Below are 70,053 nucleotides of genomic sequence, written 5' to 3'. Positions count from 1 at the left end.
TCGTGTGCATGAGCCCTTAGACAGATTTTTAGTGCAGACATATTATTAAATCTGAGACATATGTCTCATCCGATAAAGGGTGTAGTCTAGCAGAAATGAGGTGTGGCTTTGTGAGGAAGTGGGGTGACTTAAAGGGATCCTGTCACCGGGATTTTGTGTATAGAGCTGAGGACATGGGTTGCTAGATGGCCGCTAGCACATCCACAATACCCAGTCCCCATAGCTCTGTGTGCTTTTATTGTGTAAAAAAAACAAAAACGATTTGAGTGTCCGGAGATGAATCATGGACAGGACACATCTCAGGTTAATTTGCATGTGTATCAAATCAGGTTTTTACACAATAAAAGCACACAGAGCTATGGGGACTGGGTATTGCGGATGTGCTAGCGGCCATCTAGCAACCCATGTCCTCAGCTCTATACACAAAATCCTGGTGACGGGTTCCCTTTAAACTATCCACTATGCACCAAACATTGCAGCGAATATTTTGCCCATTTTTGGCGTAAACTAAGCCAACAAATAGGTTGTGTCAAGTTAAACTAGACAGTGTCAGATTTATCAGCCAGCATCAGCCACTGTGATAAATCTGGTGCAGTTTAGGAAAGTCTTAATTTTAGACAGGATTTGTAAATCTGTCCCAGTGGATCTCAAGTTACTGGTATCCACACGTTGGATGCATGCAGTGAGACCCCACTTGTGGTGGCAAATGGTTGCATGATTTTGATGGTCATAATTAGGGATGAGGAAATCTACTTTGGATGAAACATCCAAAGTCGATTCGCATAAAACTTTGTTCCAATACAGGAGCTCCGTACAGTATTAGAATGTATTGGCTCAGATGATCCGAAGTTATTGCTTAGCGAGACTTCGCGTAGTAACTTCATAAATTAATTTGTACTGTAAAAAACCATTTCCCGAACTCTGATTCAGTTCCAAGTGGGCAAAGCAATAACTTTGGCTCATCGGAGCCAAAACATTTTAATACTTTACGGATCTCCTGCTCCGTACAGTTTTGAAACAAAGTTTTATGCGAATAGACTTCGGATGTTTCATCCGAAGCTGATTTACTCATCCCTAGTCATAATGCTGTTAATGTGCAAATTTGGCCATATGATGCTGCAGACGGGCAGCATTTCAGCCGCACATAGCCAGAGTCTAGTGATTAAAATAAATATTAAGTAATTAAATAATGTAGATAGGAAGACTGAAAAATCATATTTATTACATGATATCACAATATATTTTCCGGTACTATTAGAATACACTTTCAAACAATGTAAATCATTAGAAACGTAATAAACAATATCCCCCCCCCAATTTGGTAATTTTGGAAGTCTAATTTCAATTAGGGAAAAAAAAAAGTTCTAACATATCTACCATCATATGGTACCAAGCTGACATTTCCTACAATCAGAAAATGAACATTAGTTTTGGCCCATGTGTATGCTCTGATTGAGGAGAATTGCTTCTGATTGGTGTGAAGTCTCTGAGTTTTGAGATTTGCTTTAGTTGTAAAACATTTTCCACATTCAGAACACGTGTGAGTTTTCTGATGACCTCTGAGATGTGAATTCGTCTTAAAACATTTCCCACACTGGGAACATAAAAATGGCCTCTCTCCCATGTAAATCCTGTTATGACCCCTGAGCTCTGATTTGGGTATATAACATTTACGACAATCAGAACATGAAAAAGGCTTTTCCCCTGTGTGAATTCCTTGATGAGCTCTGAGATTTGACTTAATTATAAAACTTTTTCCACATTTAGAGAGAATATGTTTTTTCCTTTCAATGAATCTTTTGGTGAACGGCAAGATTAGAAATATGTGTGAAACATTTCCCACATTCAGTGCATGAGAATGGTTTCTCTTCTGTGTGAATTCTCTGATGAGCTCTTAGATTGGATTTTATTTCAAGACACGGAGGCTCCTATTGCTATATCTCTCTTTACTGACAAAACCACAGCAGCAAAGAAAAAACTTAAGAGATTAGTATATCTCCATGGTAACAAGCCCCTCCCACATGCTCCCCTATATATAGTCTCTGTCACAGGAAGCCTTCCTCTTTCTTTGCTGCTGCCACAGCTAAGTACCTCACTGTGCCCATTTTCTACTGTTTATACATAGTGTATATATTTCTTTCTTTTACAGGGCGCAGACTTTACCCAATTATTCAGTTCTTGTGGTTTTGTGTCATTTTGCCTGTGTATTTTGAAATTTTTTCCACAGGTTGCGCCCCTTTTCACTTATTCGCCGTATAACCCCATTGTTTCTTTCTCAAATCCTTCCCCCTCTTTCATTCTGACCCACCCTGTACTCACCCCCTTTCTTCTATATCCACGCCGCCCCCGAAATCTTGCGCTACTTCGGCCGGTCACCATTTTGGTCGCGCTGCCCCGAGATCTTGCGCGGAGCCCCCCCGCTCGCGAGAATCTCGGCGGCCATTTTGGTTCCTTCTGGCCGCAGCTGAGATCTCGCGCTTCCTCTATCGCGAGACTCTCAGCGGCCATTTTACCCTCATATTTAGGCGCGCGATTACGTTTAGTCACACCCCTCGGTTTTCCCTGACATCGCTGCCAGATCGCGTTTTGCTCTGCGTCTTGTGGGGTAACTCACCCCGATCAAATTATGTTTTTTCCCCAACTACCCCATTTATTAGAGTCAACTCTAGAGCCCAGATTCAAACTTAGGCAAAATAAATTCCTGTATATCACCTCGGCTATCATGTCACATACCCCATCTAGACATTCTATGGCCGAGGAGTCTGAGGTGGAATTTCACTCCCCTCCTACAGCACCTACATTTAGTGGAGCCCCTTCTACTCTGGACCCTTCCCAGGTGGATATCTTACAGCGCTCTGTGTCGGAGGCTATTATAGCGGCAATGGGATCTATGTCCCATTCCCTTTCCATGTCAATTGCTGATGCACTCAAAAGTCAACCCCCCACACCCACGGTTGATACCCAAGCAGGTTCTACTTCCCATCCAACCTCCAGAATCGATTTGACTGGTGTGTCCATAGCCACCCATGACAGAGCACCAAGATAAAGGCGAGGAGTTGGAAATGTGCCAGAGCACAACCAGAGTCAGTTTCAGGATCCGAATTCGGTTCCGACTATGAGGAGGCTAGATTTGAGGATGAGGAATTTCCAGATGCAGACCTGTCTGACTCCCCATATGTTCGGCCTACTGACATTTCCGCTACTGCGGCAGGACCGTCTACATCTCAGGCTGCATTGGGTTCATCTGGCCCTTTGACTGACCCCTCTGGAGAGCCATTATTTGACCCCGACTCATTGCACCACCCAAGGTCGGCTGAGTGGCTACCGCTGGATCATGTAGCCCAATACTTAGAATCCAGAGTCCGCTGCCCCCTCAGTAAGGAGGCACGTAAAAAGCTCAATGCTGAATGCCCGCGGCCCTTGATAGCAAACAAAGTTTGCGATACGCCAACAGTGGACCCTAAGATGGTCCAATTTTTATCCAAATCTGGCTGGAATCCTAGGAGAGGCCTAAATTCTGCTCTTCGGGCGTGCCAGGATAAACTCCTGGATGTCTTTGGGCCCCTAGCTAAGATTTTCGAATTAGCTGAGACCGCCAGAGCGGCTAATGAATCTGTGGACCCTGAGGTCCTCCGTGCTTGGGCACAACGTGCCATTTTAAGATCGAGCCAAAATGATCTAATCTGGCTCTGTCCGAGTCCGGTAGTGAGGCACAGGGCCTCCTCTTTGGTGACTCATTCATCAAAGATATGAGCAAATTTGTGGGAGCATTTACGGCCCTTGACAAGGCCCAATCCTCCATGAAGAGGGTTTTCCATCCTCCTTTTTTCACACAGGGCCGACAGTTCCAGGGGCCGTCTGTCCGGCCGCTCCTCATTCCAGACCCGGGGCTCGGGTCGAGGTTCCTACAGCCACCGCTCCTTTTCCGAAAGATCCTCATTCCAGGATTCCAGACAACCAACGGGTTTCTTCCCATCCCGAGGTGCCCCCAATCGTAGAGGCTTCCGTGGAAGCTCTGGCTCCCGTCGCCCTTTTAGTAAGTGTACCACCACTTCTTTTTTCTCCAGTTTGCGTAGGGGGCAGACTACGACATTTTTCTCGTCCTTGGTCTGCCATCACCACGGACACTTGGGTGCTCTCCACAATTCTTGTTTTCCAAATAGAGTTGGTAAGTTTTCCGGTTCTTCCCACCCCTCCCTACCCTATGGTCACCTCACCAGAGACCCTCTTCCACACAGACAAGGAACTGATGGACCTACACAGAAAGGAGGCGATCGAACGTGCTCCAGACTTCTCCGGAGGCGTTTTGAGCACTATCTTTCTGGTGCACAAGAAGGGCGGCCAAATGCAGTCATCAACCTGCGCCCCCTGAACAGGCTTGTACGGTATCGACACTTCAAGATGGAGGGCATCCATCTTCTCAGGGATCTTCTACTAAAAGGGAATTGGATGGTGAAGCTCGACCTAAAGGACGCGTACCTCACTGTCCCCGTAGAAGTGTCCTCCAGAGACCTGCTTCGCTTCCTGTGGAAGGGGAAAACTTGGCGTTTCACTTGCCTCCCCTTTGGCCTTTCCTCGGCTCCATGGTGTTTCACCAAACTCATGCGGCCGGTGGTAGCATGGCTTCGCAGTCGAGGAATTCAACTAATCATCTACCTGGATGACATCCTTTTGTTGGCCCAGGACAGACAGACCCTTCTCTCGCATCTGGAGCTCACTTCAAACCTATTAGCCGGATTGGGATTCCTCATCAACTATGACAAGTCCGTTTTGACCCCAGCACGGATAATGGAATTCCTAGGTTTTTCCGTGGATTTGGTAGCAGAAACCCTCAGTCTTCCGACGACAGAGCAAGGAACTACGCAGAACGCTGGACATGCCACAGATTTCTCTTCGACATCTGCCTCGGATCATCGGCCTCCTATCTTCCTCCATCCAGGCCGTTTTTCCAGCCCCTTTACATTACTGAGCCCTACAACGCCTGAAGACGGCGCATTTACACAAAGGAGCCACCTACACGGATCTTATTTGTCTGGACGACGAAACGCGGGACGAGATCCATCCATCTTCAAGCCTGGAACGGGAAGGCGATTTGCGGTCCTCGTCCGGATTTTACAGTAGATTCAGACGCCAGCCTACTCGGCTGGGGGGCCCACTGCGAGGGCATTTCGACCGGAGGTCGTTGGTCGATAGAGGAATCTCCTTTGCACATCAATGCCTTGGAACTCCTGGCGAGCTCATTCGCTATTCGCAGTTTTGCGAAGGACATGGCCAAAGCTTGCATTCGACTACGCATGGACAATGTCTCCGCTGTCCGTTATGTCAATGCCATGGGCGGTACCCATTCTCCCATGCTTTCTCATTTGGCCAGGGATTTCTGGTCTTTCTGTCTGAGCCGGGAACTTACAGTGGTGGCGGAATACATCCCAGGATTACACAACGTCCAGGCGGACTGGAGCTCACGCTATCTGAGGGATGCCAGCGATTGGAGATTAGACGCGCAGGTGTTCTCTACCATCTCCTCAATCTGGGGCCCTGCTTACATCGATCTCTTCGCCTCCCGTTTGAACAAACAACTACCGAGATTCTTCAATTGGCGCCCGGGCCCGGAAGCGGAAGCTGTGGACGCATTTCTTCAGGATTGGTCAGAAGACCTTCACTACGCGTTTCCGACGTTCTCAATGATTCCGAGAACCCTGAGTAAGGTCCGTTTCCAATCAGCGGAGATCATCTTGATTGTTCCGTTCTGGACCACTCAGTCATGGTTTCCCAACCTTCTAGAGCTTCTCATCCTTCCTCCCTTTCTTTTGCCAGATTATCCAGATCTCCTCTTAGGTCCGGGAGACGTTCAACATCCTCTCCTTCTGGATGGTTCACTTCGACTGCTGGCTTGCAGACTATCAGGCGTTCCTACGAAGGCTGCGTCCTTTCGGAAGCAACTTGGAGATTACTGGAAGAGTCTTGGGCTCCCGGCACCAGACGGGTTTATAGAGCGGCCTGGAGATCTTGGTCTAGTTGGTGCGTGGACCGGAGTCTGGATCCCGTTTCGGCCCCTGTAACAGACATCTTGAATTTCCTTACTTCCCTATTCAAAGACGGTAAGGCTTATCGGACTATAAATCTTTTTAGGTCCGCCTTTTCTTCTTTTCATCAAGGTTTCGAAGGCCGTCCAGCAGGCCAACACCCCTTAGTCTGCCGCTTACTCAAGGGTTCCAGGATGGCTCGTCCTCCCAGACCACGCCTTTCCGCCACACGGGACGTTTCTCTGGTTTTAAATTTCTTCTCTTCCTGGCCATCCAATTCTGAACTCTCATTACGTCAATTGTCAGCTAAACTGGTCATTCTGTTCTGTCTTATCTCTTGTAAGAGAGTTTCTGACGTGAGAGCTTTGGATTATAATGCCAGATTTTTCTCTCCTGAAGGAGTCACTTTTTGACATTTCTCGTCGGACTAAGACCCAGATTCGTTCTGTGTCTTATCCTTGTTTTCCGGGAGTTCCTGCTCTTTGTCCCGTATCTTGTTTACGGGAATATGAGTCTAGAACTTTATCTCATCGTTCCAGCGAGGTCCCTCAGTTGTTCCTTTCCTACCGACGTCCGTTTGCCCTGGTTTCCACCACAACTTTGGCTAGGTGGGTTAAATGGCTCATGTCTTTGGCGGGTGTTGATACTTCAATATTCACTGCTCACTCTACTCGAAGCGCATCTTCCACTTCTATGATGGCGGCAGGTGCTCGCCTGGAGGACGTTATGAAGATTGCAGACTGGTCCAGGGAATCGACTTTCAGAGAATTTTATTTTCGTCCTACTGAACATGTTTTTACTTCTGTTATTGGGCAGCTTTAAACTCGCAATAGGAGCCTCCGTGTCTTGAAATAAAATTGTATGATTTTGCTAATTTATGAAGTCATGATTTTATGAAAGACACGGAGGCGAGTATTGCCCTCCCTCACTTACTTGTTTCCCTCCCTGGTCACATTACTTTAGTTATTTATTTTATTACCTTTAATTTGGTGATGATCACTTTATGCTTGCTATTTATTATGTTTTTTGCTGCTTCGCATGCATATGTTACTTTAGTGTATACTATTATCCCCTCTATGTGATTTTCCTGTTTCTGTTTTTCTTCTAGTGTGACTTAATTCTCACTATCGGTTGGATTACGTATGATCTACGTTCTTAGTTTCCAGTTACGGCATCGCAGTTCCGGATTGACCAGTTCTCGGCTTCTGTTTCAAAGTTCCTGAAGAGTTGGAGTGGCATCCGCCAAGAAAGAGGAAGGCTTCCTGTGACAGAGACTATATATAGGGGAGCATGTGGGAGGGGCTTGTTACCATGGAGATATGCTAATCTCTTAAGTTTTTTCTTTGCTGCTGTGGTTTTGTCAGTAAAGAGAGATATAGCAATACTCGCCTCCGTGTCTTTCATAAAATCATGACTTTACGTCATAAATTAGCAAAATCATACAATTTACTTTTGAAACATTTGTCACATTCAGAACATGGACATGGCTTCTCCTCCAAGTGGAACTTCTGATGTACAGCAAGTGATGACATCTGTGTAAAACATTTTCCACATTGAGGACATGAAAACTGTTTCTCCCCGGGTGAATTCTCTGATGATCCCTGAGATTTGCTTTTGTTATAAAACATTTCCCACATTTAGTGCATTAAAATGTTTTCTCCCCGTGTGAATTCTCTTATGTACAACAAGACCTCACCTCTGGGTAAAACATTTACCACATGAAAATGGCTTCTCCCTGGTGTGGACTCTGATGCTTGATCAGAACAGATTACCTTGTACAAAGTTTTCCACAGTCAGAAGACTGAAACAACTTCTTTCCACTGTCAAGATCATGTTGTGTGAACAAGTTTCCAAACTCCATACATGAAAATGGCTTTTCCCCCCCAACATGACCCCTCTGATGTTGAATACGATCATCTTGAGTTCTAAAAACATTCCCACCTTCAAAACAAGGATATAAGTGATCCCCTCTGTCATCTTTAAGATATGGTTAATTGAAAGAATGTTCTTCATAATTTTATAGAATCAGAAAGCAGGTCTGTACTGTGAAGGGTAGGAGGTACATTTATATCAATGTAATCTTGTTTTGGATAATATTGTAGGACGTTATTAACTGCTGTTTTACAATCTGGAGATGAAATTAAATCATGAAAAAATTATGATTAAGATAGTGGTGTGGGTTGAATGACAAAAAAAAAAAAGAATTCTCCTAAATTCTGAGTACAGGAAACAGGGTTCAGAATCAAGTACTTTTTGGGTTACCATTGTCTTGTTTCTCACTAGTTCCGGATGATGCATTGGGAATGCCCATGGGGTGCAAAAGAATTCCAAGGATGTGTAATAGTTTAGAGACAAAACACATAAATCTTCAAACTGGGGTAGGCATTCAAGAGCCAAGAAATGGTTGACTTGTGACAATCAACGGGGCAAACAGGTGGTCAAGAAAGGGCAAAACTCTCTTTGCTTATACAGTATATTGCTCTTAGAGGCTCATGAGGTACACACAATCCTGAAGAAAATGTTGGAATGAACAGTAATAATAATTTAGTGAAAATCAAAAGGATTGCATAGTGTTCTCAAACTACTTCTAGTATCACCTCTATATGGTTTCACAAGGATATCTTATGACAGATAGGCATATATAAAAGTGAATCAGATCTTTTATGGTGTATTGATGTAAAAAAAAAAAAAAAAAATCCACAGAATTTAACCGCTACCCGACTGCCTAACGCAGGATTGCCTGGACGCATCCGTGCGTCATCTTGTGAGACGCAAGATGACGCACCTAGCCGGAGAGCACATGCGCAGTGCGGCCCGGGAATCGTCGCAGGAGAAGTTCGTCACCAGCCTGCCAGCCAATGATCATCGCTGGCAGGCTGGTGACTTTTTAAAAATCGAATCACAAGCCATATAACACACTATATTTATAAATATAATGTGTTAAATGGCTTTTGTGCTCTCTGGTGGTTCCTTTTTGTCGGTTGGTCCCAGCAGAGAGCACAGATAAACTGTAAGTGCACAAAACAACTCACATTTAGCCCCAGATCACTCCCCCATCACCCCAATTAACCCCTTGATCACCCCTGTCAATCACTAGTGAAAGGAAAAAAAGTGATCAGTGTAAACGGATTTTTTATTTTTTTTCACTAGTATTGACTGTTAGGTTTTAGGTTAGTTTAGGCCCCTTTGTTAGGTAGTTAGCGCCCAGCCCACCGCACCGCAGTCACTGATGAGCTGATTAGCGTTTCTCTAATCAGCATTGGTACTTTTATAGTATCTGTAAGTGATCAGAACTGATCACAGTCAGATCTATAATAGTATTAGTGTCACCTTAGTTCGCCCTCCACCCAAAATGCAGCGTTGGCCTGATCGGTCGCCCACACGTGCGTTCACCCACTCCCGCCCCGCCGCAGTGACAAAAATTCATATTTTTTTTATCACTGCGCAATCAGTACACAAGCACTGCGGCGATAAAAAAAATATCTGTTTTGATATTTATCAATCGCAATAATTCCTGTACTTCGCTAGCCGCCCATTTGTAAGACAGGCTTGCTTCAGGGATTACCCCCTAAATTTAGTTGACCAAATGGCAAGTAAGGGGTATTCTTCTGAAGAGGCCTACAGGCTTCTAACCCAGTTGGATGAGGAATGGGAACCCTCATCTGATGAATCCAGCAGGTCAGAATACGAACCTGTAGAAAGCAGTGGCAGTCTGACCCAAAGTTCAGACGATGAGGTTGAGGTCCCTGATACCACCAAGCATACCCGGCCCCGTGTTGCTAGACCACAGGTTGCGCAGGATCCGCTTCAAGGGCAGCAGAGTGGGGCTGGCGCTGTCGAATTACGTGGTGAGGCATACACCAGCAGAGCAGCCCATCCTGGACCTAGTACCAGCACTGCCGTAGAACATGGTGAAGTGGCGAGCACCAGAAGGGCAGTTGAAGCTGGTACGGTGGCACGTGCATTAGTTCCCCCGTCGCAGCCACTGCACAGACAGGCCCGTAGAACCCCTAGAGTCCCTGAGGTGCTGGCAAACCCTGATTTGCAGCCCCCAACTTTAGCCGCACCAGTAGTTCCCCCTTTCACCGCCCAGTCTGGAGTTCGGGTTGAGACAGCTCAGATCGGATCGGCACTGTTTTTTTTTTTAGCTGTTCTTGACTGCGGAGCTCTTGGACTTGGTGGTGGCAGAAACAAACCGGTATGCCAGTCAATTTATAGCCACCAACCTGGGAAGCTTTTATGCCCAGTCTTTCCGGTGGAAACCCGTCCAAGTTTCCGAATTTAAAACTTTTCTGGGCCTTCTCCTCAACATGGGCCTGACAAAAAAGCATGAATTGCGGTCATATTGGTCCACGAACCCAATTCATCACATGCCCATGTTCTCTGCTGCCATGTCCAGGACACGATTTGAGACCATCCTGCGTTTCCTGCACTTTAGTGACAACAGCGCCTCTCGTCCCAGAGGCCACCCAGCTTTTGACCGGCTCCACAAAATTCGGCCCCTCATAGACCACTTTAACACCAAATTTGCTGATTTGTATACCCCCGAGCAAAACATCTGCATAGACGAGTCCCTTATACATTTTACCGGGCGCCTTGGCTTCAAACAATACATCCCAAGCAAATGCGCCCGGTATGGGGTCAAATTGTATAAGCTCTGTTAAAGGGCCACAGGCTATACGCACAAATTTCGAGTCTATGAGGGTAAAGATCAGACCCTGGAGCCGGTCGGTTGCCCTGACTACCTGGGGAGCAGTGGGAAGACAGTCTGGGACTTGGTGTCACCCCTATTTGGCAAGGGGTACCATCTTTATGTGGACAATTTTTACACAAGTGTGCCCCTCTTCAGGCATTTGTTTCTAGAACAGATGTGGCTTCCCCCAACGGCTCGTTACCACCCGTCTTGCAAGGGGGGAGAGGGCTGCCTTGTGTAACGAAGAACTGCTTGCGGTGAAATGGCGAGACAAGCGTGGCGTTTACATGCTCTCCTCCATTCGCGCAGACACAACAATCCAAATTGAACGAGCAACCAGTGTCATTGAAAAGCTCCCCTGTGTCCACAACTATAATTTGCTCATGGGAGGGGTGGACTTCAATGACCAGATGTTGGCTCCTTATTTACTTTCCCGCAGGACTAGACGCTGGTATAAGAAGGTGTCATTATATCTAATTCAATTGGCGATGTATAATAGTTTTGTTCTCTACAGTAAGGCTGGGAGAACACGACCCTTCCTCAAATTGCAGGAAGAGATCATCGAGAACCTCCTGTATCCAGGAGGTTCCGTGGCCCCAACCACCAGTGTAGTAAGACGTCTACACGAGTGACATTTCCCCAATGTCGTTGCTGGTACCTCAACCCAAGCGTCACCCCGAAAAAGATGTGTCTGTAGCAGGAGTAGAATAAGGCGTGACACCCGCTATTTCTGTCCTGACTGACCTGACCACCCTGCCCTATGCTTAGGGGAGTGTTTCCGGAATTACCACACACAAGTACACTTAGCATAGGGATTGCGTTACACAGGACAGGCACACAGGGCTCTTAGGGCCCTTTCACACAGAGTTGCTGCAAACCTCTCCTTTCACCTGGGACAAAGTGCATAATGTACTTCGCCACATCTCTGGGCGATTTGCGCTTTGCACATTGTCCCATGGGGAAGGAGAGGTTTGCAGCAGCTCTGTGTGAAAGGGCCCTAAGAGCCCTGTGTGCCTGTCCTGTGTAACGCAATCCCTATGCTAAGTGTACTTGTGTGTGGTACTTCCAGAAACACTCCCCTAAGCATAGGGCAGGGTGGTCAGGTCAGTCAGGACAGAAATAGCGGGTGTCACACCTTATTCTACTCCTGCTACAGACACAACATCTTTTTCGGGGTGACGCTTGGGTTGAGGTCCCATAAAGGTAAAAAAAAAAAAAAAAAAAATCACAGGTAAGCAAAAAAGTTAATGTTTATAAAAGTTGTGGCCTGTTTTTTTTTTTTTTTTTTCCCTTTTAGGTGGCCCAACCGATCGACCATCTGCAGCACTGATGTGCATTCTGACAGAAGCATTGCGCTTGCTGTCAGATTACACAAAAGTCGGTGTATGGGGCGCTGCAATACGAGATTTCTCCTCTGCAGTAAAAAAGATACGTTTGCCTAGGCTTATGAGCTGAGGGGCGGTGTTCATATGCTTTGGCAAACACTTTGTATAAAAATAAAAAATTCCGGCAATGATTTATTCATCCACATCGATTGATGTGAATGGAGAAAATCGGGTTTGCCAGGGCATACGGGCTGAGTGGGTTTGGATGTTGGGCAGAGCTCCTACGTCCTGGCAGACGCCTTTCCCCTGTTTTTTTTATTTTGAAAATTTTTTGGCAGAGATTTTTTCATCCACATTAATCGATGCGAATGAAGAAATCTGTGCAGATTATTTTTTCTTTCAGCCCAGAGGCTGAACGGAAAAAAATATGACAACTTTGTATAAAAAAAAAAAAAAAAAAATGGGAAAAGTTATCTTTTAGAGAGATATTTCTCTCACCCAGCATGGGTACATGTAAAAAGACACCCCAAAACACATTGCCCTACTTCTCCCTCCTGAGTACGGTGATACCACATGTGTGACACTTTTTTGCAGCCAAGATGCGCAAAGGGGCCCAAATTCCAACAAGTACTTTAAGGATTTCACAGGGCATGTTTACGCATTTGGATTCCAAACTACTTCTCACGCTTTAGGGCCCCTAAAATGCCAGAGCAGTATAAATACCCCACATGTGACCCCATTTTGGAAAGAAGACACCCCAAGGTATTCCGTAAGGGGTATGGTGAGTTCATGTAAAATTTAATTTTTTGTCACAAGTTAGTGGAATATGAGACTTTGTAAAAAAATAAATAAAAAAATAATCATTTTCCGCTAACTTGTGACAAAAAAAAAAAAAAAAACTTCCATGAACTCACTAGGGGAGCTGAGGTGGTTAAATATATACCCTATTAAAACATAACATTTATTAGTATTCCTTAAAAAATGATGTATATTATAATTTTTGGTCATGGCTACAGCCAAGAGATATCCGAAGAACCCAAGGGAGAGAAACAACGGGAACAACCTAACCCAGCTAGGCGTGTCTTAGCTAACCTGACTAAATGGCTTGTTGTGTGCCCTAAGCCATGATCGTGGGTAGGCCTATAAGTGGGCAAAAACCAAGCCAAGTAGGGTAGAAAAGAAACTTGAATGGCATGTGCAAACTAATCCCCAAGCCAACTGCAAGGTGTCAGGGATCTAGAGCAAAAAATTTGGGGTGTATGAGGCAAGGCCAGAAGGAGACCTACAACCCATGTTGTGGATGACAAGGCCAGAGACATGATGCTCAATATTGCAGATACTGCCCCAAAGTGGAATGGAGGACCGTTGTGAAATGGCTCATGAAAACCAACTGAACCTTGTAAAGTTTTGGTTCTAGGGAGTACTGGCAATGCCCTAGCCTCAGGAGATTGTGGGACGGAAACCTAACTGCCTTGACTATGCAAGAATGAGGGCCAAAAAGAACCATGTAGATAGGAAGAGAATCCTTGAATAGTTCCCCAGACAACAGCTATCTGCTAGCCGTGGTCCGCGCGTTGTTCTACTGTGTGCCCCTGAGAATTGTTTTAAACGCTTGAGACATGAAGACCGACCTACTATCTGAATCTTCTACCGTGAGGAAATGCTGAACCTTGTCCAAAACCCGATTCAACGTGGTTGTAGGGAGTCTGAGGTTAGTGCGGAAAGAAGCTACGAAGCCATAATATACAAGATTCTGTCTATGACCTCCCATGAGTGAGGGAATGCAATTGCAATGAAGCTACCGGCGAAAATGAATTCCTGGTCGTGATAAAAAAACAAAGACTTTGCGCGGGGACCTGGTTGAAAAGATATGATCGACTACGATCAGAGACTGAAATACTAGAGGGAATTACCCTACTTGTTCCTCCTCTGGCAGGACCTGAACGAAAGTATGAACAATTAAAGCAAGACGAAATATCTGCATAAGACATGACAATGATGCTGTAGGGCGAAAAGGGCTAGTTTGTGGTCAAAACATAAAGTGACCGATCAACATGGATTATTAGGAAATTAGGGAAGCAGGTATGTACAGTACAGACCAAAAGTTTGGACACACCTTCTCATTCAAAGAGTTTTCTTTATTTTCATGACTATGAAGGCATCAAAACTATGAATTAACACATGTGGAATTATATACATAACAAAAAAGTGTGAAACAACTGAAAATATGTAATATTCTAGGTTCTTCAAAGTAGCCACCTTTTGCTTTGATTACTGCTTTGCAGACTCTTGCCATTTTCTTGATGAGCTTCAAGAGGTAGTCTCCTGAAATGGTCTTCCAACAGTCTTGAAGGAGTTCCCAGAGATGCTTAGCACTTGTTGGCCCTTTTGCCTTCACTCTGCGGTCCAGCTCACCCCAAACCATCTCAGTTGGGTTCAGGTCCGGTGACTGTGGAGGCCAGGTCACCTGGCGCAGCACCCCATCACTCTCCTTCATGGTCAAATTAATGATGGCCACTCATTTTTCTTTACTTAGCTGCTTTTTTCTTGCCATAATACAAATTCTAACAGTCTAGTCAGTAGGACTATCAGCTGTGTATCCACCTGACTTCTCCACAACGCAACTGATGGTCCCAACCCCATTTATAAGGCAAGAAATCCCACTTATTAAACCTGACAGGGCACACCTGTGAAGTGAAAACCATTTCAGGTGACTACCTCTTGAAGCTCATCAAGAGAATGCCAAGAGTGTGCAAAGCAGTAATCAAAGCAAAAGGTGGCTACTTTGAAGAACCTAGAATATGACATATTTTCAGTTGTTTCACACTTTTTTGTTATGTATATAATTCCACATGTGTTAATTCATAGTTTTGATGCCTTCAGTGTGAATCTACAATTTTCATAGTCATGAAAATAAAGAAAACTCTTTGAATGAGAAGGTGTGTGCAAACTTTTGGTCTGTACTGTGTATGTATTGTGGGGATGTGCTCGTGGTAGGCTACGGTAGCGGCGGCAGTATTGAGGCAATCACAGACAGTCTTTGTGATACACCGTGACTTTATTCACACCAAAGGCATAACAGGCAATGTGCAGACCACACAGGTGCATATCCACATACAGACGTGGACAAAATTGTTGGTACCCTTTGGTCAATGAAAGAAAAAGTCACAATGGTCACAGAAATAACTTTAATCTGACAAAAGTAATAATAAATTAAAATTCTATAAATGTTAACCAATGAAAGTCAGACATTGTTTTTCAACCATGCTTCAACAGAATTATGTAAAAAAATAAACTCATGAAACAGGCATGGACAAAAATGATGGTACCCCTAGAAAACACAGAACATAATGTGACCAAAGGGACATGTTAATTCAAGGTGTGTCCACTAATTAGCATCACAGGTGTCTACAACCTTGTAATCAGCCATTGGGCCTATATATATGGCTCCAGGTAATCACTGTGTTGTTTGGTGATATGGTGTGTACCACACTCGACATGGACCAGAGGAAGCAAAGGAAAGAGCTGTCTCAAGAGATCAGAAAGAAAATTATAGACAAGCATGTTAAAGGTAAAGGCTATAAGACCATCTCCAAGCAACTAGATGTTCCTGTGAGTACAGTTGCACATATTATTCATAAGTTTAAGATCCATGGGACTGTAGCCAACCTCCCTGGACGTGGCCGCAGGAGGAAAATTGATGACAAATCTAAGAGACGGATAATCCGAATGGTAACAAAAGAGCCTAGAAAGACTTCTAAAGAGATTCAAGGTGAACTTCATGCTCAAGGAACATCAGTGTCAGATCGCACCATCCGTCGTTGTTTGAGCCAAAGTGGACTACATGGGAGACGACCAAGGAGGACACCATTGTTGAAAACGAATCATAAAAAAGCAAGACTGGAATATGCCAAACTACATGTTGACAAGCCACAAAGCTTCTGGGAGAATGTCCTGTGGACAGATGAGACAAAAATCGAAGTTTTTGCCAAGGCACATCAGCTGTATGTTCACAGACGAAAAAATGAAGCATATCAAGAAAAGAACACTGTCCCTACTGTGAAACATGGAGGAGGCTCTGTTATGTTCTGGGGCTGCTTTGCTGCGTCTGGCACAGGGTGTCTTGAATCTGTGCAGGGTACAATGAAATCTCAAGACTATCAAGGAATTCTAGAGAGAAATGTACTAGCCAGTGTCAGAAAGCTTGGTCTCAGTCGCAGGTCATGGGTCTTGCAACAGGACAATGACCCAAAACACACCGCTAAAAACACCCAAGAATGGCTAAGAGGAAAAAATTGGACTATTCTAAAGTGGCCTTCTATGAGCCCTGACCTCAATCCTATTGAGCATCTTTGGAAGGAGCTGAAACATGCAGTCTGGAAAAGGCACCCTTCAAACCGGACACAACTGGAGCAGTTTGCTCATGAGGAGTGGGCCAAAATACCTGCTGAGAGGTGCAGATGTCTCATTGACAGTTACAGGAAGCGTTTGATTGCAGTGATTGCCTCAAAAGGTTGCGCAACAAAATATTAAGTTAGGGGTACCATCATTTTTGTCCATGCCTGTTTCATGAGTTTATTTTTTTACATAATTCTGTTGAAGCATGGTTGAAAAACAATGTCTGACTTTCATTGGTTAACATTTATAGAATTTTAATTTATTATTACTTTTGTCAGATTAAAGTTATTTCTGTGACCATTGTGACTTTTTCTTTCATTGACCAAAGGGTACCAACAATTTTGTCCACGTCTGTAGTGCATAAAACAAAAGTCCTTCCATAGAAAATAAACAGCTGGTTTGAGTCACCTTGGTTTGGACAGACCACAGCAGTTCTGCAGGCTTGTAAGCTACCTGCCTTTGTCTCCCTCAGGCCAGAGCCCCTTCGGCTCGTAGCACCACAGGTCCCAGGCTATCCTTCAATGTGTGCTGCGCCCAGACTCTCCTTCACCAGCACTCACTCTGTCTGTGGAAATCTCCAGCACAGCAAGACACACCCCACCCCCATCATCAGCAGGCTGGGTTCTTAAAGGCCCAGCTCCACCAAAAACCTGGGCTGGCCGTGGGGAACAGGCATTCCCCCACTCTTTACCTGTTCCCAGTAAGAACCGGCCCGGACACGCTGCGCCAGCAGCATTCGCTGCTGTAACCGCAATGATCCGGTTCTTACTCCACCGAGGCCAGGACCTCTGGTGGCACGTATCGTCCGTCCATTATTATTCCGGGGACTCTCCTACATATCCCCCCCCTTTGTTCACCCCTGAGGGCTTGAACATACTGTTCAAGCCTGAGGGGGTGAACACATGCACAGCAGTGTACCCGGGACAGGGCATCTGCGTTCCCCTGTAAGCGGCCGGCCCTGTGCTCAACAGTGAACTTAAAGTTCTGGAGGGACAAGAACCACCTGGTAACCCGAGCGCTCCCCTCCTTAGCCCGACTCATCCACTGGAGAGGGGAGTGGTCGGTCACCAGACGGAACCTTCTCCCCAGAAGGTAATATCTGAGAGACTCGAGTGCCCACTTGATGGCGAGGCACTCTCTCTCCACAATGCTATACCGGGTTTCTGCTGGGGTAAGCTTGCGGCTTAGAAAAACCACGGGGTGCTCTTCCCCGTTGAGCTCCTGGGAAAGCACAGCCCCTAGTCCTACTCCCGAGGCATCTGTTTGAACTACAAACTCCCGCTTGAAGTCGGGCGTCACCAGAACTGGGGACTCACATAGGGCCGACTTCAAATGGGAGAACGCCTCCTCCTCCTTCTCCCCCCAGCGAACCATCACCGACTTTCTACCCTTCAAGAGGCCGGTTAACGGGGCTGCCAAGGTGGCAAAATGGGGAATGAACCTCATGTAGTACCCAATCAGGCCCAAAAATGACCGTACTTGCTTGGACGTACGAGGCCTGGGCCAATTCCGGATTGCTTCAACTTTATTTACTTGGGGCCTAATGACTCCGCGTCCAATCACATACCCCAAATAGCGAGCTTCCTCTAGTCCCACCGAGCATTTTTTTGGGTTGGCAGTTAACCCTGCCTTCCTTAGAGAATCTATCACTGCCTGAAGTTTTGACAAATGACCCTCCCAGTCTGGGCTAAACACGACTATATCATCCAGATACGCGGAGGTATACTGGTGATGGGGCTTGAGGACATCCATCAGACGCTGGAACGTAGCCGGAGCGCCATGCAACCCAAAAGGCGACACCCTATACTGAAAAAGCCCCTCCGGGGTGACAAAGGCCGTCTTCTCCTTTGCCGCCTCCGTCAGAGGTACCTGCCAGTAGCCCTTCGTGAGATCTAGGATCGAAAAATACCGGGCTTTTCCCAGCCGCTCTATCAACTTGTCTACCCGAGGCATGGGATAGGCGTCAAATTTTGATACCTCATTTAATTTCCTAAAATCATTACAGAACCGTAATGAACCATCCGGTTTGGGAATAAGGACAATCGGGCTAGCCCACTCGCTCTTTGACTCTTCTATGACCCCTAGACGTAGCATCGATCTTACCTCCTGCGAAATGGCCTGTCGCCGAGCCTCCGGTACTCGGTATGGTCTTAGGCGGACTTTCAGCCGGGGCTCGGTGACAATGTCATGCTCGATCAAGGTGGTACGTCCAGGAAGGTCAGAGAATACGTCCCTATTCCGACTAACAAATTCTTTCACCTCTTGTGCTTGTTTGGTCGACAGTCCGTCCCCTATCGTCACCCCAGCGGCGTTCTCCAGAACACCTGGTGACCCCGGGTCACTCCCTGACGTCCCGACAGAGGGCGGGCTGTCTGCAAACAAATTCTCTCTGTCTCTCCAAGGTTTTAGTAGATTCACATGATATACCTGTTTGGGCTTCCGCCTCCCTGGCTGGTATATCCTGTAATCAACTGGGCCCACCTTCTCCTTAACTTCATAGGGTCCTTGCCACCGGGCCAAGAATTTACTCTCGACCGTGGGCACGAGCACAAGAACTCGGTCCCCCGGGTGAAATGTCCTTACCCGGGCGGTTCGGTTATATACCCGACTCTGGGCCAGTTGTGCCGCTTCCATGTGCTCACGGACGATCGGCAACACGACCCCTATTCGGTCCTGCATTTTTCCTATGTGCTCTATCACACTTTTATGAGGCGTAGGCTGTTGCTCCCATGCTTCCTTAGTGATATCCAGTAGCCCACGGGGATGTCGCCCATATAACAACTCAAAGGGCGAGAACCCCGTGGACGCCTGGGGCACCTCCCGTACCGCAAACAAAACATAGGGCAACAGTAAGTCCCAATCCCTCCCGTCCTTAGCCACGACTCTTTTTAGCATGGACTTCAGGGTCTTATTAAACCGTTCTACTAACCCATCGGTTTGGGGATGGTAGACGGACGTGTGCAGGTGTTTAATATTTAATAGCTTACACAATTCCTTTGTTATTTTGGACATAAAGGGTGTCCCCTGGTCCGTCAGAATCTCCTTTGGTATCCCCACCCGGGCAAACATACTCATGAGCTCTTTAGCTATTACCTTGGCCGACGTATGGCGCAATGGGACCGTCTCCGGATAGCGAGTGGCATAGTCTAACACTACCAGGATGTGTTGGTGACCTCGGGCTGACTTAATAATGGGGCCTACCAGATCCATGGCGATCCTTTCGAAGGGCACCTCTATAATGGGCATAGGTACCAGTGGACTGCGATAGTGAGGTTGGGGGCTAGTCAGCTGACACACTGGACAGGACTGACAGAACCTCCGGACTTCCTCATATATCCCAGGCCAATAGAACCGTTGTAGAATTCGCTCCAGCGTTTTCTTAACCCCCAGATGACCACCCAACACATGCGCATGCGCTAAATCCAAGACCATTCGCCGGTAAGGCTGGGGCACCACCAGTTGTTCCACCACCTCCTGCCTCACCTTGTCTACCCTATATAACAGGTCCTGGTTATAGGCCAGGTGAGGAAATACGGTATCGGCGCCGGGACGCTGGGCAACACCATTAACCACCGACACACCTTCTCTAGCCCGCAATAACGTCGAATCCTGGAGCTGTGCGGTCCCGAAGGTTTCTCGGGGTACCTCCAGATCCAGGATGGACGAACTTTCTACTGTCTCACCCGCCAATACTTCTAGGGGAAACCGGTCAGGGTTACACTCTACCTCCTCTACGGTGACCCCTACAGCTGGGGTCCCTGCCTCGGGGTCCTCGGGCTCGGGACCTGGACATTTTCCTTCCCCATAGGTAGGCAACCCGTTCCTCCACAAAGTCCAGAACAGGGGAAAGTCCCTCCCCAATATTGCGGCATAAGGGAGCCGTCTCCCCACCCCGACGACATGTGGTACCTCCTTTCCACACACTGCCAGGGTAACCTTAGTGGTGGGATACTCCCTGCGATCCCCATGTATACAGACAATGGTAAGGGTTCGCTTTTCTGGGAGTTTTTCCGTTACCAGCGACTCATGGACCAGAGTTACCAGGCTCCCAGAGTCCAGCAGGGCCTGCACGGAGTGTCCATTAACAACGACATCACACACCGGAGGGTTGTCCACCGCCAGCAGGGGGTCAGCTATATACACCGGTTGGGCATAAAAAGAGGACCGGCGAGCGAACCCGCAGTCCATGGGTTCGGATGCCCTAGGGCAGTTGGATGCGACATGTCCCCAGTCCTGACAATGCCAACATCTGATCCTCGCAGCCTCCCTCCTCCCCAGGGTATTCCTCCCACGGACTGGAGATCCACTCCCCTCCTTATGTGGTGGGATCCCTTTTTCAGGATCCCGGGTCGGCAGCGGGGGCTGACATGACTTCGGTAGTACCGCTGAGTCCCGCCCCAAATCCTGAGTGGCCATATACCTCTCCACCAGGCTAACCAGTTGTTCCAGGTTGCCTGGATCGCCTTGTCCCACCCAGCGCTGTATGGCTCTCGGGAGGGTACGCACGAACCTGTCGACCACGACCCTTTCAACCATCTGAGAAGGGCTCAATATCTCAGGCTGAAGCCATTTTTTTGCTAGGTGAAGTAAGTCATAGGCTTGTGACCGGACGGGTCGGGACTCGGCAAACACCCACTGATACACCCTGTGCGCTCGCACATAGGTGTTTACCCCCAACCTGGCCAACACCTCAGCTTTTAGCCTCTCATAGTCCTTGGCCTCATCGCAGCTGAGGTCAAAATAGGCCTTTTGTGCGTCCCCCACCAGAAAAGGCGCCACCACCTCGGCCCACTGCTCCAACGGCAGCCTCTCTTGCTCCGCGGTTCTTTTGAATACCATCAGGAATGCCTCTATATCATCTCCCGGACCCATTTTCCTCAGGGCGGATCGGACTTTGTCCCTGGCGGTAGACACAGTCGGGGTTGTCGCAGTTAAAACTCCTTGCAGGGATGTTCGCACCGACTCTTGCATGGCTACCAGCTGCTGCATTAGGAGAGTGTTTGTTTGCTGCTGTGCACACATAGCCTCCTCATGTCTTTTTTGCTGTAGCTCATTACTTTCCCTCTGAGCCTGCAATGCCTGTTGCTGCTGTACATTACTCTGAATCAGGTGCTTAATGGCCTCCTCCATCTTGTCAGGAACCATAAAACTTGCAGGCCTGATATATGACATGCAGTCCAACACAACTTTTGCCTCAGGCCTGCCTCACTGCAGGAATGCCCGCATCCTCCACCAATTGTGGGGATGTGCTCGTGGTAGGCTACGGTAGCGGCGGCAGTATTGAGGCAATCACAGACAGTCTTTGTGATACACCGTGACTTTATTCACACCAAAGGCATAACAGGCAATGTGCAGACCACACAGGCGCATATCCACATAGTGCATAAAACAAAAGTCCTTCCATAGAAAATAAACAGCTGGTTTGAGTCACCTTGGTTTGGACAGACCACAGCAGTTCTGCAGGCTTGTAAGCTACCTGCCTTTGTCTCCCTCAGGCCAGAGCCCCTTCGGCTCGTAGCACCACAGGTCCCAGGCTATCCTTCAATGTGTGCTGCGCCCAGACTCTCCTTCACCAGCACTCACTCTGTCTGTGGAAATCTCCAGCACAGCAAGACACACCCCACCCCCATCATCAGCAGGCTGGGTTCTTAAAGGCCCAGCTCCACCAAAAACCTGGGCTGGCCGTGGGGAACAGGCATTCCCCCACTCTTTACCTGTTCCCAGTAAGAACCGGCCCGGACACGCTGCGCCAGCAGCATTCGCCGCTGTAACCGCAATGATACGGTTCTTACTCCACCGAGGCCAGGACCTCTGGTGGCACGTATCGTCCGTCCATTATTATTCCGGGGACTCTCCTACAGTATGTGTATATATATATATATATATATATATATATATATTGGTAAGGCTGATTAGTCAGCCTGCATTTGTGGGAGGGGCGAGGCTCTTCATATACAAGCCACACCCTCACTCACAGGTGTGTGTTTTCAGGTGCACAGCTGCCGCTGGGTGTCATTAGCACACTAGCTTCTCTGGTGGTAGGATTCTTTCTTTGCAGCATGGAGCTTGTTATTTTGCTCTCTGCTACCATAGCATGCACGCGCCATACTACGTAAGTAGGTTGGGCCGGGGCCGTCTCTCCTGACCGGTCGGATCCGACTTTGCTAGCGAACGGGAGGCTTCGCCTCAGAATCTGCTACCTCAGGTTTGCTCGTTTGGGCCTAAATACTTCCATTTGCTTTTCATTTTTGTTTGTTGGTAATAAGAGTTGGTTCCTATAAATCTTACAAGTTTCACTTTGCTTCGTTCGTCTCGTATGAAAAGTTTCTTTACAGCAATCCGGCTGAAGTAAGAGTTACCCGGGCTGCACCCGACGTCATGTTTGGAGATCGGACGCAGCGTTTATTGTTTAGGCCTTTTGCTGTAGCTGTTCCTTGCCATGTGTCTTTCCCCCCCCCCCCTTTTTCCCCCCGCTACCACCATCTTTAAACTTCATGTATTTCACTTTCGTAAGCCGTGTACCGGGGTGGGCTCCCCAGGATACAGCAAAGTCACAGACATGGAAGCAACACTGACACCAGCTTTATATGCAAGAATATAAACTTTACTTTGGAAACAGTATTAACACAAGTACAAACAGTATAAGTAATACCCCAGGCCCACAGTCACCGTCTAGCCTGTTGGCGTACACAGCAGAGCCTACAAGTCGTACTGTGCCGCTATAGAAGACACACCTAACCGGTGGCAGACACAGCAGAGCCTGCAAGTCAATTACTGCGCTGCAGTCCAGTACAGTAAGGCCTAACAAAGCTATAACCCTATCTAACTAGCTCATACAAGGCCTAGGCTAGTCTCTGTTACTTTAGGCGCCAAACAGTGAAGTACAATTGGTAATCAGGTGTACTGACCTGCGTCCGTTCTGGGCCCTAGGATGCCGCTTACCCGGGATGGCCACCAAGCTCTCAGCAACTGTGCGGCCTTGCTTGATGCTAAGGTTTTCTGTCCATACACTGGAACTGGTCTTCCTGGGACAACCTCTCTTTCAAAGTGCTGGATCCAGACAGGGGACAGCAGATGCTCTCCTTCCTTTGAATATCCATTCACCGCCGGACATCTGCAAGCCAGGATGGAATCGGATTCAGCCCCTCACAGCACAATCCTTCCACCATGTCAGATCATCACCTCCTGGTTCACCCAGAAGCATGCTGACTGTGCTGCAAAACAGCGGCCTCTAGTGCCCGGAATGCCAAATGACAGCTCCAGTACAATTTAAACATAAATATACAGGCAGAGCTTCTCCACAATCTCATACTTTCATGCTCCACTGTTATCCTGAGCGGCATTTACACTTTCGGCTTTTATTTAATGTCTTATGCTGCATCCGCACGTCTTCACTGTACTGCACTTTTCTACTCTTGGTTCGTATTCACTCAGATTGGTCTCACACTCAAGCTGCGCTCACCTGTTGGATGTTACATCTCATTCCGTCCCCAGCCGACAGCCGGATCCGTATTACATGCCTGTTATTACATGTTGTATACTCGGCTTACAGCCATAGCTGCTACTGTTACTCCGTTTTCATGCTCTGGACGCACCACCCTGGTGTTCCCACCTTGCTCCACTCACAACCAGAGCTGCGTTTATACCAATCTTCATGCTCTGCTTATACCCAAAGTTGTGTTCACAGTTCTACTGCTACACCAGGTTGTATACCCCACTCACCAAAGCCGCTTTCCATGTCTGCGGTCACATCAAGTTAATATTCCGTTCACATCCAAAGCTGCGTCCGCATGTCTGCTTTTCACATCTTGTCCTATACTCCTTTCACTACTAGAGCTGCGTCCACATGTCTGCTTTCGCATCACGTCAATACTCTGCTCACTTTCAGGTTGCATTTATACGTCTTTATACCATGCTTTTCATGCGCCTATACCATGTTTTTAGGTACCACTCACATCCAAAGCTGCATTCACCTGTTTGTTGTTACATCATGTGTTGTACTCTGCTCCCACTCAAAGCTGCATTCTCCTGTTTATTGCTACATCATGGTTTTGCTCAATCTCACCGGGGCAGTCTGCACCCACCGCTCTGGTACCTCTCTCCTGACAAACATAACTGCGTTCTTTTCAGGCTTACGTTCCCTTCCTCGGTGGTCTGTCACATTCCATAGGCCTAGTTTCTGTTTAATCCTGTTTCGTATTTACTCAGACTGGTCTCCTGCCCCAGTTCACCAAACAGCTCCTCAGCGGAGGTCAGTGGGCCGATAGGAGTCCGTTTCCTGGTATGTTTTCACAAGCTGTTCATTTGTTTGTCACGATAAGAGACTTCTCTTAGCGAACTCGCAATGCCCCAGGCATTTCATGTTTACGTTTATGGTTCGCGGTGGTTAGTGTTTTATGTATGCACGTGCTTCGGATTACTAATGTCTATATTTTTAACGCCTGTTGGCAGTCATGTTCCTTAGGCCACCTTCTAACCAATCCAATCATTCAAGTCGCTTCATATGCCATCAGGTCCGGCTTACGTTTTAATTACTTATCGTCACCGCAACGTCATCCCTCTGGCTTCGGGGGCCCTATGACCGATCCGGCCTCATGGCTCCGGTGGCCCCTTGACTGCTTTTCATGTTTTGTTTGTTAAGGGTACGACATGGTTGTAGGCTGGTTAGTGTCCCAGGTTTCTGTTGGAGGTTATGCGAGTCCATGTCTTTGTCTTTCTAGGTTCTCGAGTCCCGGTTGCTTACTAAACCCGTTGGGTTAAGGCCCAATCTTTTCCCCAGCCGTCCTTAATTCTAAGGTTCGCATCCCGGCGGCTGCCCGGCCCCATGGGCCCCTGGTGGTTGCTTCAGCCCCATGGCTTCAGGGCTCTGACCAATGGTTGTCTGTCCACCTGTGCAGCTATGCTTTTAAATGACTCATATCTTTACCTGCTTATGTTATTAATTTGAGTTAATGTCCGTTATTATCTCCATTTTCTGTCACGTTTCCCTTCGTCTTTTCAGGTCATGCAGTTGAACTATTGGGGTCACCTTCCACGTTGGTCAGGTCTCGTTCCTAACGATATTTCGCCTTGCATGTTATTCAGGCCACGTAGTTTATCTTGGGTATCACCTGCCACATCGGTCAGGCTCATGGTTTAATTCACGTGCACCTTATTCATGTCACTTTTCATAGTTATAATTCTTAAAAAAAAAAAAAATGGCTTTGGGGGCCCAACGACTGCTTCGGCCCCATGGCTTCGGGGGCCCGACGACTGCTTCGGCCCCATGGCTTCGGGGGCCCGACGACTGCTTCGGCCCCATGGCTTCGGGGGCCCGACGACTGCTTCGGCCCCATGGCTTCGGGGGCCCGACGACTGTTTTCAAACCAGCTAGGCTGATTGCCTGGTTGGTTGTCCATCTGTGCAGCTAGGCTGATTTGGCCCCTATGTATCGCACACATACCTGCTTCCCTAATAATCCATGTTGATTGCTCCATGTTGATCCATGGCTTCGGGGGCCCGACGACTGCTTCGGCCCCATGGCTTCGGGGGCCCGACGACCTGCTTCAGCCCCATGGCTTCGGGGGCCCGACGACCTGCTTCGGCCCCATGGCTTCGGGGGCCCGACGACTGCTTCGGCCCCATGGCTTCGGGGGCCCGACGACTGTTTTCAAACCAGCTGGGCTGATTGCCTGGTTGGTTGTCCATCTGTGCATCTAGGCTGATTTGGCCCCTATGTATCGCACACATACCTGCTTCCCTAATTTCCTAATAATCCATGTTGATCGCTCCATGTTGATCCATGGCTTCGGGGGCCCGACGACTGCTTCGGCCCCATGGCTTCGGGGGCCCGACGACCTGCTTCGGCCCCATGGCTTCGGGGGCCCGACGACCTGCTTTGGCCCCATGGCTTCGGGGGCCCGACGACCTGCTTCGGCCCCATGGCTTCGGGGGCCCGACGACCTGCTTCGGCCCCATGGCTTCGGGGGCCCGACGACCTGCTTCGGCCCCATGGCTTCGGGGGCCCGACGACCTGCTTCGGCCCCATGGCTTCGGGGGCCCGACGACCTGCTTCGGCCCCATGGCTTCGGGGGCCCGACGACCTGCTTCGGCCCCATGGCTTCGGGGGCCCGACGACCTGCTTCGGCCCCATGGCTTCGAGGGCCCGACGACTGTTTTCAGTCCTGCTGGGCTGATTGCCTGGTTGGTTGTCCATCTGTGCATCTAGGCTGGCCCCTATGTATCGCACACATACCTGCTTCCCTAATTTCCTAATAATCCATGTTGATCGCTCCATGTTGATCCATGGCTTCGGGGGCCCGACGACTGCTTTGGCCCCATGGCTTCGGGGGCCAGATGACTGCTTCGGCCCTATGGCTTCGGGGGCCCGACGACTGCTTCGGCCCTATGGCTTCGGGGGCCGACGACTGCTTCGGCCCCATGGCTTCGGGGGCCCGACGACTGCTTCGGCCCCATGGCCCCTATGTATCGCATACATACCTGCTTCCCTAATAATCCACGTTGATCGCTCATTTTATGTTTTGACCGCAAACTGGTCCGTTCGCCCTACAGCATTATTGTCATGTCTTACGCAGATAGTTTGTCTTTCTTTAATTGTTCATGCTTTCGTTCAGGTCCTGCCAGAGGAAGAACAAGTAGGGCAATTCGCTCTAGCATTTCAATCTCTGATTGTAGTCGATCATATCTTGTCAACCAGGTCCCCACGCAAAGTCTTTGCCTTTTTACCACGACCAGGAATTCATTTTTCGCCAGTAGCTTCATTGCATTGCATTCCCTCACTCATGGGAGGGCATAGACAGAATCTTGTATATTATGGATTCATAGCTTCTTGCCGCACTAACCTCCGACTCCCTACAACCACACTGAATCGGATTTTGGACAAGGTCCAGCATTTTCTCACGGTAGAAGATTCAGATAGTAGGTCGGTCTTCACGTCTCAAGCGTAAAAACAATTCTCAGGGGCGCACAGTAGAACAAAGCGCGGATAGCTGTTGTCTGGGTAACTATTCAAGGATTCTCTTCCTATCTACATGGTTCTTTTTGGCCCTCATTCCTGCATAGTCTAGGCAGTTAGGTTTTGGTCCCATGATCTCCTGACGCTAGGGCATTGCCAGTACTCACACTAGAACCAAACTTTACAAGTTTCAGTTGGTTTTTATGATCCATTTCACAACGTTTTCTCGGTCCTCCATTCCGCTTTTGTGCAATATCCGCAATATTGAGCATCATGTCTCTGGCCTTGTCATCCACAAGATGGGTTGTAGGTTTCCTACTGGTCTTGCCTCACATACCCCGAATTTTCGCTCTAGATCCCGGATGCCTTGCAGTTGGCTTGGGGATTAGTTTGTACATGCCGTTCAAATTCCTCTTCTACCCTACTTGGCTTGGTTTTTGCCCACTTATAGGCCTACCCACGATCATGGCTTAGGGTACACAACAAGCCATTTAGTGAGGTCAGCTAAGACACGCCTAGCTGGGTTAGGTTGTTCCCGTTTTCTCCCTAGGGTTTTCCGGATACCTTTTGGCCGTAGCCATGACCACAAGTTGGTAAGGCTGATTAGTCAGCCTGCATTTGTGGGAGGGGCGGAGGCTCTTCATATACAAGCCACACCCTCACTCACAGGTGTGTGTTTTCAGGTGCCCCACCCTCCCTCCCTTATCTTCTCATTTCCACAGGGTATGCCCACTTATAGGCCTACCCACGATCATGGCTTAGGGCACACAACAAGCCATTTAGTGAGGTCAGCTAAGACACGCCTAGCTGGGTTAGGTTGTTCCCGTTGTTTTCTCCCTAGGGTTTTCCGGATACCTCTTGGCCGTAGCCATGACCACAAATATATATATATATACACATCCCCACAAAAAGAAAATTTCAGTATAGAGAGATTGTGATGAATGCATGGGACGTAAACAGAAAATTCAGGAATAATTGAATACAGCAGCCAATATAGTCACAAACATCATGAATATTACCATAATTGTAGTTACTCATGGCCCTGAAGGTCTTTATAGTAGATTAATTCTCAATCATCAGATCCGTGACTTCAAGTTGCTCAGATCTTTGTTGTCTTGGCCCATATCAATTGTGTGGATTCTGGATAAGTTGCAGAAATGTGAGGCAGATAAAAAAAGTCCACTTTTAGGCATCTGGGAAGCTGTCCCTTCCTAAAAGCGGAGTACTCGCCCTGAAAGGGGCAGCCCCACTTTTCAGGGGTTGTAATCCTATAACAGAATCCCTACCTATCCAATGTTCCCCATTGTATAGGATGCCAATCAAATAAGGTAAATTTCCCATGCCGCAGGTCCAGACTATCCATCGGGTTGCGACTAGTTCCCATCCTGCAGATTCACCTAGTCAATTCTGAGGATGGGAACTAGTTGCTCAGTGTGAACAGGCTAGTTCCCATCCCACAGAATAACCTTTTGCTCCCTAGTGGTCAGGTCATGTATAAGGATGGGAACTAGCCAGTTCACTATGAGTGAGCTAGTTCCCATCCTCCTAAATGACCTTTCTTCATTATTACCATGCAGGTTATTTAGAGGGATGGGAACTAGACGGTTCACAGTGAAGGAGCTAGTTCCCATCCTGCTAAATTACCTTTCTTCATTATTACCATACAGGTTATTTAGAAGGATGGGAACTAGACGGTTCACAGTGAAGGAGCTAGTTCCCATCCTGCTAAATTACTTTTCTTCATTATTACCTGCTTCCTGGTCACATGTTTCCTGTGATGTCACAGGGCAATCTGCGGGATGGGAACTAGCCGCTACCCTATCCATTGGCCACATATCATCTATGCCATTGTGCTTTTCCACACTGGTCCTCTGATGAACCGACATATAATTAGGGGAAACGCATCGGGACCTTCTTGTTTTCAGAGCGCCTATTCTGCATGGGACATTTACCTTATTTGATTGGCATCATATACAATTGGGAACATTGGATAGGTAGGGATTCCGTTATAGGGTACAGCCACCGAGAAGTGGTGCCACCCATTTTGGGGCGATTACTCCGCTTTTAGGCAGAGACAGAATAGAGACTAGGGGACAGCTTCCTGGATGCCTAAAAGTGGATTTTTTTTTATCTGCCTCACATTTCTGCAACCTATCTGGAATCCCCACAATTGATATGGGCCAAGACAACAAAAATCTGAGCAACTTGAAGTCACGGATCTGATGATTGAGAATTAATCTACTATAAAGACCTTCAGGGCTGTGAGTAACCACAATTATTGTAATATTCATAATGTTTGTGACTATATTAGCTGCCGTATTCAATTATTCTTGAATTTTCTGTTTATGTCCCATGCATTCATCACAATCTCTCTATATTGAAATTTTATTTTTGTTGGGATATATATATATACATTTTAAGCAAGGGGGGAACTAAGGAGAGTTAGTTCCCCCCTTGCTCGAACACAGGCCTCCTACCCAGTTAAGCCAGTACTCTCTGCACTGATTAGGGGCAATCACCCCAAAACAGCTGTCTGCAGATGAGGTGCTGGCTTATTTAATATCCAAGTCATGTCTCAAGGCTTATTTTAAGAGTAGAATATGGACTTATAGGATAGCTGCCTTACATCTGGTGGCATTAGAGGCAAGGCTTGTTAAGAGCTCATTTGCATTTCTTCCCTCCTATACATTTTAAGTAATACTAATAAATATTATATTTTAATATGGTATATATTTAAATTCAGTGATTTTTATTTTTATTTTTTAAATTTTCTCGCATACTTACCCTGCTCTATATTGCTATATAACAGTGACTGTGTATTGATGTAAAACTGAATGTGTAAATGGTATCTATATGAGTTGTGGGTAACTGTAAGTCACTCTTAAGCAGTAATAGCTGGAGAGCCTTTGACCTATCCGAATTAGAGCAGATGACACAAGATATAATAGATTTGAATCCTAAAAACATTCAAAGACTTGGAAAGCCAGAAAGGCATGGATATATTTATAGTGTCCGTTCATGGGAGGAGGCATAAGCCATCAGTAACGTGTTTGGGGGGGTGGAAGTTTACATAATTTAATAGGATAAATGTGGGATGCACCAAGGCAAAATGACGCCTGTTACTATTCAAAATAACACACGCTTATTGCAAAACATGGGCAGAGTATGCACCTTATGGGGTTCAGATATAGGGAAATAGAGTTCAATCATTCATTGGCAGGTGTTAAGAGCAGGCCTAGGTAGCGGATTCGCAAGTGGAGGCAAGCTTGATCAGAATTCTTTACTTCTACTTACCAGTAGGACTGCCCGATAGCTACCAACCCTCCCATTAAGCTAAAAGATTTCTGTTTGTAAGGCTGATTATAACACCACACTTACAAGCGGCAGGCTGATTGACCAGTAGACCTCAGTGAGTAAGCCACAAGCTTGGAGACAAGGCATCTTCACCGGTGGGAGGCACTACTGGGAACTGCAGTGGAACTGCAAGTGGAATGCAACTGATACCAGGTAGGGCCCATATATTCAATAACCTTTCTATACAGTTTTGTCATGTAAAAATGTATTTGCATAAATATGGGAAAGACATGCAAATGAGCAGAATCTCTATTAGTTGCATAGTGTTATGACAACACTATTCACTCACAACAGCGAATAGTCTTGTCCTAACACTATGCAACTTTTAGAGGGTGCTGTTTGAGTCATCACTAGTCTCCAACTATGTTGCAAATTCCAGTTTGTTCACAAGATGAAAGAACACCGGTAGGATTATAATGACATGCTGACTTACAATGCCAGTGACTGGTTGCACAAAATCTTTTTAGCCCCATTAATCCATATATGAGAGACTAACGTGCTAAGTGACATGGTGTACCATAACAGGCCCCTGCACGGCAAGGTAGAACCCGCTATGCACACAATCAAGCAGTCACCTACAGAATATATAAAAGGACAGTGTCCCGGACCATCTGTAGGATCAGTAATGGATCTGTGAGGAACAACTCAATCATTAGACATACTCCAAATAAAAAAATATCATGCCCATTTCACGATACAGTAATGTGAATGGAATTAACAGCTTTGTGTGGCAGGACAGTCATAAAAACTTAAATGATAAAAATTTGAAAAAAAATAAAGGAAAATTTGTTCTAATATCTGAAAAAATATGCTTCACAACCCATCCCAAAAGGATCCCTCCTCCCTGGAAAGCCCACAAACTAAGCAGAAAATAAGAAAAAAAAATCGACTTCATGAAAAGAACCCCACTAGGGTTGCACCGGGTATCGAACTATCAATACCCATTCGATACTTTTAGACCCAGATCGATTCGATACCAGGTTTTACAATTTTCTAATACTGCAATGGGCTACTGTGCAGCGTAGCATCAGTTAGAGAACATGGCATGCGCCACTCTAAGTCCCTCCCTCCCCACTGTGCCTCTGCCACCAATGAGAAGAGAGGGGAGGGGCTGTGGCCACTGCGCCTCCAATGAATATAATTAACCTGTTAATACAAATGTAGGCGGTATCACATACCCGGCACCCGCCCGCTATGACAGATGGCTGCGATCTGCCAAACCGTGGCAATTAAATCCTCAGGTGCCACACCTGAGGGGTTAATTGATGGGGATTGCAGCACCTTGTCATAGAGACCGGGTATGTGATACCGTTGGCACCCGCATCCTACATTTTTATTAACTGGTTAATTATCTTCATTGGTGGTGTAGTCCAAACCCTCCCCCCCCCCCCCACAATCCCAATATTATAAATTATAATCATTGGTGGCGCAGTGGGCCATAACCCCCCAGTATTATAGTCATTGGTGGCAGTGGCCACAGGGTCCCCTCCCCCCCCCCAGTGAAATCGCTGTGGTCCGATCGGTTACCATGGCAGCCAAAGTGCTACTGCTGGCTGCCATGGTAATCTCCCTGCTGCTGTCTGCACAAAGCACAGGGCAGCAGGGAGAGTCTGAAGTCCTATTCACTCTAATAGAGATCTATCAGGGTGAATAGGACAAGGGATTAACAGATCCCAGGTTCTAGCCCCTAAGGGGGCTAATAGTTTTTAAATAAAAAGTAAAAAAATAAAAAATAAATTAAAAATATTAAGGTTAAATCGCCCCCTCTCCCAATTTTACATATAAAATATATAAACAATAAAAAAATAAACATATTGCCGCGTCCGAAAAAGTACAAACTATAAAATTATTAAACAATATCTCCTATGCGGGGAGCGCCGTAACAGAAAAAAAAACACGTGATGTGCCATTTTTTTTCACCTTGTCCCCCCCAAAAAAATAGGATAAGACTGTTCTATTATGGGACGGAAGAATGGTATAAGGCTATCCTTGATATAAGATAGGGCCAAGGGCTATTCATAGTATTCAGTATATTGGGCAGACTAGATGGGCCAAATGGTTCTTATCTGCCGACACATTCTATGTTTCTATGTTTCCATACACACCCAGCATTGTTTCTGAGGATATGTCTTGCTGGCAGTGCCAGGGACGGGGTGAAGGGAGTGGCGTACTGAAAACCTTTGAATGTCCTCAGATTCAAAGGCTTGTCCAGGTGCTGGGGACTTAAATAGGAGACTCTTAACCGCCTTCTTCCTGGAACCCAAGAAAGTTGAGCGCTCCTTGGGCCTTTTTAAATAAAACAAAACCATTCTAGGTAGCAATCTAAATGAGGTAGATTGCAACCTTTTTTATACCATGCCCTGTTTTTTCGCTTCACCAGGTAAGGGTACCTTCACACTTGCGGCAGGACAGATCCGGCAGGCTGTTCACCATGTCGGATCCGTCCTGCGGCTATTTCGCCGTGCCGCCGCTCCGTCCCCATTGACTATAATGGGGATGGGGGCGGAGCTCTGGCGCAGCGCGGCGAAAGCCGCCTGACATGCAGTAGTTTTAGTCTGGTGGCCTTTCGCTGTGCACCGCCGTGCTGCGCCGGAGCTCCGCCCCGTCCCCATTATAGTCAATGGGGACGGAGCGGCGGTCCGGCGAAATAGCCGCAGGACGGATCCGACATGGTGAACAGCCTGTCGGATCCGTCCTGCCGCAAGTGTGAAAGTACCCTAAGGTTGAAGTGCCTGTTCAGAGAGGTCTACACCTTCCATAAATAGGAAGAGAGACAGTTTAAAAGGCCCCTCCCCACCCCCTCTCTCCAGTGTTCTTCCTGTCCCTACGGGGATAGGGGTAGTGAGACAAACTCCCTCCTAGTTAGTTAGGTAGGGAATGGGGCAAGTCTGGTCGGGGGGTGCTTAGCTCTCCTCTTCAGACTCCGGCAGCCCCTCTGGGAAGTGGTCCCCTGGTTAGTCCCCCGGTACCTTTTCTGCGTGGCCGCAAGGATCGGGGACGCCAAAGACGCTTCTCCTTTCCAGAGCTCTGGGTTCGGCAGCGGCTCCTGCGCTCCCCTGTGCGCGCTAGGCATGGATTGCCGAGCGCTCCCTCATGACCGAAAGCCAGCACGTGTCATGGCGGCGCGCTTCCGCATGCTGGAGACCTTCTGCATCATGAGGTCTCGCATGTCTAGGGGGTTGACTCTTCCTTGGAATGAGTCCCCCCGTGAAGAGGAGGCGGAGCCAGGCGGCGACAGGCGGACCGGTAAGTAAAAGAAAAACCGTATTTAAATGTCTGATGGCAACCTGGTGAGGTTGCATCATGGAGGTCCAGGCGTCTAACAAGCAGGAGACTTGTTCAGACTCCCCCAACCAGGCCCCTGTAAGTAGCTGCTCTATGTGCTTTGACAGGGGTGTTTGGGGAATCTTTTGGCTCTAAAATTAGTCTCTATTCCCTTTTCCCTTAGACTACTAAAGAGTCAGGGTACAAACCACATGGAGACCCTAAAAAGAAGTTAAGGAAGTGTGAAACCTGCCAAACAAGGCTTCCAGAGCCTTAGGCCTCTTTCACACGGCCGTTGCAGAAACATGTGCGGGTGCGTTGCGGGAACACCCGCGATTTTTCAGCGCGAGTGCAAAACATTGTCATGCGTTTTGCACGTGCGTGAGGAAAATCGTGCATGTTTGGTACCCAAACCCGAACTTCTTCACAGAAGTTCGGGTCTGGGATCGGTGTTCTGTAGATTGCATTATTTTCCCTTATAACCATGTTATAAGGGAAAATAATAATGATCGGGTCTCCATCCCGATCGTCTCCTACCAACTGTGCGTGAAAATCGCATCGCATTCGGACTTGCTTGCGGATGCTTGCGATTTTTACGCAACCCCATTCACTTCTATGGGGCCTGTGTTGCGTGAAAAACGCACAAAGAGGAGCATGCTGTGATTTTCACGCAACACACAAGTGATGCGTGAAAATCACCGCTCATGTGAACAGCCCCATAGAAATGAATGGGTCAGGATTCAGTGCGGGTGCAATGCGTTCACTTTACGCATTGCACCCGCGCGGAATACTCGCCCGTGTGAAAGGGGCATTAGTCCTATGGATAAATCAACTAGAGAATCACCTCAGGGCTAAGACATCCAGTGAAGAGATCCTAGAATCACTCCCTCTGCTAAAGATGGCCTCAAGTTTCCTGGTGGATGCTTCAGCGGGATCTATTAGATTTACAGCCAAATCTCAGTCTCAGACTAACGCTGCTAGACGTGCCCTCTGGCTCAAGTCCTGGTCCGGGGATGTAGCGTCTAAAAAACAGACTCTGCTCCAAACGATTCTCTGGTTCTTTCATGTTCGGCCCACTCTTGGACTCTATCCTCCAGAACGCGGCGGATACCAAAAAAGGGTTTCCTGAGGAGAAACCTAAAAAGCTGCAGCCCTTTCGTAGACCCTCTTGCCAGAGTCAGGCCAAGTCTTATAGAGGGGAAGGTAAGTCAGGCCTTTGGAGCTACCCCAAAGGGGGCAGGGGAAGGGGTTTCCTCTTCAACCCCAATACGAACACAGGGAGACCATGACGCCAGACCGGTAGGGGGGAGACTTCGTCACTTTTGGGAAAGGTGGAAGCGAGTTACCCACAATCAGTGGATCCTGGACATTACAGACTGGACTCAATGGCAAATCAGGACTAAGCTTTTGGCCATAAGGTCCTACAGGCAGTGGTCCCCTCCTAAGATTACGTTCTAAGTTGTTAGTTCTCCATGGGTGCTGTCATGGAGGACGTCCTGGAAACATATATTTAGTTTACCAGTAAATGGCTTTCCAGGAGTCTGGAATGCTAGCACCCAATACTACCCCCCCCCCCCTTTTTTTTTTCTCTTTCGGTATACTATTTGGTTTGTATGACTTATACTGCTACTGTATACAGTGTGAATTAACATTGTTCTCAAAATAAAGATGTGGCAGCCTATCCAGTGTAGTAAGTTATAAGAACACTGGAGAGAGGGGGTGGGGAGGGGCCTTTTAAATGGTCTCTCTTCCTGTCCCTGCAGAAGCCAATAAGGACATCCTCCATGGGTACTGTCATTCCGGACTCCTGGAAAGCCATTTACCGGTAAACCAAATATATGTTTTTAATTTTTTAACCCCTCCATCCCTAATATTAATTCTGTATTAAGAATGCTATTATTTTCCCTTATAACCATAATGATCGGGTCCCCATCTCGATCGTCTCCTAGCAACCGTGTGTGAAAATCGCACCGCATCCACACTTGTTTGCGGATGCTTGCGATTTTCACGCAGCCCCATTCACCTCTATGGGGCCTGCGTTGCGTGAAAAACACATAATATAGAGCATGCTGCGATTTTCACGCAACACACAAGTGATGCGTGAAAATTACCGCTCATGTGCACAGCCCCATAGAAATGAATGGATCCTGATTCAGTGCGGGTGCAATGCGTTCACCTCACGCACTGCACCCGCGCGGAAATCTCGCCCTAGAGAACAGCAAGTTGTGCAAAAATACTGAACACTTGGATATGTGCATTCAAAAGTTTAGAGAAGGTCAATGTTATTTTAAGGCTACTTTCACACTGGCGTTTCCAGGTCCGCCTGTGAGATCCGTTTCAAGGCTCTTACAAGCGGCCCAAAACTGATCAGTTCAGCCCCAATGCATTCTGAATGGATAAGGGTCAGTTCAGAATGCATCAGTTTGCCTCCCTTCAGCCTCCATTCCGCTCTGGAGACGGACACCAAAACGCTTTTTTGTTCATGGTAATGCAAATGGATCCGTTCTGAACGGATACAAGCGTTTGCATTATAGGTGCGGATCCGTCTGTGCAGATACCAGACGGATCCGCACCAGAACGCAGGTGTGAAAGTAGCCTAAGTTCATCCTGAACTTAAAACATCACGTGAGACGCCAAGACCACGTGGGGCATCAGAGTCCATTGTGCACTCCGCCCACAAGCCGGATACAAGGAGAACCTACCTACAGCACACAGACAAGGATCGGCAGCACTGACGGGACACTGCAAAGGCACCAAAGGTAACAGCAGGCAGAGCAAGTCTTCTGGGTGGGACGCCACCGGAAACCTGTACACCTGACCTGCCTGCCACATACCTTTTTTTACAAACTCTCACCACCTGCGATCTTGTGTATTAATCCTGGCTATTTAAACGCATCAACCTAGTTTGGATGCAGCAACCGCTATTGACATTATGTACTAATTTATACTACTAATACTCCACATTTTCGGAATTGTACTATTTTTGCAACATTTTTGTACTATTCTATATGACTTTTGTACTATTTTTATACGGTATATTTATTATTACTCAAGTGTATCGCTACCCCTGGCATTTTATCCGTAAATGCCATTTTAGGTGAATAAATTAGTTTTTAATACACTGATTATCTCCGCCTCTCATTCTTCTTTCTTCACTGTATCCCAGATATTGAGTGTGCCGGTCCGTCCTTCAAACCCATCACTCTGCAACTCTGTCACTGGCTGGGTGATATTAGGATTGGTGAGCACCCACACAACCTATTCTCTTATTCACATCTGAGTCTTTACAATCAAATTCTCTTCTTACCCAGTGACGTAAGAGGCTAGCTCACGCATCGCGAGAATACGGCACTCTAGCTTTCTGATGTCGGGAAGCAAGGAGGAGATTCTGAGGATGCGGGGCGGTGCTGGGCTCCTTCACGCTGGACTCATGTCAGGGACAGGACTCATCTGAGGTTAATTTTCATATGTATTAAATATTTTTTTTTACACAATAAAAGCACACAGAGCTATGGGGACTGGATATTGCAGATGTGCCAGCGGCCATCTAGCAGCCCATGTCCTCAGCTCTATACACAAAATCCTGGTGACAGGTTCCCTTTAAGACCAGAATTGTGGTGCAATTTTGGCACCAAAAAAAGCATATCTTATAATATACCTAACCCAGACAATCAAAAAACCCCTTTTAAGAATGTAAAAAAAGTTTTGCGCCCAAATTCCACAAATTTGCATCACTTTTTAGAAACATTCTAGACACAGACACGTTAGTAAATCTGAGCCATTATCCTTTGCATTACCATATAATATCCCAGCAGCGCTCACAGGGCTCCAGATAGCGACCAATAGGGTCGCCAATGCGCCTTAAAATTTGCAGATGGCAACAAGACTTTTTAGTCTTGTCGCCATTTGCGACTGGACCGCCGCGCTGCTGCGCAGCCTAGTATCAGTTAAAGAACATGGCACGCGCCATGTTCGCTTCACTAGCACAGTGGAGAAGGAGGGAGTCCCTCCCTCCCCACTGTGACGCGGCCGCCACTGCCACCAATGGGGAGATAGCAGGGAGGAGGAGGGGAGGCGCTGTGGCCACTGCACCACCAATGAATGTAAAACATATTAATACAAGTGTCGGCAGCGGTATCACAGACCCGGCCTCAATAACAAAGCATGCGATCCACAGCAATTAACCCTTCAGATGTGGCACCTGAGGGGTTAATTGCCGTGGATCGCATGCCCCGTTATTGAGGCCGGGTCTGTGATACTGCTGCCGACACTTGTATAAATTAGTTAAAAGGGACCTTTCATGGGTCCAAAGAATATGAACTAAGTAGCAAGCTACATAGAGCGGCGCCCAGGGATCTAAGTGCACTTACTATTATTCATGGGTGCCGCTCCGTTCGCCCGCTGTGGCCCCCGGTATTTTCAACATTCAGAGCAAGGAGGAGGAGACGCCAGTGTCTCTCCTTCTCCCTGACAGCAGCTCTGTCCAATCATAGCGCAGAGCCAGGGAGAAAAGAAACCTCCCTGGCTCTGAGCTGCGATTGGACAGCGCTCCTGTCAGGGGGAAGGACAGGCACTGGCGTCTCCTCCTCCTTGCTCTGAATGTCGAAAATACTAGGGGCCACCGCAGGCGAACGGAGCAACGCCCAGGAATAATAGTGAGTGCACTTAGATCCCTGGGCGCGCTCTATGTAGCTTGCTACTTAGTTAATATTCTTTGGACCCATGAAAGCGCCTCTTTAATTACATTAATTGGTGGTGCAGTGCACCCCCCTAGTATTAGTATTATTGGTGGTGCAGTGCGCCCCCCCCCACCCCCATTATTAGTATCATTGGTGGCGCAGTGGCAACAGGCCCCCCCCCCTCATTGTTATATGGTGGCCACAGGGTCTCCTCCCCTCCATTGGTGGCAGTGGCAGATTACACTGCTGAAGCCCTGGCTGCCATGGTAATCTCCCTGCTGTTGTGTGTACTATGCACAGGGCAGCAGGGACAGTGCGAGGTCCTATTCACCCTAATAGATCTCTATCAGGGTGAATAGGACAAGGGATGAAAAGATCCAGGTTATAGCCCCTAAGGGGAGAAATGGTTATTAAATAAAAAGTAAAAAAAAACATCAAGATACTAAAAGTTTAAATTGCCCCCTTTCCGAATTTTACATATAAAATTTACATATTACATATTGCACTTCACAGTGCAGATGGACAATGCCCCGAAGCATACTGCAAAAGCAACCAAAGCGTTTTTTAAGGGAAAGAAGTGGAATGTTATGCAATGGCCAAGTCAATCACCTGACCTGAATCCGAGTATGAATTTCACTTGCTGAAGACGAAACTAAAGGGAAAATGCCCCAAGAACAAGCAGGAACTGAAGACAGTTGCAGTAGAGGCCTGGCAGAGCATCACCAGGGATGAAACCCAGCGTCTGGTGATGTCTATGCGTTCCAGACTTTAGGCTGTAATTGACTGCAAAGAATTTGCAACCAAGTATTAAAAAGTGAAAGTTTGATTTATGATTATTATTCTGTCCAATTACTTTTGGTCCCTTAACAAGTAGGAGGCACATATGCAAACTGTTGTAATTCCTACACCGTTCACCTGATTTGGATGTAAATACCCTCAAATTAAAGCTGGCAGTCTGCAGTTAAAGCACATCTTGATCGTTACATTTCAAATCCATTGTGGTGCTGTATAAAGCCAAAAATGTTAGAATTGTGTAGCTGTCCCAATATTTATGGACCTGACTGTATATGCATTTTAAATTTGGCAACTAAAATTTAATTTGGCTGCTAAATTTTTTAGTTTAGGAGTGTAAACGGATCTCCTGGCACCCGACCGGGTACCTCTGTCGATAGATGCTTCTAGTGCTTTCCGAGGACTCCAAGCACTCCACTCGACACCGTACGCACCGCAGACCCCACGAACCGCCGAAGCTTGGTTGAGGTCTCGCCGTCTCCTACCCACCTTGGACCTACGACAAGGCTCCAGGCTCCAGTGGGTGAACCTCTCTTAAATCCAGAGAGCAGGAACAGATCTTAAAAAAAATAACCAGGGGAGTATAGCAAATCTTCAGCGTATAGCAATCCCCCAGTGTCAATCAGTTACCCAAACACCAGCCTCAACATGGTAAAGGGTAAAAACAAGAACTCTTTATTTGAACACACAAGCATTGATTTATACACATCTTCCAACAAGGTTACCACCCACAGGGTTTTGTAAAAAACAGCCAATAACCACGTACAATACACTCACACACTCTCACACAAAATCCTCCCCTCTGCCTGTGATACAATTACCTCACACTGGGTTGATGCAATCATCACAGGCAGGAGAATACACAATAGTCTTCTGTCCTGGAGACAACCGAGACGTAATTCAATTATCTCTCAGGACAAAGGGACATCACCAATACACACAGAGAGACAATGGAACAGACCTCACTACTCAATGTATACAATGTCCCACCCTTTTCAATACACATAGACATTTAACATCCCAAAATGGCACAAATTAGACCAGGGGTTCAAGTTAGTACTAGTCCTTTGTGAACAAAGCAGGCCTGGCGGATGAGAGGGCCCATAATCCTGGGGTAAGAGGCTGGTAGCCAGGCCCCTCCAAAACCCAGTGGCGAGGTTGGTTTCGCCACAAGGAGCCAATAGCTCCTGGTTATTTTTTTTAGTCTGGAGCACTGTCTCACCTCTCCAGTCAGCAGCTCAATGATCTTGTTGGTGAATTCTAGGATCTTCTGGTTTCTCACATGCATATGAGTTGGGGCTCATGCACACGGCCGTTGCCCGGCAGTGGCCGTATTACGACCCGCATACAGCCGGTCCGCAATACATGGGCACTGGCCGTGTGCACCCTGCATCACGGATACGGACCCATTCACTTGAATGGGTCCGCAATCCGAGAGATGCGGTGTGGTGCGGAACGGAAGCACGGATCAGAAGCCCACAGAAGCACTACGGAGTGCTTCCGTGGTGTTTCTGTCCGTGCCTCCGCACCGCAAAAAATGTTCTATTTTTCAATGTTGCGAAAGGATCACGGAACTATTCAAGCTGAATGGGTCTCTATCCGTCCTGGCCGCCGCCTGGATGTTGCCCGTGCATTGGGGATCACATGCACGGAATGGCCGTGTGCATGAGCTCTTAAGCGAAAGTTTTGTGATGGGGCTCTGGATCCTACTCCATTTTCTCGACACATGGGTAAGGCTGCTGGGCATCACACACTCGGCAGATGTCTTCTTCTCTACTGTGTAATGCTGTGTATGTAGACAGACCCTGCTAACCATCACTGTGTACATCGCCAGAATTCATCACCTCAGGATAAAAGTTGTGTGACATGACACTGTTCCCAGAATCTCTCCCCTCCTCGGTCTGTAGGTAGATGATCTCCGAGGTGAGGTTATTCCTGTGGTCGCCCATGGCCGCAGTAACGTTATGTACTCCAGAAAGAAGTGATTCCTATTAGAAGAGACCAGCATCATTTAGGCCACATTCACATGATCCTGTGACGGCCGTGTCAATAGGTCCGCAAGATGCAACCAAACCTAGGACATGTCCTATCTTTTTCAGGGCCGAGATACGGACCCAGATGTCTTTTTGAGTGCTTCCAGGTCTGTGCCTTCACGTCGCAAAAGATAGGGCATGTCCTACATTGGCCGCATCTTGTGGATCATGAACCCATTAAGTCAATGGGTCCACACTGCGATGTGGGGTGGACATGGCCAGTGCCCCTGTTTTGCAGTCCACAAAATGGACACGGTCATGTGATGCGGCCTTAATAAGATTTTTTATTATGATTATTAATAATGATGGTTACAATAAATAATAATTAATTGCTTATTCAAGCAGAAAATTAGAGTTATGTAATACAAATCTTACCATAAATAGGCTAAGAGTTGGTGCACTTGATGATGCTGGGATTTGTAGTCTTTTATCTGGATTTGAACCACAAGAAAATGGCCGCCACTCTCCTGTATTTCACATCCCCTATAAAATACCCATAGGCTGGAAGGAACTATATTCTTTTCATGCTGTAGTCTTACAGGACATCGGTGATTACTGAGGCACCTGCCTGTCCACTTGTGGACCTCAAGAACATGGCGGCAGGACGTCACGGATGCAATGCAAGATCATTCGATAGAAAGCGGCGGGGAACGGGGGTGTTACAAAGCTACTAATAGTGTAGTACTATACAGCAAGGTGCTAGTGAATATAATATTCATCAGACGCGCGCCCCTTGCTTTTCTTTTCTAGGCAACCCCTATCCCAATCACATATTATAGATCAGGCATCCTCAAACTGCGGCCCTCCAGCTGTTGCAAAACTACAACTCCCAGCATGCCCAAACAGCCTAGAGGTATCAGCCTACAGCAGGGCATTGTGGGAGTTGTAGTTTTACAACAGCTGGAGGGCCGCAGTTTGAGGATGCCTGTTATAGATGAATGAAGAGATGTAGTTCCGAAGGAGACCTCATGAGGGCGACAATCAATCGTGTCTACACACTCAAGTAGTTTTCTCCTGCAATGCACACTGGAACTTGTGGTCCAAATATAGGCATCGAAAGAGCAGAGAGGGAATACGGGACTACAACTCCCATGACGAGGAGGAACCGTACCTCCCGGCCTGACTAACCATGTAATGTAAAGGGACAGCAGTTAGTCGCAGAATAATTTTCACAATGAGGCTCGAAACGCACAGACAGGAAGTAGTGACATCAGGTATGTGAGAGGTGAGAAGGAGGCAACACGGGGTGACATTAGACTGAGAGCAGCTAATGTGCATGAGGAAGTGTAATATTGCAGGAGGAGCAGACTGTGGTGTCCTGTCTGTTATTCTAATACAGGAGGAGCAGACTCTGGTGTCCTGTCTGTTATTATAATACAGGAGGAGCAGACTGTGGTGTCCTGTCTGTTATTATACTACAGGAGGAGCAGACTCTGGTGTCCTGTCTGTTATTATACTACAGGAGGAGCAGACTGTGGTGTCCTGTCTGTTATTATAATACAGGAGGAGCAGACTGTGGTGTCCTGTCTGTTATTATACTACAGGAGGAGCAGACTGTGGTGTCCTGTCTGTTATTATAATACAGGAGGAGCAGACTGCGGTGTCCTGTCTGTTATTATAATACAGGAGGAGCAGACTCTGGTGTCCTGTCTGTTATTATACTACAGGAGGAGCAGACTGTGGTGTCCTGTCTGTTATTATAATACAGGAGGAGCAGACTGTGGTGTCCTGTCTGTTATTATAATACAGGAGGAGCAGACTCTGGTGTCCTGTCTGTTATTATAATACAGGAGGAGCAGACTCTGGTGTCCTGTCTGTTATTATAATACAGGAGGAGCAGACTCTGGTGTCCTGTCTGTTATTATACTACAGGAGGAGCAGACTCTGGTGTCCTGTCTGTTATTATAATACAGGAGGAGCAGACTGTGGTGTCCTGTCTGTTATTATACTACAGGAGGAGCAGACTCTGGTGTCCTGTCTGTTATTATACAGGAGGAGCAGACTCTGGTGTCCTGTCTGTTATTATAATACAGGAGGAGCAGACTGTGGTGTCCTGTCTGTTATTATAATACAGGAGGAGCAGACTGTGGTGTCCTGTCTGTTATTATACTACAGGAGGAGCAGACTCTGGTGTCCTGTCTGTTATTATACTACAGGAGGAGCAGACTCTGGTGTCCTGTCTGTTATTATACTACAGGAGGAGCAGACTCTGGTGTCCTGTCTGTTATTATACTACAGGAGGAGCAGACTCTGGTGTCCTGTCTGTTATTATACTACAGGAGGAGCAGACTCTGGTGTCCTGTCTGTTATTATACTACAGGAGGAGCAGACTCTGGTGTCCTGTCTGTTATTATAATACAGGAGGAGCAGACTCTGGTGTCCTGTCTGTTATTATACTACAGGAGGAGCAGACTCTGGTGTCCTGTCTGTTATTATACTACAGGAGGAGCAGACTCTGGTGTCCTGTCTGTTATTATACTACAGGAGGAGCAGACTCTGGGTGTCCTGTCTGTTATTATACTACAGGAGGAGCAGACTCTGGTGTCCTGTCTGTTATTATACTACAGGAGGAGCAGACTCTGGTGTCCTGTCTGTTATTATACTACAGGAGGAGCAGACTCTGGTGTCCTGTCTGTTATTATACTATAGGAGGAGCAGACTCTGGTGTCCTGTCTGTTATTATACTACAGGAGGAGCAGACTGTGGTGTCCTGTCTGTTATTATAATACAGGAGGAGCAGACTGTGGTGTCCTGTCTGTTATTATACTACAGGAGGAGCAGACTCTGGTGTCCTGTCTGTTATTATACTACAGGAGGAGCAGACTCTGGTGTCCTGTCTGTTATTATACTAATAGGAGGAGCAGACTGTGGTGTCCTGTCTGTTATTATACTACAGGAGGAGCAGACTGTGGTGTCCTGTCTGTTATTATACTACAGGAGGAGCAGACTCTGGTGTCCTGTCTGTTATTATACTACAGGAGGAGCAGACTCTGGTGTCCTGTCTGTTATTATAATACAGGAGGAGCAGACTCTGGTGTCCTGTCTGTTATTATACTACAGGAGGAGCAGACTGTGGTGTCCTGTCTGTTATTATAATACAGGAGGAGCAGACTGTGGTGTCCTGTCTGTTATTATACTACAGGAGGAGCAGACTGTGGTGTCCTGTCTGTTATTATACTACAGGAGGAGCAGACTCTGGTGTCCTGTCTGTTATTATACTACAGGAGGAGCAGACTCTGGTGTCCTGTCTGTTATTATAATACAGGAGGAGCAGACTCTGGTGTCCTGTCTGTTATTATACAGGAGGAACAGACTGTGGTGTCCTGTCTGTTATTATACTACAGGAGGAGCAGACCTTCCTTAGGAGGAGCAGACTCTGGTGTCCTGTCTGTTATTATAATACAGGAGGAGCAGACTGTGGTGTCCTGTCTGTTATTATACTACAGGAGGAGCAGACTCTGGTGTCCTGTCTGTTATTATACTACAGGAGGAGCAGACTCTGGTGTCCTGTCTGTTATTATACTACAGGAGGAGCAGACTCTGGTGTCCTGTCTGTTATTATACTACAGGAGGAGCAGACTGTGGTGTCCTGTCTGTTATTATAATACAGATGGATCAGATTCTGGTGTCCTGTCTGTTATTATAATACAGGAGGAGCAGACTCTGGTGTCCTGTCTGTTATTATATACAGGAGGTAGCAGACTCTGGTGTCCTGTCTGTTATTATACTACAGGAGGAGCAGACGTGGTGGTCCTGTCTGTTATTATAATACAGGAGGAGCAGACTCTAGTGTCCTGTCTGTTATTATAATACAGGAGGAGCAGACTGTGGTGTCCTGTCTGTTATTATACTACAGGAGGAGCAGACTGTGGTGTCCTGTCTGTTATTATACTACAGGAGGAGCAGACTTGGTGTCCTGTCTGTTATTATACTACAGGAGGAGCAGACTCTGGTGTCCTGTCTGTTATTATACTACAGGAGGAGCAGACTCTGGTGTCCTGTCTGTTATTATACTATAGGAGGAGCAGACTCTGGTGTCCTGTCTGTTATTATACTACAGGAGGAGCAGACTGTGGTGTCCTGTCTGTTATTATACTACAGGAGGAGCAGACTGTGGTGTCCTGTCTGTTATTATAATACAGGGAGGAGCAGACTGTGGTGTCCTGTCTGTTATTATACTACAGGAGGAGCAGACTGTGGTGTCCTGTCTGTTATTATCTACAGGAGGAGCAGACTCTGGTGTCCTGTCTGTTATTATACTACAGGAGGAGCAGACCTCTGGTGTCCTGTCTGTTATTATAATACAGGAGGAGCAGACTCTGGTGTCCTGTCTGTTATATAATACAGGAGGAGCAGACTGTGGTGTCCTGGTCTGTTATTATACTACAGGAGGAGCAGACTGTGGTGTCCTGTCTGTTATTATACTACAGGAGGAGCAGAACTGTGGTGTCCTGTCTGTTATTATAATACAGGAGGAGCAGACTGCTGGTGTCCTGTCTGTTATTATACTACAGGAGGAGCAGACTCTGGTGTCCTGTCTGTTATTATACTACAGGAGGAGCAGACTCTGGTGTCCTGTCTGTTATTATAATACAGGAGGAGCAGACTCTGGTGTCCTGTCTGTTATTATACTACAGGAGGAGCAGACTGCTGGTGTCCTGTCTGTTATTATATACAGGAGGAGCAGACTGTGGTGTCCTGTCCTGTTATTATAATACAGGAGGAGCAGACTCGTGGTGTCCTGTCTGTTATTATACTACAGGAGGAGCAGACTGTGGTGTCCTGTCTGTTATTATAACTACAGGAGGAGCAGACTCTGGTGTCCTGTCCTGTTATTATAATACAGGAGGAGCAGACTCTGGTGTCCTGTCTGTTATTATAATACAGGAGGAGCAGACTCTGGTGTCCTGTCTGTTATTATAATACAGGAGGAGCAGACTCTGGTGTCCTGTCTGTTATTATAATACAGGAGGAGCAGACTCTGGTGTCCTGTCTGTTATTATAATACAGGAGGAGCAGACTCTGGTGTCCTGTCTGTTATTATACTACAGGAGGAGCAGACTCTGGTGTCCTGTCTGTTATTATAATACAGGAGGAGCAGACTCTGGTGTCCTGTCTGTTATTATACTACAGGAGGAGCAGACTCTGGTGTCCTGTCTGTTATTATACTACAGGAGGAGCAGACTCTGGTGTCCTGTCTGTTATTATACTACAGGAGGAGCAGACTCTGGTGTCCTGTCTGTTATATTACTACAGGAGGAGCAGACTCTGGTGTCCTGTCTGTTATTATAATACAGGAGGAGCAGACTCTGGTGTCCTGTCTGTTATTATACAGGAGGAGCAGACTCTGGTGTCCTGTCTGTTATTATACTACAGGAGGAGCAGACTCTGGTGTCCTGTCTGTTATTATAATACAGGAGAGCAGACTCTGGTGTCCTGTCTGTTATTATAATACAGGAGGAGCAGACTGTGGTGTCCTGTCTGTTATTATATAAGGGAGCAGACTCTGGTGTCCTGTCTGTTATTATACTACAGGAGGAGCAGACTCTGTGTCCTGTCTGTTTATTATACTACAGGAGGAGCAGACTCTGGTGTCCTGTCTGTTAGTATACTACAGGAGGAGCAGACTCTGGTGTCCTGTCTGTTATTATACTAGGAGGAGCAGACTACTGTTGTCCTGTCTGTTATTATAATACAGGAGGAGCAAGACTCGTGGTGTCCTGTCTGTTATTATAATACAGGAGGAGCAGACTCTGGTGTCCTGTCTGTTATTATACTACAGGAGGAGCAGACTCTGGTGTCCTGTCTGTTATTATATACAGGAGGAGCAGACTCGTGGTGTCCTGTCTGTTATTATACTACAGGAGGAGCAGACTCTGGTGTCCTGTCTGTTATTATAATACAGGAGGAGCAGACTCTGGTGTCCTGTCTGTTATTATAATACAGGAGGAGCAGACTCTGGTGTCCTGTCTGTTATTATACTACAGGAGGAGCAGGACTCTGGTGTCCTGTCTGTTATTATAATACAGGAGGAGCAGACTCGTGGTGTCCTGTCTGTTATTATAATACAGGAGGAGCAGACTCTGGTGTCCTGTCTGTTATTATACTACAGGAGGAGCAGACTCGTGGTGTCCTGTCTGTTATTATACTACAGGAGGAGCAGACTCTGGTGTCCAGTCTGGTATTATACTACTGGAGGAGCAGACTGTGGTGTCCTGTCTGTTATTATAATACAGGAGGAGCAGACTCTGGTGTCCTGTCTGTTATTATACTACAGGAGGAGCAGACTCTGGTGTCCTGTCTGTTATTATACTACAGGAGGAGCAGACTCTGGTGTCCTGTCTGTTATTATAATACAGGAGGAGCAGACTCTGGTGTCCTGTCTGTTATTATACTACAGGAGGAGCAGACTCTGGTGTCCTGTCTGTTATTATACTACAGGAGGAGCAGACTCTGGTGTCCTGTCTGTTATTATAATACAGGAGGAGCAGACTGTGGTGTCCTGTCTGTTATTATATACAGGAGGAGCAGACTCTGGTGTCCTGTCTGTTCTTATACAACAGGAGGAGCAGACTCGGGTGTCCTGACTGTTATTATCTACAGGAGGAGCAGACTCTGGTGTCCTGTCTGTTATTATACTACAGGAGGAGCAGACTCTGGTGTCCTGTCTGTTATTATACTACAGGCAGGAGCAGACTTCTGGTGTCCTGTCTGTATTATAATACAGGCGGAGCAGACTGCTGGTGTCCTGTCTGTATTCTTAATACAGGAGGAGCAGACTCTGGTGTCCTGTCTGTTATTATAATACAGGAGGAGCGACTCTGGTGTCCTGTCTGTTATTATAATACAGGAGGAGCAGACTCTGGTGTCCTGTCTGTTATTATAATACAGGAGGAGCAGACTGTGGTGTCCTGTCTGTATTATAATACAGGAGGAGCAGACTTGGTGTCCCTGTCTGTTATTATATACAGGAGGAGCAGACTCTGGTGTCCTGTCTGTTATTATAATACAGGAGGAGCAGGACTCTGGTGTCCTGTCTGTTATTATACTACAGGAGGAGCAGACTCTGGTGTCCTGTCTGTTATTATAATACAGGAGGAGCAGACTCTGGTGTCCTGTCTGTTATTATACTACAGGAGGAGCAGACTCTGGTGTCCTGTCTGTTATTATACTACAGGAGGAGCAGACTCTGGTGTCCTGTCTGTTATTATATACAGGAGGAGCAGACTCTGGTGTCCTGTCTGTTATTATACTACAGGAGGAGCAGACTCTGGTGTCCTGTCTGTTATTATAATACAGGAGGAGCAGACTCTGGTGTCCTGTCTGTTATTATTACAGGAGGAGCAGACTCTGGTGTCCTGTCTGTTATTATAATACAGGAGGAGCAGACTCTGGTGTCCTGTCTGTTATAATACAGGAGGAGCAGACTCTGGTGTCCTGTCTGTTATTATACTACAGGAGGAGCAGACTCTGGTGTCCTGTCTGTTATTATATACAGGAGGAGCAGACTCTGGTGTCCTGTCTGTTATTATAATACAGGAGGAGCAGACTGTGGTGTCCTGTCTGTTATATACTACAGGAGGAGCAGACTCTGGGTCCTGTCTGTTATTATACTACAGGAGGAGCAGACTGTGGTGTCCTGTCTGTTATATAATACAGGAGGAGCAGACTGTGGTGTCCTGTCTGTTATTATACTACAGGAGGAGCAGACTCTGGTGTCCTGTCTGTTATTATAATACAGGAGGAGCAGACTCTGGTGGTATGTCTGTGTATCTAATACAGGAGGAGCAGACTGTGGTGTCCTGTCTGTTATTATACTACAGGAGGAGCAGACTGCTGGTGTTCTGTCTGTTATTATACTACAGGAGGAGCAGGAATGTGTGTCCTGTCTGTTATTATAATACAGGAGGAGCAGACTCTGGTGTCCTGTCTGTTATTATAATACAGGAGGAGCAGACTCTGGTGTCTGTCTGTTAGTTATAATACAGGAGGAGCAGACTCTGGTGTCCTGTCTGTTATTCTTACTACAGGAGGCGGCAGACTCTGGTGGTCCTGTCTGTTATTATACTACAGGAGGAGCAGACTTGGTGTCCTGTCTGTTATTATACTACAGGAGGAGCAGACTCTGGTGTCCTGTCTGTTATATACTACAGGAGGAGCAGACTCTGGTGTCCTGTCTGTTATTATACTACAGGAGGAGCAGACTCTGGTGTCCTGGTATGTTATTATAATCAGGAGGAGCAGACTGCTGGTGTCTGTCTGTTATTATAATACAGGAGGAGCAGACTGTGGTGTCCTGTCTGTTATATAATACAGGAGGAGCAGGACTCTGGTGTCCTGTCTGTTATTATACTACAGGAGGAGCAGACTCTGGTTGTCCTGTCTGTATTATACTACAGGAGGAGCCGACTCGTGGTGTCCTGTCTGTTATTATACTACAGGAGGAGCAGACTTGGTGTCCTGTCTGTTATTATACTACAGGAGGAGCAGACTGCTGGTGTCCTGTCTGTTATTTACATACAGGAGGAGCAGACTGTGGTGTCCTGTCTGTTATTATAATACAGGAGGAGCAGACTCTGGGTCCTGTCTGTTATTATACTACAGGAGGAGCAGACTCTGGTGTCCTGTCTGTTATTATATACAGGAGGAGCCAGACTGCTGGTGTCCTGTCTGTTATTATAATACAGGAGGAGCAGACTCTGGTGTCCTGTCTGTTATTATATACAGGAGGAGCAGACTCTGGTGTCCTGTCTGTTATTATACTACAGGAGGAGCAGACTCTGGTGTCCTGTCTGTTATTATAATACAGGAGGAGCAGACTCTGGTGTCCTGTCTGTTATTATAATACAGGAGGAGCAGACTCTGGTGTCCTGTCTGTTATTATACTACAGGAGGAGCAGACTCTGGTGTCCTGTCTGTATTATACTACAGGAGGAGCAGACTGCTGGTGTCCTGTCTGTTATTATAATACAGGAGGAGCAGACTCTGGTGTCCTGTCTGTATATACTACAGGAGGAGCAGACTCTGGTGTCCTGTCTGTTATTATACTACAGGAGGAGCAGACTCTGGTGTCCTGTCTGTTATTATAATACAGGAGGAGCAGACTCTGGTGTCCTGTCTGTTATTATAATACAGGAGGAGCAGACTCTGGTGTCCTGTCTGTTATTAATACAGGAGGAGCAGACTTGGTGTCCTGTCTGTATTATAATACAGGAGGAGCAGACTCTGGTGTCCTGTCTGTTATTATACTACAGGAGGAGCAGACTCTGTGGGTCCTGTCTGTTATATATACAGGAGGAGCAGACTGTGGTGTCCTGTCTGTTATATAATACAGGAGGAGCAGACTCTGGTGTCCTGTCTGTTATTTACTACAGGAGGAGCAGACTCTGGTGTCCTGTCTGTTATTATACTACAGGAGGAGCAGACTCTGGTGTCCTGTCTGTTATATAATACAGGAGGAGCAGACTCTGTGTCCGTCTGTTATTATAATACAGGAGGAGCAGACTGTGGTGTCCTGTCTGTTATATAATACAGGAGGAGCAGACTCTGGTGTCCTGTCTGTTATTATACTACAGGAGGAGCAGGACTGTGGTGGTCCTGGTCTGTTATTATACTAAGGAGGAGCAGACTGTGGTGTCCTGTCTGTTATTCTAATACAGGAGGAGCAGACTCTGGTGTCCTGTCTGTTATATACTACAGGAGGAGCAGACTCGTGGTGTCTGTCTGTTATTATACTACAGGAGGAGCAGACTCTGGTGTCCTGTCTGTTATTATAATACAGGAGGAGCAGACTCTGGTGTCCTGTCTGTTATTATAATACAGGAGGAGCAGACTCTGGTGTCCTGTCTGTTATTATACTACAGGAGGAGCAGACTGCTGGTGTCCTGTCTGTTATTATACTACAGGAGGAGCAGACTCTGGTGTCCTGTCTGTTATTATACTACAGGAGGAGCAGACTGCTGGTGTCCTGTCTGTTATTATACTACAGGAGGAGCAGACTCTGGTGTCCTGTCTGTTATTATACTACAGGAGGAGGCAGACTGTGGTGTCCTGTCTGTTATTATAATACAGGAGGAGCAGACTGTGGTGTCCTGTCTGTTATTATACTACAGGAGGAGCAGACTTCTGGTGTCCTGTCTGTTATTATAATACAGGAGGAGCAGACTTCTTGGTGTCCTGTCTGTTATTATACTACAGGAGGAGCAACTCTGGTGTCCTGTCTGTTATATATACAGGAGGAGCAGACTCTGGTGTCCTGTCTGTTATTATACTACAGGAGGAGCAGACTGCTGGTGTCCTGTCTGTATTATAATACAGGAGGAGCAGACTCTGGTGTCCTGTCTGTTATTATACTACAGGAGGAGCAGACTCTGGTGTCCTGTCTGTATTATAATACAGGAGGAGCAGACCTCTGGTGTCCTGTCTGTTATTATACTACAGGAGGAGCAGACTCTGGTGTCCTGTCTGTTATTATACTACAGGAGGAAGCAGACTGTGGTGTCCTGTCTGTTATTATTAATACAGGAGGAGCAGACTCTGGTTTCCTGTCTGTTAATTAATACAGGAGGAGCAGACTCGTGGTGTTCCTGTCTGTTATTATACTACAGGAGGAGCAGACTCTGGTGTACCTGTTCTGGTATTATAATACAGGAGAGCAGATCTGTAGTGTCCTGTCTGTTAGTATAATATCAGGAGGAGGCAGACTTGGTGTCCTGTCTGTCTTATACTACAGGCGGAAGCAGACTATGGTGTCCTGTCTGTTATTATAATACAGGAGGAGCAGACTGTGGTGTCCATGTCTGTATTATACTACAGGAGGAAGCAGGACTCTGGTGTCCTGTCTGTTATTATACTAAGGAGGAGCCGACTCTGGTGTCTGTATGTTATTATACTACGGAGGAGCAGAATCTGGTGTCCGTCTGTATTATATACAGGAGGAGCAGACTCGTGGTGTCTGTCCTGTCTGTTATTATAATACAGGAGGACGCAGGACTGTGGTGTCCTGTTCTGTTTATCTATACTACAGGAGGAGCAGACTCTGGTGTCAGATGTCTGTTACTTATAATCCAGGAGGAGCAGACTCTGGTTGGTTCCTGTCTGTTATTATAATACACTAGGGAGCAGCACTCTGGTGTTTCCTGTCTGTTATTATACTTACAGGAGGAGCAGGACTTCTTGGTGTCCTGTCTGTTATTATACTACAGGAGGAGCAGACTGCTGGTGTCCTGTCTTTATTATAATACAGGAGGAGCAGACTCTGGTGTCCTGTCTCGATTTATTAATAACAGGAAGGAGCAGGACTGTGGTGTTCCTGTCTGTATTTATACTACAGGAGGAGCAGACTCTTGGTGTCCTGTCTGTTATTATTACTACAGGAGGGAGCAGACTCTGGTGTCCTGTCTGTTATATACTACAGGAGGAGCAGACTGTGGTGTCCTGTCTGTTATTATAATACAGGAGGAGCAGACTGTGGTGTCCTGTCTGTTATTATACTACAGGAGGAGCAGACTGTGGTGTCCTGTATGTTATTATAATAAGGAGGAGCCGACTCTGGTGTCCTGTCTGTTATTAACTACAGGAGGAGCAGACTCTGGTGTCCTGTCTGTTATTATACTACAGGAGGAGCAGACTTGGTGTCCTGTCTGTTATTATACTACAGGAGGAGCAGACTCTGGTGTCCTGTCTGTTATTATACTACAGGAGGAGCAGACTCTGGTGTCCTGTCTGTTATTATACTACAGGAGGAGCAGACTCTGGTGTCCTGTCTGTTATTATAATACAGGAGGAGCAGACTGTGGTGTCCTGTCTGTTATTATACTACAGGAGGAGCAGACTCTGGTGTCCTGTCTGTTATTATATACAGGAGGAGCAGACTCTGGTGTCCTGTCTGTTATTATACTACAGGAGGAGCAGACTCTGGTGTCCTGTCTGTTATTATACTACAGGAGGAGCAGACTCTGGTGTCCTGTCTGTTATTATACTACAGGAGGAGCAGACTGTGGTGTCCTGTCTGTTATTATACTACAGGAGGAGCAGACTCTGGTGTCCTGTCTGTTATTATACTACAGGAGGAGCAGACTCTGGTGTCCTGTCTGTTATTATACTACAGGAGGAGCAGACTCTGGTGTCCTGTCTGTTATTATATACAGGAGGAGCAGACTCTGGTGTCCTGTCTGTATTATAATACAGGAGGAGCAGACTCTGGTGTCCTGTCTGTTATTATAATACAGGAGGAGCAGACTGTGGTGTCCTGTCTGTATTATACTACAGGAGGAGCAGACTTGGTGTCCTGTCTGTTATTATAATACAGGAGGAGCAGACTCTGGTGTCCTGTCTGTTATTATAATACAGGAGGAGCCGACTGTGGTGTCCTGTCTGTTATTATACTACAGGAGGAGCAGACTCTGGTGTCCTGTCTGTTATTATAATACAGGAGGAGCAGACTGTGGTGTCCTGTCTGTTATTATAATACAGGAGGAGCAGACTGTGGTGTCCTGTCTGTTATTATAATACAGGAGGAGCAGACTGTAGTGTCCTGTCTGTTATTATAATACAGGAGGAGCAGACTCTGGTGTCCTGTCTGTTATTATACTACAGGAGGAGCAGACTCTGGTGTCCTGTCTGTTATTATACTACAGGAGGAGCAGACTCTGGTGTCCTGTCTGTTATATACTACAGGAGGAGCAGACTCTGGTGTCCTGTCTGTTATTATAATACAGGAGGAGCAGACTCTGGTGTCCTGTCTGTTATTATACTACAGGAGGAGCAGACTCTGGTGTCCTGTCTGTTATTATAATACAGGAGGAGCAGACTCTGGTGTCCTGTCTGTTATTATAATACAGGAGGAGCAGACTGTGGTGTCCTGTCTGTTATTATAATACAGGAGGAGCAGACTCTGGTGTCCTGTCTGTTATTATATACAGGAGGAGCAGACTCTGGTGTCCTGTCTGTTATTATACTACAGGAGGAGCAGACTCTGTGTGTCCTGTCTGTTATTATACTACAGGAGGAGCAGACTGTGGTGTCCTGTCTGTTATATAATACAGGAGGAGCAGACTCTGGTGTCCTGTCTGTTATTATACTACAGGAGGAGCAGACTCTGGTGTCCTGTCTGTTATTATACTACAGGAGGAGCAGACTCTGGTGTCCTGTCTGTTATTATATTACAGGAGGAGCAGACTCTGGTGTCCTGTCTGTTATATAATACAGGAGGAGCAGACTGTGGTGTCCTGTCTGTTATTATAATACTACAGGAGGAGCAGACTCTGGTGTCCTGTCTGTTATTATACTACAGGAGGAGCAGACTCTGGTGTCCTGTCTGTTATTATACTACAGGAGGAGCAGACTCTGGTGTCCTGTCTGTTATTATACTACAGGAGGAGCAGACTGTGGTGTCCTGTCTGTTATTATATACAGGAGGAGCAGACTGCTGGTGTCCTGTCTGTTATTATACTACAGGAGGAGCAGACTCTGGTGTCCTGTCTGTTATTATACTACAGGAGGAGCAGACTCTGGTGTCCTGTCTGTTATTATACTACAGGAGGAGCAGACTCTGGTGTCCTGTCTGTTATTATACTACAGGAGGAGCAGACTCTGGTGTCCTGTCTGTTATTATATACAGGAGGAGCAGACTCTGGTGTCCTGTCTGTTATTATAATACAGGAGGAGCAGACTCTGGTGTCCTGTCTGTTATTATAATACAGGAGGAGCAGACTCTGGTGTCCTGTCTGTTATTATACTACAGGAGGAGCAGACTCTGGTGTCCTGTCTGTTATTATACTACAGGAGGAGCAGACTCTGGTGTCCTGTCTGTTATTATACTACAGGAGGAGCAGACTCTGGTGTCCTGTCTGTTATTATACTACAGGAGGAGCAGACTCTGGTGTCCTGTCTGTTATTATACTACAGGAGGAGCAGACTCTGGTGTCCTGTCTGTTATTATACTACAGGAGGAGCAGACTGTGGTGTCCTGTCTGTTATTATACTACAGGAGGAGCAGACTGTGGTGTCCTGTCTGTTATTATAATACAGGAGGAGCAGACTGTGGTGTCCTGTCTGTTATTATACTACAGGAGGAGCAGACTCTGGTGTCCTGTCTGTTATTATAATACAGGAGGAGCAGACTGTGGTGTCCTGTCTGTTATTATACTACAGGAGGAGCAGACTCTGGTGTCCTGTCTGTTATTATACTACAGGAGGAGCAGACTCTGGTGTCCAGTCTGTTATTATACTACAGGAGGAGCAGACTCTGATGTCCTGTCTGTTATTATAATACAGGAGGAGCAGACTCTGGTGTCCTTACTGTCGGCATCAAGATGTAGTTGTGGAGATATGTCCATCCCTCTATAACAAGTTTATTAAATTTATTTCCAGTCTTATTCTATAAATTTGTCCAATAAGAGAGAGTCCCATGTAGATGAATGACCTGAGGAGGATGGAAAAAGTGAAAAATCACATGACCAAGAGGATATTAAACCTCACCCTGGAGATCATCTACCTTCTGACAGGAGAGGTGAGGGAGGGAATTGGGAATTAATGTCACATAACTTCACTCTTATCTCTACTACTAATATTGGCTTGATTGGATATTTGAATTTTGAGGATGTATATAGTCATCTTTAGCAATGTTTGTTTCCATACACAGGATTATACATTAGTTAAGAAGACCTCAGGAGAATGCATGACCTCCAGCAGCAGTCTATGTGTATCAGAAGGATGGAGCAGGACTCAGAGCCTCATCATGGAGCGTCCACCTCACTCACTGATACCTGAGAGAAACAACAAGCAGAAGATCCTAAACCTCACCAACAAGATCATTGAGTTGCTTACTGGAAAAGTGAGCACTCCTGGAAATGCTAGGAAATTATACATTAATATAAGGGTTAAGTCTGGGTGATGACTTTGTCATTGTGTGTTTCAGGTTTCTTTAAAGTGTCAGGATGTTAGCATCTATTTCTCCATGGAGGAGTGGGAGTATTTAGAAGAACACATGGATCTGTACAAGGATGTCATGATGGAAGATCATCAGCCTCTCATGTCACACGGTAAGAGGAGACTTTATTGATGGCAAAGAAGATCAAAGTTTTGAGGGTCACCTAGACATCCTTATCATCACACGTATACAATGTATTCAGTCACTGTGTGTTTTGTACAGATGGATTCAGTAAGAGAAATCCACCAGAGAAATGTTCCAGTCCTCTGTATTCCCAGGATTGTCCTGAGGAAGATCACTGTGAGCTTCAGGATGATCAGGTAACTTTAACAAACATCTAATGAAATTTTAAGATCATGTAAAGAAACCCAGGGTATTAATGGTTTTTGTGCATTCAGGATGAAGATCTAATTCATATTAAAGTTGAAGTTACAGAAGAAGATGAGATTGATGCGGAGACGGATGAATTTAAAGAGGAGGAAATGAATGTAGATGTCAACCCAGGTGAGTGAGGAGCATTATAAGAGAAGAGATGCATCATCATCTTCTTTTCTTGTTATTATTTTACTGTAATAGCATTAATTTTCATTGTCTTAAAAGCATTATTAGCTGTGGTTTTAACACTGATTTACCGAGAGGGTGCATCTACTACAACAGGGCTGCACACCTTGCAGCCCAGGGGCCACATGCAGCCCTCAATACCATTCTATACAGCCCGCAGCCATCTGGTCACAAACGTGTTATGCAGCCACCAGACAAATACGTGTCTAGTGGCTGCATCACATGGAGGCAGGGCCAGGTACTAATAGTGCACTGTGTGGATCCCCATATTTTGGCTGGGGGGGGGGGGGGGTCTTTTGATCCATGTGTGACACCCCATACATTAGATGTGGTGGTCATGGAATGATGTGGCTATTTTGATTATAGGTTCGTTAAAGTTTGGAGACAGTGGAGAGAGCCACATTTTTGCACAATTCTCTACTTTGTAGAGTATGAAAGGGAACACTGAGTTGAGGGGAAACAAAGTACGTTTCTGGAGGCACTGCAATAAAATATTCTGCGATGTCCATGTATAGAGAAACAACTTCTTTTTTTATGATAAAAACAATGCGTTTCTATCGCATTGTGTATTTACCTGGCAAAGGGGTCTGTCTGACCCCGAAATGTGTTGTTTTTGTTATCAGTAAAGAAGATGTTCCTCTATAGATGGATATTAAAGAATATTTTATTGCAGTGCCTCCAGAAACTCTTTTTTTCCCCCTCTACTCAGTGTTCCAGTTCACCAGGACTTCTGTAATCGGCAGGAAGGCGAGCAGCAGCAAGAACATATGTTCGGCACTGAATGCCCCTTGAGTTGTTGTGCACTTAGCTCAACATTATCAGGTGAGCGTCTCTCCGTCTACCCCTATTCTTGTGGTCATGCAGTCCTACACACCTGGTTCTCCTCCTCTCTCTTTCAAGTGTACAGTATGGACGGAGGAGAAGGGTAACCCCTTTCTCCCAATAAATAGGTAAGGCTCACAATCCCAGTCAGAATATTTTTTGAATGTGGGAGGAAACAAGATTAAATACAAACATGTGGAGAACATACAAACTCCATACAAATATCACTTTCAAACACAAGAGTCCATGTGCTGCAAGGCAACAGTGCCAACCAATGAGTCACCAAGTCACCATGCTACCTCGTAATGATGGCTTTGGGAATAACTATGCTTTTTATATTTACCATGACAAAGAGCTTTCCTTTTAGACGTACTGATGTCCAGAATGTTCTTCATCCTGCGCCATTACCCGCTGTAACAGAGTAGTTGAAACATGAGAGCTTTAAACAGTAGCTTCTCGGATATGTGACAATACTGGCTTAAGCTTTTTACTTTTTTTTCTTGCATCAACGTTTGAAAACTGAGGTGGCATTAGCTACAATGAAAGATTATTTTATTAAAGTCTATCTCCGATTCCCAGAAGTGAATGACTAATTTTAATTTCTTTTTGATTCATCAGGTTTACTGAGTGCTACAGATTCCACAAATGGTCATCTGACTCCAGATTGTAAAAGAACAGTTAATGATTTTACACAAGATTTTCCAGGACATCATTACTTTACTCCAGATATATCGTCAGTTCTTCCCAGTAGTGATCTACTATTTAATCCCCCATATGATGAGGAACATTCTCTGGATCATTCATTCATGGTTACTAGTGAAGATCACAGAGATGGTAGATTATACCCTTGTTCAGAATGTGGGAAGTACTTCAAAAATCGAGCAAATCTTCTTCGACATCTAAGAATTCACACTGGGGAGAAACCATTTTCGTGTTCCGATTGTGGGAAATGCTTTACCCAGAAAAGTGGTTTTATTCAGCATATGAGAATTCACACAGGGGAGAAGCCATTTTCATGTTCTGAATGTGGGAAACGATTTAGGCTAAAGTCTACCCTAGCCCAACATCAGAAAATTCACAGTGGAGAAAAGCCGTTTTCATGTTTAGAGTGTGAAAAATGGTTTGCTAGAAAATCTGAACTGTTTAGACACGAGAGAACGTATCACGCGGGCAATAAACTGTTTCTGTGCACTAAGTGTGGGGAAAGTTTTGCAAAGAAATCAGATTTTCTTCAACATCAAAGCATTCACACAGGAGAGAAGTGCTTTTCATGTTCTGAGTGTGAAAAATGCTTTACAAGAAGGTGTAACCTTGTGAAACATCAGAGAGTTCACACAGGGGAGAAGCCATTTTTATGTTCTGAGTGTGGGAAAAGTTTCGCAAAAAAGTGTAAGCTTGATAAGCACCTGAAAATTCATGCTGGGGAGAAGCCATTTTCATGTTCTGACTGCGGAAAATGCTTTATGTTGAAGTTTAACCTTGTTACGCACCAAAAAATTCATACTGGGGAGAAGCCTTTTCCTTGCCCTGAGTGTGGGAAATGTTTCTCGCGGAAGGCTAACCTTGTTGAACATCAGAGAATTCACATGGGGGTGAAGAGGTTTTCCTGCTCTGCGTGTGGAAAACGGTTTTCACACAAAACAGCTGTTGTCCAACATGAGAGAAGTCACATAGGAGAAAAACCATTTTCTTGCTCTGAGTGTGGAAAGTGTTTTACACGGAAAGCTAGTCTAGTTGAACATCAGAGCATTCACACAGGGGAGAAACCATTTTCATGCTCAATGTGTGGAAAACGATTTTCACACAAATCGGTCCTAGTCCAACATGAGAGATCTCACATGGGGGAGAAGCCATTTTCATGTTCTCAGTGTGGAAAGTGTTACACACGGAAGGCTTACCTTGTTGATCATCAGAAAGTTTGCAACTTTGAAAAGCCATCTGTGTCTGTGTAAAAAGTAATCTCCTCTATGTAGAACATTTCCACCATAACTTATATTTCAGAGAACTCTTCTCAGCGAAAGGGATGTTATTGATGAACTTCAAGAAATCCTTACATTAGTCTTGTTGAACATCATGGATGTCACATCACAGAGGGAGAGAGGAACAGCTTTAAAGGGGTTATCCAGGAATAGATATAAGATGATATAGCCTCAGGATAGGTCATTAGTGACAGATCTGCAGAGGTCTGTCAACTGGGACCACCGCCAATCAACTGTTAGAAGAGGCTGGTGTGCTGTATGAGTGAGTAGTGATGAGCGTGAGGTGCCATATTCGATTTCGCGATATTTCGCGAATATTTGATTGATTATTCGTCGAAATCGAATATTCGTCATTATGTTATTTATCGCAAATAATACGCAATTTTATTAATCGCATATAGCCATATTGCTATATATTCTCGTTTTAGAATGACGAATATTCTAAAAAACTAAGTTATAGCAATATAGCGAATATTCGTAAAATACACTTATAGACTGCAATTTCACCAATGTAGTGCTATAATCTTTATTTTTATTAATTTTTTTGTCTAATTTTCTGAATCGGAAAGAGACAAAAAATGACACAAAAAAAAGATTATAGCACTACATTAGTGAAATTTCAGTCTATATGTATAATTTACGAATATTCGCTATGTTGCTAAATATTCTTGTCTTGCAATATGACGAATATTCTAAAAAAAAGAATATATAGCACTATATCACATATATTTGTTTTTTAGAATATAATTTTTTTTCCCCCAATTAGTACAGTTATTGCCCTTCGGCATACTCCTCCCCATGGGAACGCCTGGTGGTTAGAATATACCATCGGATCTGAGTTTTCACGATCTAACTCAGATCCGATGGTATATTCTAACCACCAGGGGTTCCCATGGGGACGGGGACGCTTGAAGTTAGAATATACCGCCAGGGCGCTGTGATCCGTGCAATTAACCACTCAGGTGCGGGTTAATTGCGCGGATCACAGCACCCTGTGCGGCCTCCTCCCCAATATTAAAATAATTGGTGGCCAGTGCGCCCCCCCCCCCCCCCCTCGGTATTAAGATAATTGGTGGCCAGTGCGCCCTAACCCCCCCTCCCCCCCAGTTTAAAAAATCATTGGTGGCAGTGGCCACCGGGTCCCCCTTCTCCCCTGTCATTGGTGGCAGCAGGCAGTTCCGATCGAGTCCCAGCATAATGGCCGGGCTTCGATCGGTTACCATGGCAGCCAGGACACTACTGAAGTCCTAGCTGCCATGGTTAGTTAATCCCTCAGCAGCATTTACTTACCTGCGGGGCTCTCCTCCTTCTGAGAACTCAGGTCTATGCGGCGCATTGCTGAAGGCATATGCGGCGCATAGACCTGTGAGTTCTGAGAAGGAGGAGAGCCCCGCAGGTAAGTAAATGCTGCTGAGTGAAACTCCACTTCCGGGGGGGTTAGGGCGCACTGGCCACCAATTATTTTAATACTGTGGAGGGGGCCAGTGCGGACTGTGGATTGGTGGCCAGTGCGCCCCCCGCACTGGCCACCAATTATTTTAATACTGGGGAGGTGGGGGGGAGGGTGCACAGTGCGCTGTGATCAGCGCAATTAACCCGCACCTGAGGGGTTAATTGCACGGATCACAGCGCCCTGGCGGTATATTCTAACTTCAAGCGTCCCCATCACCATGGGAACGCCTGGTGGTTAGAATATACCATCGGATCTGAGTTATATCGTGAAAACTCAGATCCGATGGTATATTCTAACCACCAGGTGTTCCCATGGTGATTGGTGAGGAGTATGCCGAAGGGCAATAACTGTACTAATGGGGGGGAAAAAAAAATATTCTATAAAACGAATATATGTGATATAGTGCGTATTTCATAATGTCTGGACCCATGAAAGGTCCTATTTAAGTGAATGGGGCTGAGCTGCAATACAAAGCACAGCTGCTATACAATGTACAGGGCTCATCAGAGCTCAGCGGCGTCCTGAAAAAGCAGACTGATAGGTCATCATTATCTTTTTCCAGGATAATCCTTTTAATGGTGTCAGGGTGGAGAATGTTTTCTTAAAAATCTCCCCTTGTTTGACATGAGGAGCAGAAGAAGTACTATGAAAAGATAACGCTAAACAATTTATTGTTTCAACCTAAGCACTAGCTGTATATTTCAATAACTGGTCTTCAGTCACCATAACAAATTCACTGTAGATAACAATTTTCATTTCATTTTTATTGTTTTGCTATTTAAGTATGTCTTCCTAAATTAAAGGGGTTCTGCAGTTCATTTAAACTGATGAACTAAGCTCTGACTAGATCATCAGCATCTGATTGGTGGGGGTCCGACACCTGGGACTCCCGCCAATCAGCTGTTTGAGAAAGCAGCAGTGCCGCGGCCTTCTCTCGGTTTCCTTCAGGCCCAGTGATGTGACCACTAGTATCACTGGCCTGGGCAGGGCTAAGCTTTGTTCACTTGAATGGAGCTTAGCCGCGCCCAAGCCAGTTGATACCAGTCGTGACGTCACTGGGCCGGCGAGAAGGTCACGGCGCTGCTGCCTTCTCAAACAGCTCATCGGCGGGGGTCCTGGGTGTCGGACCCCAACCGATCAGATGCTGATGATCTATCCAGAGGATAGATCATCAGTTTAAAAGAACTGTCGAACCCCTTCAAACTTTATTAATCTGTTTTCTCTTTAAAATATTTTAGCAAATACAATTCTAGGTGTAATTACGGTACACGTGCAGTTACCTCACACAGCCTGGACTTGCCATTGTTTCATATAGCAAGTACAGGTGCAGTGTGGCAGTAAGCTGTAAAACAGTAGCTACCCACGGCTGGACTGCAGAGGTGAAATAGCACCTTAAACCAAAAATTGTATCTCCCAGTTAAAACATATCATTTTTTGTCTTTTTTCTAATTAGTTTTTATTTTCTGATTACAGATGTATTTATTTATTTCCTGGACATGATTATGTGGGCGGCCATCTTGCCTGAGCTGTTCTTAACATCATTTATAAATAAATAAAAAATAAAATTGCTTTACGGCAGCCACATGGTTCATAGACAAAATGTTTAGGAAGGGACCTCATTGACGTCTATGGCAGAGTTTCCTAGACGTGCTCTGTGCCCTGTGCAGACATCATTGTATAAAGAATGAATAGATCAGATCTGACAATGACCTATTGTGAATGGTGGATCCTATCTTATCTATACACAGAGGTGATATCATTACAGGCTGGATTAGAATGACAGATAAGAAGTTGATTGCAGTAAATTCATCTATACAGACCTTGAAGTGGCGCCTATTTTTAGGCTTAGTGGCCAGTGCGATAACTGCAGGACTTGTTTTTTGTTTAAATATAGGTATTGACATGGAGAATTAAAAATGTAATCAAAAATTATTTATGTTAAACATAAAAACGTGATTTAAACTATAGATCATTCTCTAATGGCACATCCCCTTTAAATAGCCAAAAGTATGTGGACTCCTGACTACTAAGCTCCAGTGTTTACGTAGGTAGTACTGATATGGGTCATACTGAAGATTTCAGTGACTCTAAACCTGGCACACCCATAGGATGCCACCTTTTCCAGGCAGTTTGTGAAATCTCTAGGCTGCTAGATTTACCCCCAGTCAGCTGTAAGTGCTGTTATTGTGGAATGGAAGAGTCTAGGTGAAACAAAAGCTTTAGCTCCAAAATGGTAGACGAGGGATCAGCAACCTTTTGGCACTCCAGCTGCTTTGAAACTACAACTCCCAACATGTAAACATGTTTAGCTGTTCCTCTTACTCCCACAGAAGGGAATGCAGTATTCTGGGAGTTGTAGTTTCTGAACAGCTGGAGGTTGCTGATCCCTGTTTTAGACGATGCAAACTCATAGAGCGGGGATACACAGTCCTGAACTGTAACACATAAAACTCACCTAACCTCTATTGCATCACTCACTACTGAGTTCCAAACTGCATCTGAATGTGACATCAGCACAAGAAATGTGTGTCTGGATCTCCATAGAGTAGGTTTCCTTGGGCGATCTTCTGCACACTAAGCTAACCATGAAAAAATGCCAAATGCTGGTGCCGCATATGTTTTATGTAGAAGTGCAAAGGTGTTATCTGGAGTAATGAATCGCGTTTCTCTGTATGACAGTCTCATGGATGAATCAGGGTTTGGCTGACACCTAATGAAATGCATAGTGCCAACTGCACATTTTGGCCTCTTTTATTAATTTTTTCCATTAAAGGGTAATATCAATGCTATTGCACAAAGCTACATTTTGGACAGTTTTATGCTTCCAAAGGAAATACTCCATGTTTTAGCATGACTGTGTCCCTCTGCACAAAACCAGGATCATAAACACATGGTTTGAGGAGGTTTTTTTGTGGAGAAACACCAGAGCCCTGACCTCAACCCAATAGAACACCTTAGGAATGAATTGCAGTGCCTAATTGCAGACCAGATCTAGTCCAACATCAGTTCCTGTCTTTACAAATGCTCTTTTGGCTGAATGGACACAGATTCCTACAGACACACCCCAAAATCACGTACACAGTCTTCCCATATGAGTGGACTCTGTTATAGCCCAACTTCATATCAACACTCATGGTTTTGAAATGGGATGTCCAGCAAGCTCATATAGGTGTGATGGTGATGGTCATTGTGTCCACATATTTTGGCCATCTAGTGTACTACAAGCCTATTTTACCCAGTTCGGAAATATCTTGGAAACATAAAAAAATTGAAGTATTTGTTGCAAGGGTGATATTGTCATGATGAGATTGTATACTTTAATAAATATCAAAAAATGCAAATTACTATTTAGCTATGTTTTTTCTGTAGAAGGAAATCTGGAGTAAAAATGTGCAAGAATGTAAAAAACAGCCAAGCTTAGTGTCAGAACATGACTCCAGTGCTGTAAGGTTCCAGTTGTGGTCAACAATGGTGCTTTATGGGAGAAAGGGGTAAGTTTATCTATGAAAAGGTATGGGGAGAGAAGAGCAAAATAATTGCAAAAAGAGGGTCTCCCAGTTTTTTTTTTTCTTTGTAATGGACAATCGCCTGCTTCATAGGAGGGAAAAAACATCATGGTGGTCTGGGCCATATAGAAAAAAGGTGAATCAGTACTGCATTCCATTGGATACAACCATTACTAAGTCACTGTATGGTGGTGGTGTTCATTAACTGTATGGCTGCATTATTAATTCCTTTTACATTGGTGTCACTGTACAGTGGTATAATTACTAAAGACTTTGCCAGTGCACCTGACATATAGTAACTACTTAGGTTCTTCATGAAGGAACTATGTAATTTCCTTTTTTTTAGAACTCTGCATTGTGCTGTTCCCTTTAGAAATGTAGGAATTAATTTGACAACTGGGTGTTAACAGTTGGGGGGGAGGGGGGGATTCTCACACCCTGTCTAGTCAGCGCTGATAATGAGAGACTATGTAGAGACACATTCCCTTTGACAAGGGGAATGTCAATTTATTAAAGAATATTCAGAAGAAATAACAGGAATGAAACAACACAGTTATGGGAAAAGATCGTTCAGAATTGTTATTTCATAGGGAATACAGACATTACGAAATCAGACAGTGACCTGCCACAGCCAGAGTGGTCGCTAAAAGAGGCGATTTAGTCATTTTACTGGAGATATCCTTTTTAGAGGAGTTGTCTTATTACAAAAAGCCCTATCAGTATTCAGAGTTATAGTGTACGGACTTCTCAGAGGGGCCCATGTGCTCAGGATCGGCTTCTTTGTGCCAGAACATAGGACTGCTCTGGTAGAACCAGTGCTTCCATGGTTACACGGACAGCCATGCATTTGAATGACCAGTCAAAATGCGGTTGGTGATGGCAGCTATGAGAAGGCAGACCCACAGCAATCAGCTCACCTCCTTCCTTTTAGTTTCAAACGAATTGTTAAAATTTTGGCTTTCATAACCTACAAAGGATTATGCAGAAAAACTACACTACACACTCTTTGAATTTGATGGTTTTATTTATCAGGACATAATAATAATAAAAATCTGTTCCTTAGAAAGTCTTAAAAATAGGAAGCTACGACCTCAGGTGAACAACACACAAAAATGAAGCCATGTGTGAAACTATACATGCCCCATGAATCAGCAGCTTGTAGAACCACCTTTAGCAGCAATAACTTTAAAGTCTCTTACATTGTTCTGGAGGAATTCTGGTCCACTCTCCTTTACAACGTTGCTTCAGTTCATTGAGGTGTGTAGCCCTGCCACAGTATTTCAATTGGGTTCAGGTCTGGTTTTTGACTGAGCCATTGCAGCACCTTAACTTTTTTCTTTTTCAGTCACTCTAGATTTGACGGTGTGCTTGGGGTCACTGTCCTGTTGCATGGCCTAGTTTCAGCCAGGCTTTAGCAGTTGAATAAATGGCCCCACATTTGACTCTAGAATACTTTGGTATATACTCAATGGGGGACATTTATCAAAACTACTGCTAAGAAAAAACTTGCTTGGTTGCCCATAGTGACCAGACTGCATGTTTCATTTTTCAAAGCTCCTTTGCAAAATGAAAGGATCAATCTAATTGGTTGCAATTGGCAACTAAGCCAGTTTTCCTCTCCTTTCCAACTCGCCAGTTTTGATAAATGTCCACAAATGAGTGCAAGGTGGCTGCAAAACAAAACCAAATAATCACCCCTCCATCACCATGTTTTACAGTTGGGGTGAGGCGTTTGTGCTGATATGCTATGTTTGCTTCTTGTCAAATGTGGCCCTGTGTGTTAGGGCCAGATATCTCCACTCTGGTCCAAAGAATATTGGGGGAGATGTATCAAACTGTTGTAAAGTAGAACAGGCTTAGATGCCCATAGCAACCAATCACATTCCTCTCATTTTCTAGTTGTAGCTGTGAAAAATGAAATGTGGAATCTGATTTGTTGCTGTGGGCAACTAATCCAGTTCTACTTTACACCAGTTTGATCAATCTCCCCCACTGTTCCAGAAGTATTGTGGTTTGTTCAGATGCAATTTTGTAAACTTAAGTCGTGCTGCCATGTTCTTTTGAGAAAGTAGACGTTTTCTCTTGGCAAACCTTCCAAGCAAGCCATACTTGTTCAGCCTCATTATAGATGTATAGTCATAAACCTGAACATTTAACATGGTAACTGAGGCCTGAGTTTTAGCTGTAGCTCTTGTTTTTTTTTTTTTTTTTTTTTGCAATTTCTCTGAGGATTGCATGGTCTGAACTTGGGATGAATTTGCGGGGACACCTTCAATCCTTGAAAGTTTCCACTTGTGAATAATCTTTCTCACTTTAAAATGATGTACTTCGATTGGTTTGGCTATTGCCTTATAACTGTCACTGTCCCTTCCGTGACAGATGTCAGGAGATCAAGGAGATTGACGGAGCGTGGAGGAATCCAACAGCTTCTTTGATTACTCTTGATTCAGTGTTGTTGTTAATGACCACATCCCTTGTTTCAGGTTTAGCTTAGTAGTAATTACTTCTACTCTATTTAGTCTTACCCCACCCTTCTGACTGTGCGGTAAGATAGCTTCATTTGGTTTTGGAAGAGCTGGTGTGTTGTCCTCTGTGGTGTTCCTGCTCAGCCATCACACTACAGAAGTTAAGTTTCACGTTTGTGTTTTCCCTTCCTTGTTGTTTGTTACTAGGCCTCAGGGAGACGCTTGTTTCTTCATCTGGGAAGGAACGGGTTGTCTTAGCCCTGCCAATATCCATAGGGCTCTTTAGGGTCCCAGGTTCCAGAGTATGGTCATTCCTATCTTCAAGGGGTGCCCATACGGTTAGGAGTCAGGGCCAGGAGCAGGGTACTTTAGGAGGTGACCTTTGCCTAGCATTGAGGCCTAGTGGCTTTCCCTTTCCCTCCTGGTTGTCACTGTGGTGTTTCCTCCTATACCTCATCCATGACATTATCTTACCGCCCCGAAAAATGCAATTTTTGTTCAGGTCAGTGCAGCTATGGATCCTATGTCTGCACTGGTCGGACAGCTGCTGGGGGTAGCAGACCTCCGCGTAACAGATTCAGAGACCACAGGCTGTGAGTTCCTGTGGTGGGTACCAGGCCTGCCCTGAACCTAAGGTTGCCTTCCCAGACAGAGTTGTGTAAATTGTACTTTAAGCTGCATCCATACTCTACTGGGGATCAGTATCAACGTGTGGGTATTGGGCTTTTTCTCTGCTGACCGGATCACCATCCCTCCAGTCGGTAGATTAATTTTTTAGAGCCTTGAGTCTTATTTACGATGACCCGGATTGGATCTCTCAGGCCGAGACCAAGTTACGTGGTTTACGGCTGGGAGTGTGCTCCAAGGAGATCTATTGCTCTGAATTAAGAAGATGGGCTAAGAATACGGAGTAGAATGATCCTGCTCGCCGTGGCTAGTTCTGTCAGGGTCTATATGAGAGGCTACAGGAGGAGTTGGCCTATCATGAAAAACCTGAGTCATTGGAAGCAGCTATGTCCCTTGCTGAACGTCTTGATAGACTCCTTCAGACGCCTGAAGAAGATTTCTAAGGGTCCTCACCCTCAGGACGTACTGTCAAATCAGGTGGGAGCTTCCGTTAACACTATAGTAAAGAGACACCGTGGTTACGCCTTGTGATGAGCCTATGCAGTTAGGGGGCGCTACTCCTAGGACTGCTGGCAAGAGCTTTGGTCATATGAAGGGAGTCTGTTTTTGTCGTGTAAAGAAGGGACATTTTGTGAAAATTTGTCTGTACATTCAACGTCAACGTGGAAAACAAAAAAATATATATGTTTAATCCCCAAATTACTATTGGTGGTGTGGGTGGGGATCAAGAAAACTTACTTTTGTCATTTACTGGTCGTACCCGATTACTCCTGTCTGCCGAGGTGGCACTAGAGTCCAAAACTGTGGAAATCAAGGTATTTATCGACAGTGGGGCAGGGGTTAACCTGATTAATGGACAGTTTGTTCGTATTCATGGGTTGACTAGAGAAAAGTCTTGATTAGAGAAAAGTATTTCTGTCTTTGCAATTGATTCAGCACCTCTTACCCAGAAATGCTTGTTGCAGTTGGTGAATGACATCCATTTAAGAGTGGGTGATTTTCATCAGGAAGCCATTTCATGTTTTGTTTTGGAGGGTCTGCCTGCTCCGTTGGTTTTGGGCTTACCATGGTTAAGCAAACATAACCCGACCATTGACTGGCAAGCGAGACAGATTCTCAATTGGAGTGAATTTTGCATAGACAACTATCTTAATACACCATTCTCTGTGGTTACCACTAAAACTGTACTCTCGTTCATTTCCAAATTTTCTTATGTATTTTCTAAAAGTGGTAACCAGGAGTTACCTTCGCATCGGGAGTATGATTGTCCCATCAATCTTATTCCCGGAGCTAAACTGCCCAAATCTCGGTTGTATAATCTTTTGTAACCTGAAAGAAAGGCCATGCGAGAAAATATCACCGAGAGTTTGGTGAAGGGACATATCAGACCATCCAAATCCCCAGTGGCTGCTGGGTTTTTCTCTGTAAAATAAAAAAAGGATGGTACTCTAAGGCCATGTCTGGACTTCCGTGAGCTCAACTGTATTACTGTCCGTGATTGTCAGAATATTTATACTGCTCTGATTAACAGTCTAAATAGTTTATGTAAACAAATTAGGATCTATAATAGAGGATATTCAAAAAATTTTTCACAAACAAAAGCTCCCTAGAGCTCTTGATCTGCGTTGAATTGAAGACAAAAAGAAACAAGTATACAAAATATATATATTTATTAATAATAATTCAGTGCAAAATAAGATAAAATATAGGACTATACAAAATTGGTGACAATAAAATGATAATAATTACTTATAAAATCGGTGACAATAACAATATGATAATGAATGATATGCAACCAAGAAACATCAAATAACCTAAAGAATATACTGTAATTCTCATCAATAATATAATGGGATATCTTAATAACATAATGATACAATTTCTTAACAGTATACTTAATTTCTCCCAGCCAACAAATGCATCAGATTTAAGATGATATCATGTTTTCACCATATTGCCTTTCATATATATATATATATATATATATATATATATATAAATATAAATATATAATCAACCATATATGACTAGAACTGAAATCAGTTCTTAGGAGATTATACATTTATATATGAAATCTCCCTGGATTGGAAAAAAGTTAGAATAATACTGAAGTTACAAACCAGCCTTATTCCAAAACAGATTCTACACCCAAAATATGGTTAATTGACTAACATATATATATATATATATATA

At 45.7% G+C, this 70,053-nt stretch overlaps 1 protein-coding gene across 1 annotated transcript; it reads left to right on the top strand.

The window, feature by feature from the left end:
- The first annotated feature begins 42,698 nt into the window (after window positions 1-42,698).
- LOC122942129 (gastrula zinc finger protein XlCGF26.1-like) lies at window positions 42,699-60,292 on the top strand. Its single transcript, XM_044299624.1, has 7 exons — window positions 42,699-42,740; window positions 55,889-56,027; window positions 56,160-56,351; window positions 56,436-56,559; window positions 56,670-56,767; window positions 56,846-56,951; window positions 58,449-60,292. The coding sequence occupies exons 2-7, from the start codon at window positions 55,932-55,934 to the stop codon at window positions 59,780-59,782; spliced, it is 1,950 nt and encodes a 649-aa protein (XP_044155559.1). The 5' UTR covers window positions 42,699-42,740; window positions 55,889-55,931; the 3' UTR covers window positions 59,783-60,292.
- The last annotated feature ends 9,761 nt before the right edge of the window (window positions 60,293-70,053 follow it).

The sequence above is a fragment of the Bufo gargarizans genome, chromosome 6, assembly GCF_014858855.1.
Source record: "Bufo gargarizans isolate SCDJY-AF-19 chromosome 6, ASM1485885v1, whole genome shotgun sequence".
NCBI classification, from domain to species: Eukaryota; Metazoa; Chordata; class Amphibia; order Anura; family Bufonidae; genus Bufo; species Bufo gargarizans.
The sequence above is the reverse complement of the archived record's forward strand: the minus strand, read 5'-3'. Positions and strand labels throughout refer to the sequence as shown.

Coding starts and splice junctions, on each gene's coding strand:
- LOC122942129 (XM_044299624.1), top strand. CDS start 55,932: ATGAATGACCTGAGGAGGATGGAAAAAGTGAAAAATCACATGACCAAG. Junction 56,352..56,435: donor TTGAGTTGCTTACTGGAAAA/GTGAGCACTCCT, acceptor TGTGTGTTTCAG/GTTTCTTTAAAGTGTCAGGA. Junction 56,952..58,448: donor GAATGTAGATGTCAACCCAG/GTGAGTGAGGAG, acceptor TTGATTCATCAG/GTTTACTGAGTGCTACAGAT.